At 46.0% G+C, this 72,089-nt stretch overlaps 1 pseudogene; it reads right to left on the minus strand.

Annotated features, from left to right (window-relative positions):
• Positions 1 to 10,498: 10,498 nt before the first annotated feature.
• LOC144107599 (uncharacterized) lies at positions 10,499 to 21,043 on the minus strand (annotated as a pseudogene).
• Positions 21,044 to 72,089: the final 51,046 nt, after the last annotated feature.

Consider the following 72,089-nt stretch of genomic DNA (forward strand, 5'->3'; position numbering starts at 1 on the left):
CAGACTATTGCATTCACTCTTGTCTATACTTGAAACGAGTCTAGTTAATTCCAGTTTTTCACATAGTTTCTTCCCCTTTGCTTTCAAGCTGCGTAAGGAATTACGGGGAAGTTTCTCAAAAACTGAATTCACAGCCTCCAAAGCTTTTTTACCAAACATCTCTTTCGTTAGAACAACGAAACCACCGTCCTTGTCTGCAGTAAGTAAACATAAAGAGTCATCCCGCAGCACTGAAATAACCCGCCCTATTGGAAGACTGGTTTTCGCAGGCTTACATCTTGAAAGAACGTCCACTCCCTCTGATATGCATCGTTCACTCTCGGACGTTGGAGCGAACCTTGCAACTTGGCGCACGAGGGACAGCAACTCAGGCGCGGTCTTCCGTGGTTCCACGGCGAACTTGGGGCCAAGTGAGAGCACCCGCTGCACATCCTGAGGCAGGCGAACGTCGTCTAGGTTGTGAACTGCTTTCACTTCCGTCGCTGATCTTGCAGGAACGCAGGCACGAAGATGAGGCAGAATCTGTTGCCACAAAAATTCTGCCGTGCAGTCAGCGGTACGCTGATAGTCACGAAGAACTCTGAAGGCCCGAGGAGCACCTGTTGAGCCAAGTACCTGCACCCGCAGGAGATCCCTGAACGTACGGACTTGACACCTCCACTCCGATCGTAAAATTCTGCCCATCCGCATGCCATGCCCCATAGAGGGCTCGAAACCACCGAAGAGAGCCCTTACTGCTTGCGGTATCACACGCTTCCGGATGCAGAAGGACAGGGATCTTGCATGGCAGCACGCCGTTGCTAGGAGAGGTATGACGGAACTTGGTTGCAAAGAAGAACACGACAAAGAGCCCGATGTATAAGAAATGAAGTTTAGCAGAGTGGCTTGTTGGGCGAGTTGGTTTACCATATTGAAAATATACCTGCGCTCAAAAGACACGGACTTTCAGTCCGTGTCTTTTGTGCTGCTGATGTGTATAAAGAGCAGTGTTTCCCGAATAAAAAATTCAGTTGTAAGTCCAGCGCTGTGTGTGTGTGTCTTTATCTTTCAGTCCGTGTCTTTTGAGCGCAGTTATATTTTCAATATGGTAAACCAACTCGCCCAACAAGCCACTCCGCTAAACTTATTATCATTGACAAGCTGATCGGTTAGCTCACGCAAAATCCGCAATTTTCCATGCGCCGCATCGCTGGCGGATGATTTAGATTCGACTGCCAACAGCCTCGCGTCAATATCGGCAATGTTTCTAATCATAGATTCCTGATTTAGTTTCAATTCACTTATAGAGGCTATTAAGTGTGATTGCTCTAACTCCATTTTAGCAGTCCTTGAAATAACACCTTCTAACAGAGTCAACATGTCGTTAAACTGTTTCTGCAGAGAAACATCGACAGCGCTGTATTTGGACCGCGTGGCAGCGCCAGAGCCCGCCCCAGGGCCAGGGTTAAGCTCAACATCCCCCGACACCAAAAGTAGTTGACGAGAAACATCGAAGGACTGGACGAGCAAAATCAGCAGCACTCCCGGGCGTGAGAACAGGAGCAGGCACATATTGCTCGATTTCTTAGCAAACATGGATTCCTTATTACCTGTCTGCATGAAGATACGCATTCCGTGAAGCGGCCGCATGATGACGCGGTCCCCACGCCCACTGAAAGGCGCAGGCCGCTGCAGCCCGTTTTTATCCAGATGAAAAGGTGATGTCGTGGACGATGCGCAGGACTTGTACAATGGAGCCATAGTGTAGCAGGGTTGCCAGAGTTTTCCAATTTCCACGCTGCCGACTTGAACGTCGACAGTCACAGGCGTAGCCGGAATGGCATCAGCTGGTGCCATAGGTCCCGCTGAGTTGAAGCATTGCCGTTATCTGCATGAAGAAACGCATTCCGTGAAGCAGCCGCATGACGGCGCTGTCCCCACGCCCACTGAAAGGCGCAGGCCGCTGCAGCCCGTTTTTATCCAGATGTAAAGGTGATGTTGTGGACGATGCGCAGGACTTGTACGATGGAGCCATAGTGTAGCAGGGTTGCCAGAGTTCTCCAATTTCCACGCTGCCAACTTGAACGTCGACAGTCACAGGCGTAGCCGGAATGGCATCAGGGGCGCGATTACGGATCGGTCTCAATCGAAACTGTCTCAAAAAGTGTCTCATTTGCCTCTCTCCTATTGGTCGGCTGTGGGCGGCGGCCACTTTGATTTTTTTCGTCACTGACTGACGTCGTAAATGGCGCAGAAGTGGTGACGTTGGCCATCTAATTATGCGGGCAGATTGAGACGATTTTTTGAGACTGGAAAAGGTAGTATCAACACGTTTGAGACAGAAAATGGCGGCTGCTTATATCGTCGTATACGCGGGTGACCGCGCGAGCAACGGTGTCGGAGGGTGCATGAAGACGACTTTGACGCGCGGGAGAGTTATTTCGAGGAGACTGCGCAGTGTCTTTGCGACGAACTCGCCGTTGAACTGGGAGGTGCGCGGGTGAGTGCGCTGTCAGTGGAGCGGCAGGTGCTGTGCGCGCTGCGCTTCTTCACCTAAGGTGGGTTTCAAGGCGCCGTTGGAAATGAAGAAAACGTCGACGCAGCCCAACCGACTGTGAACAAGCCTTTGCGGTGGGCAGCGGAGACCAATGTCAACGTTGGGTCACAGAAGGGGGGTGTTCGCTTTCCGAGGAGACCCGAGGAGAAGGCGGCGGCGAAGGAGGGCGTCCTTTGCCTAAACGTTCGCCGCGGCAGCATCTCCGGCGTCGTCGGGTGTGTCGATTGGGCACTCATCACTATCAAGGAGTCTGGGGGCAGTGCTGTGAACGAGCCGCAAGCGGTTCTACGCTGCGAACGTGATAGTGAGTATACCTCGGCCACTGTTTTTGACTGCATGAGTTCAAGTGCTACAAGCTACAAGTGCATGAGCTACAAGTGCGGGCCTCGGCAGCGAGAGTGAGTACGGGCTGTGCTTGTTTTTTCTCAGATATCCTGGCCGTGGACTCGCGCTGACCCGGATCCTTCCGCGACGCGTTTGTCTGGCGGCATTCCGAGGCGGAGGAAGGCCTGCTGGACGACGGTGATTTTTTTTTTCTGGGCAAGCAGTAAAATAGCCGTGTCACCCGTCGGGCGAACTTAGTCACATCTATTGAGCTCCAGCACTATGCATTTGCCCGGATCTGCTAAAGCTACAAGAATCAGTCTGGACAGTTACACAAATGCAGACACTTTACACTATGATACAGTGTATTGCCACCCTTTCCTTTTGGTAAATATAATTGCAGCAGAAACACAGGACACATATTACATTGTTGAAATGCATAGCCTTTCCTGTTGACGAAACCGAAGCAAAATGCACCTGACAGCGCTTGTGTTTTGTAGGAAATCATAGTGCATCATTTATATGAATATGGCGGTAAAAGACTGACCTTACAGTAGTGCTCACTTATACATCTAAATCCTGCATGTATGTATGCTCTTGAATGTCATATTCAGCAAAGCCTGGATGTGGGTTACTTGGCATGAGTCTTCTACTGTATAGCAGAGTGTCCTGTAATGCTGTTGAGATCACTGAGAAGGGACATGCTTAGCTGCGTCATTTTTTTGTTATGCAGGAGACTATGTCTACCCGCTGGAGCCATGGCTGCCTGCACCAGTTGCGTGGCATCACAGACCTGACTCAGCAGAAGGCCTGTACAACACGCCACATGCTTTCACACAATTTGTGGCTGAGCGCTGTATTGGTGTGCCGAAGAGCTGCTTCCGTTGCTTTCAAGGGCACCGGATGCACCACTGCCAGTGGAAGTGGACAGTGCGCATCATCACCGCACGTGCTGCACTTCACAGCCTCTGTTTGGAGGTGCCCAGATCAGCAGAGGGTGCAGGCGACACTGCCTCTGACCCAGATAACAACGGGCCACCTCTAAATGGTGGCTACCTCGTACAGACAGGATGCTGTACTTTTGGCCTCTCTAGGACGACCCGTCTCCAGAGGAAGGCGTACCAAGGGATGGTGCAGCGGCGGTTGCGATGGAAAATCTAGCGTCCAGAGACGACTCACCATGCTGGCGTAGAGAGTCATATCAGCCACTCTTCCCCTGTTGCCACTGTCATTTCCTTGTGTCAGTGCACAACGCACATCTGCAAGTGTGTGAGCAAATGTGTGATGTGGTTGTGCCCTTGGCCAACCTGTGTGCAGCCAGAAGCCAGCAGTGACAAACAAGTGCCCCCCACCGGCTGCTACTTCATTTTCAGTGTGTTTGCTAGTATATCTTCCAGTCCCTCAGCAGCATGTTGCAGTCTCTTCCTGAAGACGGAAAAGGTGTTGAAGCAGCTCGCCCGATTTCTGAAAAGCATCATTTTGAACTGTCTTTTGTCAATGCTTATGTCAGCCCACCTGCCCCTTCTCTGCTGTCTCCTTCCAGCTTGGTGAAGTGCCTGTGGTCATTACCTATGTGACGAACATGCATGAACCAAACGTGTAGTGCTGGAATAAGGCATGAAATATTTGTGATGCTTGTTGCAATCAAAAAGCTGTTTTTTATTGCATCATACATTCAGTAAGCGCGTTTATTTTTTTAGGCACAGCATTTGACACGAGTGTTTCTGTTGCAGAAAAGGCAGTGTACATACAAGCATACTTTATCTTGATGTACAATTACCATATGGCATTTCTGAGTGCAGTTAAGAAAAAAAATCCTAAGAAATTGAGTTCAAAGTGCATGTTTTCTTTCATACAGAGGCTACCTGTACCATAAAAATGGCATAGTACAGTGTACATAATGCATTTTCCGGACTACAAAACATTTTGGCACACATAAGTAGTGTAAATACCAAAGCTAAGCTTTACCTTAATGGTGTGTGGCTAGGGGTTTCACTGTGCTAAAAGCGGTACCTACTGCAAGGAGACCGCTGTACAACAATGCATAATAAAGATTGTAAGGCGCAGTGGCTACAAAGACTGCTGAATTACTAGAACATCTTCACTGATACACAAAGATGTGTAAACATCACAGACACATCATCAAGGAGATGGTGTGTGAGTAGAGGTTAGTTTACAATCACAAATCTGCAACACCGTTACTGGAAATGCTCTGCAGCTCTAAGAATATACAGGCAGCTCCATTATGGGAAATTTTCAGCACTCGGTTATTGCCCCATAACTGACACCTAGCTTGGTTTGCGTAACACAGGGCTATGAAGTCTTGTCCATGATGACACGAGACGGTGACAATGCCGAATGGCCGGACAAGCTCCTTATGCTATCACATAATATGTGTGATAAGTGCAACTGCTTTCAAGCTACTTTTCGCCTAGGTATTTAATATCCTAGTCATTTTCAACTGGCTGTTCCCTTTCAAACTGGAGTCGCCTGTACACAGGGTGCCTCAGATATGATGGAGCATAATTTAAAAAAAAAAACCAAGTGGTCTTCCGACCTGAAAAGAAGTGCATGTTAGAAGCTACGCAAAGTATTTAAAGCCCTTCAAACACTGCCCTCACCAAACCCAGTTAGAGCAACATCACTCCGCCTGCTGAGCAAAATACAATAACATATTACACATCACTGCCCTGTCCTACCTACCTCACTGCCCTGGATCATATGCAATTCAAGCGCTGTGTACCAGCAAACATGAACAAACTTGCTCAACTTTCTGCCCAGTTGCAATTAGCCTCTATACAAGCAAACTACTTCTTTCTTGGTTGACCCTGAATCTACTACATGATCAGTAAATAACGTTAATGGAACAATCTCATTCTCTCCTCGGTGACAATAGCAAAGTTATCAAGTCAAGTGCTTCCTTTCTCTCTAAACAACGTGGAGCATAAACATCACAATTTCTGCATCTTGCACAGGAGAAAAAAAACTACGGCAACAACTGAACATAAACCGAACGGAGCTACAAAAATACAAACGGAACATCAAGTGCTTAGCCCGATGTGGGCGGCAACACTTGGTTACAAGGCAGAAGAGTGATTGCTGCCACAGAGGCAGGCCGTGTCGGCTCATTTACCGCACCGAGATTGCAAGCTATCAGCAGCTGCACCTGTCTGCTCCCGTCTGTCGGCAGTTGCTTCTATGTGATGATTCATGGTTTTCTGGTACTTTCTAAAGAAAATAAACAGAACCACACGTCACTCGGTGATCGATAGGCGCCGACCGAGAACACAGACTAAAGTTGTCTTCGTCGATTTTCGAGCCGAGCGCTGCTTGTAAGTTGATCTCGACAGGCCCGTAGCATTCACTGCCTTCAATGAGATTTTTCTGCGCACTTAAGACATCCGCAAAGTACCTTGATTTTAGAGGACACGCAAAAAAACAGGAACTAGCCATGGAATCAGCTGTTTTCTTGCAGGCCGCCATGTTCACGTTATGCCACTGCCAGCGCGTCCTCATGGCAAGAGAAGTTAACCTGCAGCAAATTTAATTGCAAAACTGAGAATGCTTCTAATTTTCCCTGGTGTTGTTGAGATTGCAACACAGTTTACTACCAAAATAAAACATTACTTGTTTTCTTCATTGCGTTTTTGTTCATTTTCAGACCAACATGTTCACGCTATACCGCTGACAGCCCACCTTCGCGGCAAAAAAAGTGACTGAACAGCAAACTTAATTGCAAAAATGAAAACACTGCTTCTTTTGCTTGGTGCTGTTGGGTTTGAAATACAGTTTCTTAGCAAAATAAAACATTACTCGTTTTTATTCACTGCGTCTTTACTGCAAAACATTAGTCTACGGTCCCTTGTCCTGCGAATAGTGGTTTCGGGGCGGAGCCCACCGCAACCTTGCTCCGCATTGGCCGATTCGGCGGTCGGCATTACTCGGTGTCGTCATTTTGACGTCACGATCTCAAAATTGAGACAGTTTTTTGAGACCGATCCGTAATCGCGCCCCAGCTGGTGCCATAGGTCCCGCGCTGAGTTGAAGCAGTGCCGTTACCTGCATGAAGAAACGCATTCCGTGAAGCAGCCGCATGACGACGCTGTTCCCACGCCCACTGGCCGCATTGGACTCAGGCCAATTTTCGAATTTGCGCTTAAAATCCTTGGACCCATATCTGAAGGTCCGGCTTCCATCCGCCCTACCCCGATGTGAAGCAACTCTGCTGTGTTGCCTATGGCTTTCCGTAGCTTTCACCTAGCATTATTTTTCTTAGGCGGTATGGCTGATAGCCGTGTTGTGCCATCTGCAAGTGTGACGACACTATAGGCCACATTCTTTGTGAATGCCCTGCCTACAGCGCCGAAAGGCAGTCTCTCTGCCGTGTGCTGGATCGTCTAGATCCATGCACAATAACGGAAATGAAGATTCTCGGCCACTTGCCGTGGCGATCGTCGGCGGTGCAGGCCCCCAAGGTACTGCTCCGCTTCTTGAGAACTTCTGGCCTACACCATAGGCTGTGACTTTTCTGAACGCTGTGACTTTGCTTAGTGACTTCAATTGCCTGCAACTCTTTCCCCTTCATCTTTTTACCCCCACCTCTACCTGCTCGTGCATGGTAGCAAACGGGCTATTCCTCCGGTTAACCTCCCCGCCTTTCCTTTTTCATCCTCCTGATTTATGTATAATAAATTAGATTTGACGCCTCACCTGCCAGCTTTGCGAGCTTTCTGAAGTTCGCTGAAGATATTGCTGAAAGATTTTTTGTTAGGATGGTCGCGTCCCCGCTGCAATGTACTAATTTAGAAGATTAGCGGCGAGATCCATTTCATGCTCAGTACATGTAAGTGCAGCGCGATGCAAGCATTTTCGCGGCAGTGAGGTTGTACGCGTCAGGCTTAGCAGCATGTTTTCGAAAAACTACTTCGGCTGACGTAACCAGTGTGGAACTGCTTCTCGCCCATGTATTCAGGAGAGCGTGGTAGCTAAAGGGAATGGCCTTTCTCCACTATTCCAAGCTAGTTCCCTTTTTACTAGTGGAGAGCGATACCTCCTCTTTGCAGAACCTGTAGGCAGTATCGCAGTCAAGTACTGAGCACTTATTGTGCGTGTGAACACATAAGTGTGCATTTTTTGCAAATGCTCAAGAACTTCAAGACTCTTGAAGGTATTGATGAGCGCTATCGAAACACAGAAACGGACGAACACACAGGACAAAGTGTTTTCCAACAACTGTTTGTTCTCTGAGGAAACAATAGATTAATATATCGTTTAAAAAATTACTTATAAAGCAGCAGAAAAAACAATCATTCCGCCTGTGGGATCCGAAACTACGAATTCCAAATATCGCGTCCGGTGCTCTACCGGCTGAGCTGCGGCGACGGCTGTCCAATCTGCTGTTCTCGTGGGTATTTGTTTATTGGGCGTGAGCGAACCTTGAGAGTGTTGACCAGCGCCACGCTCGTCCATAGCGGCGGACGTAGCACGTCCTGTATTATCGCGAGTGTGACGTGGAACGTTATGTAACGGCGACGGCGGAAACTGTGGGAGAGCCCTTTTATGCTACCTATGGCATCAAGACTGCCAGAACGGAGACCCTCGTTAAGCTATTAGCAGGCAAGGTAAAGGAAATGAGGGGCTCGTTTGAAAAACTTATGAAGGGAGCCAACGGTCACCGAAACCAAGGTGCATAGGGGAATGTTTAATTTTTTTTAGGTGTAGTGCTGATCAATGTTATAATAATACCTAAATAATATATTGTTTAAAGAAAATTACTTATAAAACAGCAGAAAAAACAACCATGCCGCCGGAGGGATCCGAACCCACGACCGCCGAATATCGCTTCCGGTGCTCTACGATCAACACGTGCCTTTACAACAGCCGAAATTTACTATTCTTGGGGTAGTTTAATTCAGTCCTCGCTAATATCATCGAAGAGGAGCTGACGAATTGCTTATCTTGAGCAACATGTATAGCAAAAGCTTCGACAATTTCGCGTTTCCGCCTATTTCTGGCCCGACCCATACCTTCAAGGATGCATTTCCAACTAGCCCCAGTTGTAGGTCTTTTAACTTCAAGACGGCGGATCAAAGCGTGTCTCTGCAGTTGGAGTCGAAGGGAATGGTCGTGCCCATTTTCGTAGAACTGTAAGCTGAGCTGCCGGACTCCCACTGAGGCATTGCTATCGGCGGCATGATAGGCGGTTAGATAAATAAGACAAGTATATATCAAGGTTAGAGTCGTTCAATGCTGAGTGAAGTCGCAAATTTTCCGAGTGTGTGTCGCTGCTCCATAGCAACGCCAGCCGAATGGCCGTACAGGATACCCCCCGGACACGTGCTGCCCTTAGCCCGGACGCTAACTTCCGGTCGCATTAAAGAGAAGCTGAATTGCTTTTAAAAAATGAGTTCTCTGCTGCATTTAATACATTTTAGTCCGCCGAGAAAAAAATATTTCATTCAAAAAGGGCACAAAAATAGGCAGTGGCTCAGCTCGGCTATGCCAAAATATACGTAGTGAGAGGTACGCTTACCTGGCTGAACTTGTTGTGGTCACTGTATGTTTAGCTAAGAGAGACATATATGCTAATTCTCGGCGGCTATGCGCCGTCTAATATGCTCGGCAGTCTGACATCTTCGCTCATTCTCTTTGTTGAGTAGACAAGTGCCAGGCGACAACCTCAGGATCGGAAGAGTTAATCTTCTCTTGTCTCTACGGCCGTTTAGCAGCGGCTGGAATCTCCTTCTCTGCATCCATGTCAATCGTTGTGACACAACCACCCCTTACATCTACGCCTTTTATACGCAATGCTGCGCATGCGGCGAGGCGGCGACGAAGCGCGCGGCTCGCTTCGTTCCGACGGTGCAGCGGGCGCGCGGCCGCGGCGACGGCCACGACCTACTGTATAAAGGGCGACCTGCGCATCCCGTGTTCGCCTATGGCAGCGCGCAGCCGAAGAAATACCACGTGATCATCGAGTAGGGACCAAGCGCGCTGGTAGAGGCCGCCAGTGCTCACCCTCACGGCAACGCCCAAAATGCGCCGGCCTGCCTTCACGATTACGGCGATGACGGTAAAAATTCGCGCAGGAGCTGCAGTAAAGTCGTCATTTCACATTATAGAAATGGTGCGGCTATAAAAATGCGCGGCGATACAAGCGAGAGGCACTAAACCCCAGATATTAGCTATCTTCGCTGTGTAGTGCAATGAAATTTGAAACTACTTTGAATGCGCGGCCGCGCGGCTGCTAGGATTGGAATGGCGTAATCCCTTCGAGTTTTTTTTTTCCTCATTTTCTGCTGAAAAGTTTGTTTAGTGCTGTGCTCCCATTATGGTCTAGTGCGCACTTCCCGTGCTAGCCGAGGCCTGAGCGCGCCCGCATTTCACTTTCCCGTTGGTTTCGCTAGTCCCCAGCCGGACGCAACGAACGCACTACGTACCGCTTTGCAGGGCCCACGCGTTTCTTAGTTGCATTCGGCACGTTCACTGAAGTGACGTGTCGTTGAGAGTGCAGTAGAAGGTGAGTAGTTCTAATTGCAGTGCATGCCACAATCGCAAAAATGTGCTGTTATTGACGTATTTATTTACGCCGCTTTAACAAGTGATAACGAGTCTGAGCCTGAAAATGCCAAGGGCGCTTTATTGTGCCATCAGAGAGATAGTCACTACACTTTAAGCACTTTTCTGGAGTCTGGCTTCTTATTCAGTTTTTTTTTCTTTGCGTTGCCCTCAGTGAGCAGCCCAGCGAAATTTGTCAAAAAGGGCCTCATGAACTTTTTTACTACCAGTTTCGCAAGTTCCATTCTATGGGCCTCCAGTGATTTCTGAAGCACATAACCAATAGATTTTTAACAATTGAAGGGACTACAACCTCTCCAAACTTTTTTAAAGGCTGTGGCCCTTTAACTAGCACTGCAGGCGCTTTACAAGCAGCACCCTCAAGGATAGAAAGGAAGCCCACAAATGCCAAAGTGGGGTAGGAGAGCCCTCCTCTGTCAACTCCTGCAATAAGGGCAGTGGTAGTTGAAGTACATGTCGGTGCACGTAACTTGTCAATGCATCCCAAGCAGTCAATGTTTTCTTGAACTGCGCTTATCAGGAAGCCAGCAATCAGAGCTAGTGTACTTGACCTCAGGCTCTGTGGTGGCAGACCTGGAAATAAAGTGTGGTAAAGAACAGTAAACTGGTTAGTGATTTCTTTGAATAAGAGTGCTTGCTACAGTGACCTTGACATCGAGTGCATGGCAGCATATAGTTAAATAAACAGCCACTTGAGGCATTTTCCAGAAAATGCCTATACATGCTTCATTGTTATCATGTACTTTTTTACAAACATGCAGACCGTTAGAAGTAAATTCTTAGCTATGTGTGCAGCGCTCGCTCCACAGTGCATTGATTAGGACAAAATGCTTACTTGGGTACCGCTCCAATGTAGACAGGCAGGCGAGCAGAAGCTTTCCAACGTCCTTTCCTGCAGTGGCCTTAGTCACTGTTTGAGCATGCAGACGTGATGCTGCCCCTAGACTTGCCACCACACTTCCGACACTGCCACTTGGTGAAGAATGAATGATCCCAGTGACTAGAATCTTCTGAAGTGCCGACAAGGTTGAGTAGGCATATGTTTGATCATTGCTGCCATTTAGCCGCCTAACAGCTGAGAACAATTTTTTATTTTTATTTATTTATTCATACTGCCGGCACAGGCCAAGGCAGGAGTTACAGTTTTACAAAGTACACATCTTGTTAGAACATTTGCATGTAAAATACAATCAAAAACAGAAAAAGAAACTCTTTGAACATTAAGAATTTTTGCACATCAGTGACGGCAGGAAAAAAGAAAATATTTGAATAGCGCACAAAAACGTCAGCCGCTGTGGTGCAATGTGAAAAACAAAAGGCGCGTGGCCGTAAAAGCAAAGTACAACAATTGTAATTAAGAGTAGGTCCGACTGGCAAAAGGTAAATAAAAGAAAAACAGAGAGCAATGTCAATAGATCACTTAGGGGGTGACAGGTGACAAGGCTAGTGTAGGGTTCGGCGCGCTGTCGCATCTTTTTGTACATGTGTTGCGAATATTCCGCGAGAGGGCAGTGGCCTAGGCTGCGCGTTCGGTTTTGTTTTATTTTGTTTTGCTTTGGTGCACGCCGTTAGAAGGGGACTCATGCCTTTTTGGTTAGTCTCCCCATTCGTCCTTGCGGTTTCCTTCGCCGCTCCGGGCGGCGGGGCTATCTGCCGGCCTCGACCTTGGACCCCTGTCCCCTTGGCGAATGGTTGCGAGACCACCTAGGGACGAACTCGGGGGTAAGGGAAAACGCTGACATCAGTTCTGAGCTTTCCTATTCGTCAAAACTGATGAGCCGCAGTTAGCAGTTTATTTTTACGTGTGGAAAGGGGCGCGGGCATCTTCGGGGTGCACCCGCGAAGGGAGCCGCGCCCGTGTGCTTTTGGTCTCTAGAGACTCCTAGCTGGCAGGTGCTCGGTCTGGCCGAGTGCGGAGGGAGTGACCGTTGAGAGCTGGTGCAAGGCGCGCCAGTTTGACTGTCGGGACGCGGTGTCCCTCGCCTCTGTGCAGGCGGTCGGCTAGGCCGGCCGCGGATAGTTGTGGCCGTATACTGACTTTTGTTTGTACCCATCTGTAAATAGCCTGTATAAAAGTTCGTTTCTCACTAAATCGCTTCGCCTGGAAGTCATATCATCGAGGAGCCTTCAAGCGGTGCATCCAGTTTCTGGAAATCACCGGACCAACACCACCGGCAAACTTTTACTGGCGCAGTCGACAGTACTGGTGCTCTGCAGCGGCTCCGAGGAACGGACGAAGACATCCACGGAGAGAACGATGAAGTTCGGCATCCAAGGCGAGATACCGAAATGACGACAGGCTACGGGGGTACGAAGGTGCGAACCGCATCGGGCGTGAAACGCCGAAGACAAGGCTTTCAACAGACACAGAGTGGTATCCCTGAGCAACGAGGAGGCAACAACAGGCCTCCGAGGAAGAGAGTGCTGCAGCCGTGGGAAAGGACGAGGCGGCATCTGACTGAGATGTTCGGAGAGGTCGCAGGAGCCATGGGCAGCGACGCGACGGCAGAGTGAGTCCCCCTTCCCATTTGCTAGCCTCCGTAGCGCTCGAGCCGCAGGGTTAGGGAGCAACGGGTGCGATGGCCGCATTCAGGTGTTCGAGTGAGCAATACACCAGGGGCTTTTGTCTCGAGCTACTCCGAGCTGGCAGGCGCTCGGTCTGGCCGAGTGCGGAGGGAGTGACCGTTGAGAGCTGGTGCAAGGCGCGCCAGTTTGACTGTTGGGACGCGGTGTCCCTCGCCTCTGTGCAGGCGGTCGGCTAGGCCGGTCGCGGATAGTTGTGGCCGTATAGTGACTTTTGTTCGTACCCATCTGTAAATAGCCTGTATAAAAGTTCGTTTCTCACTAAATCGCTTCGCCTGCAAGTCATATCATCGAGAAGCCTTCAAACGGTGCATCCAGTTTCTGTGTCGATGCTGTGTCGTTGCCAAGAAGACGGTCAGTGGACGCTGTCAAGCCCTATTTTGAGGCTTTTTGTCCATTGTCCGCGACATCATTGTCTGTTGATATTGATGTTGGAATAAATTGGATTGGATTGGATTGGATTGGATTGGAAATCACCGGACCGGCACCACCGGCAAACCTTTACTGCTAGTATACAATACAATTTTTAGGCACTCATAGAATATTCCCGTAGAGCAGCTTCAAAGCCCTTAGTATCAGAATTTATAACTTCATTGGGTAGTTTGTTCCAGTCATCTATTGTCCTCACGAGAAAAAAATAATGAAAAGAGTCTGTCCAGTAAGTCAATGGTTTGATATGTTTACTGTGTTTTGTCCTTGACTGGATGGAACTGTCTGCTACAATGTACCTTTTGAGGTTTACTTTTTAATAGCCACGTAAATTATGATCACAGAAAACAATCCTATTGTGTTTCATTTTCTTCTTAACAGTTAACACGTTTTGGCGGGCTAGTTGGTTAAGCATCTTGAATAAACAGCGCGAACAAAGACGAGCGCAAAAGACAAGAAAGCGAACGACACGGCGCTGACTAACAACTGAGGGTTTATTCCTGATCCCACAAGTATAAATACATAGATGTCGGCAATGAGGGAAAGGTTTACAAAGCGCAAAAAACCAAAAACAAAACATAAATGTGACAACAGCAACATAAGCACGCTAGAAATCAGCAGAGATTATCAACCCCCAGGAGTGACAGCTCTTTTTGCAGAAGTGTTAGCGAAGGGGTACTTATACATGCATCTCCCTGCTTGAATATGTTGTATGCCTCGATAATTTCCCTCGCAGTTTTTTCCCGATTTTTGGCAATGACCTTGGTTTCATGATATAGCGGTACGCACTGTTTTTTCTCTTTCTTTGCCCATTCACAATCCCGGCAATGAATGCCGAGATGACCTGAAACTACTTTTGACACCTTATAGCTGTGTTCGCTCAGCCGTTTATTTATGCAACGTCCCGTCTGTCCAACGTACTGCCCTCCACATGGCAGAGGGATGTTATAAACAACCCCCTTATCACAAGGGACGAAGCGTGACTGGTGCTTAGTTGTGCACTTCGCCACTTTTCCTTTGAGCTCATTAACAGATCGGCACAAACCGGCCAGACGATCAGGCGCGGAAAACACAACATCGACACCTGCTTTTTTCCCCACTTTTTTCAGGGAGTGTGAAATTCCATGTAGATATGGAATCACAGCGACACGTTTGCGGTTGTTGTCCGATCCCTGGCCGTCTCGTGTAGCTGATTCTGACTTGCTCTTCTTTAGGGCCGACTCAGCTACTGACGTGATAAGTTCTGACGTGATAAGCTACTGACGTGATAAGTTCTGACGTGATAAGCTACTGACGTGATAAGTAGCTGAGTCGGCCCTAAAGAAGAGCAAGTCAGAATCAGCTACACGAGACGGCCAGGGATCGGACAACAACCGCAAACGTGTCGCTGTGATTCCATATCTACATGGAATTTCACACTCCCTGAAAAAAGTGGGGAAAAAAGCAGGTGTCGATGTTTTGTTTTCCGCGCCTGATCGTCTGGCCGGTTTGTGCCGATCTGTTATTGAGCTCAAAGGAAAAGTGGCGAAGTGCACAACTAAGCACCAGTCACGCTTCGTCCCTTGTGATAAGGGGGTTGTTTATAACATCCCTCTGCCATGTGGAGGGCAGTACGTTGGACAGACGGGACGTTGCATAAATAAAAGGCTGAGCGAACACAGCTATAAGGTGTCAAAAGTAGTTTCAGGTCATCTCGGCATTCATTGCCGGGATTGTGAATGGGCAAAGAAAGAGAAAAAAACAGTGCGTACCGCTATATCATGAAACCAAGGTCATTGCCAAAAATCGGGAAAAAACTGCGAGGGAAATTATCGAGGCATACAACATATTCAAGCAGGGAGATGCATGTATAAGTACCCCTTCGCTAACACTTCTGCAAAAAGAGCTGTCACTCCTGGGGGTTGATAATCTCTGCTGATTTCTAGCGTGCATATGTTGCTGTTGTCACATTTATGTTTTGTTTTTGGTTTTTTGCACTTTGTAAACCTTTCCCTTATTGCCGACATCTATGTATTTATACTTGTGTGATTAGCAATAAACCCTCAGTTGTTAGTCAGCGCCGTGTCGTTCGCTCTCTTGTCTTTTGTGCTCGTCTTTGTTCGCGCTGTTTATTCATGATTCTTAACAGTGGTTAATCCAGCCTTTATTCTTAGTTCTGAAACTGACTGCATTCTAGAATAAGCATTATAAATGAACCTAAGTGCTTCGTTCTGCACACGTTCACATTTCAAAATATTCTGCTTAGTGTATGGCTCCCAAATGGGGCTTGCATAAGTAGTGGCAGGACTGTCATTTTATATGCTAACAACTTGACATCTGGCGTGGCATCAGTTAGCTTCTTCCGTAGCGTCCAAAGCTTTCTGATCGCCTTATCACAAACTTGATCTACATGCGATGACCAATTTAGATCATATCTCAGACACAAGCCCAAGTACCTGAGCTCAGCGACATCTTTTAGAATGACATCATGAATTTTATAAGAAAATACAAGGGGTTGTTTTTTACGCGTCATATGCATACAAACGGTCTTCTCTGTGTTCATGTCTATTTTCCACCATTTGCAGCAGTTACTGATTATGTCCAGATGGTCATTCAGTCTCTTCTGATCATCACAAGATTTTACATTACAATAAATAATAGTATCATCTGCGTAATGTTTAATCGTTATCTCTGGTGGAAAGCCGGTGCTCATATCGCTAACATACAAAGAAAAAAGCAAAGGACCTATCACAGAGCTTTGTGGAACACCTGATCGTACATTTTTATTTGAGCTGGCAACGTTAAGAAAAACAAACTGCTGTCTATGCGTTAGGTGCGCCTCAATCCATTTAATTACAATACTATTTTTCTATAAGTTGTGAAGTTTCAGTAGTAGCTTTTGGTGGGATATTCTATCAAAGGCTCTCCTAAAATCGATAAAGATGATATCTATTTGTTCTCTTTCGTCGATACATTTGGCAATGTCATGTACAACTTCACCTAATATGGTAATAGTGGAATATCCGCGCCGAAAACCATGCTGGTGGCCTCCCAACACCTCATCTGCTTTAACAAATTCCATTAAGTGTTTAGTTAAAATGTGTTCAAATGTTTTGCAACACGTACTCGTCAAAGATATTGGTCGGTAGTTTGTTACATCATGTTTTGCTCCTTGCTTATGTATTGGTATTACTTTGGCATACTTCCAGTCACCAGGGACGTCAAGAGATAGAAGAGACGTTAAATATTTCTGCAAGATAGTAGGAACACCATTCTGCGTACCTTTTTAGGAAGGTATTAAGAATTTCGTCCGGTCCCACGGATTTTTTCGTGTCCAGATTAAGAAGGTTAAGAACTTAGTCGTGACTAATTTTTATATCCGGTAAAGACGGTATGTTTGGTGAGTCTTCTTGATGCGGTGTTGTACCATCATCCCAGGTAAATATGGACTCGAAATATTCGTTGAAAAGGCATGCCATTTCACTACTATCACTAACTGTGCAAGTAGCATTTTTTTAAGAACGGAATGGGGATTTCTTTTTTGACAGGTACCGGCAGATTTTTCCCGGAGATGTTTTAATGAACGTAGTCAATGATTCATTCATAAACCGCTGTTTTGCTCTCGCAATCTCTGCTTTAAAAGCCTGGGAAAGGTTTTTAATCCTTTCGTCTGTTGCATTGGAGGTTGTATTTGCGCATCTTGTTCTCATACGTTTCAACTGGCGCTTCATGTGAATAATGTTCCGCGATATCCACGGATTTCTCTTGCAAACTTTCTTGATGCGCAGAGGAATGAAGGAGTTTATGCATTTGTGAATTACTTCTTTAAACCGTTCCCCAAGCCTGATTTACTGATGCTGATTCAAGAGTTACAAAATTACTGCAACCGTCGAAGCCTTGTTCTAGACAATACAGTACTCCTACATCGTATGCTCGAGCAAAATCAGGGACTAGCGCAGTTTTTGCGGGGTGACGTTTTGGCACTTGATGGCCAGCCAGACGATAACCATCATATGAACTCGCCCAAATGAACGTTTTGCTAAACCATCATATGGTCGGAAAGACCACTCATGACGTCACAGCGTGAATGATGTTGTGTTGCTGACTGACTCAGAAAGACTAAATCAAGTAGGAATTTTCCGGATTCATGCATTCGTGTAGGCGTGCAGACAAGTTGAACCAAATCTATGGAAAATACGAGATCTATAAAGGCACGGGATGTTGCCACATCAACCGTACCCTCCTTATAATTTATCCAGTCTATATGGGGCAGATTGATATCCCCATCCATTATAATTTTCTTTGTTGTGTTAGCAGACAGGGGTATTAAATAATCATTGAGTGACTGTATATAATCTTCAGTGGTACACGGAGGTCTATACACTGCAGTGACTGTGAAAGAGATAGTACCGATTTTCCTACTGCACAAGACACACTCTAGTTCTGGTGGTGACGGTATTTCAACGCAGAAAATACTGGATTTGTAAACAATGGCAACACCTCCACCTCTGGTTCCACGGTCTTTACGGCAAGCTGTGTAATTAGGCGGGATAAGTTCTGTACTATCCATAAACTCGTTAAGCCACGTTTCATTGACAACGACTATGTCTGGTTCATGCTCAAGAAGGATGCTTTCAAAATGTGAAGTCTTGTTCACTAAACTTCGCGCATTCAAATTTATAACGGTTAGCAAGTCAGGAAGGCGACTCCGCTTGCTCCGGGGTGTTATCGTTTGAGCTGTGACGAGCTACCTGATAAGCCACACGCGTCGCAGCATCATCGTCCCTGTAGTATGCCTTATCATTGACATATAACTTGTCGTGCACTAGACGCACACGTGCTCCATTCAACTTCTCGTTTTTGGCACTTTCCCAGAGGCATTTTCTGCGATAAACCACACCCTTTGAGAAATCTTCCCCAACAGAAATGTCCGTGTTTTTAAGCTTTTTGCAGTTTTGTAAAATTGCAATCTTTTCTTTGAAGTCGTATAATGGGAAAATTACCGGCCGGCGCGATGCTCCTTTTTTTCCTATGCGATGCATTCGCTCTATACTCGTAGGGCAGACACCAACCACAGTGAATAGTTTTTCATTTACAGCTTTTGACAGATCATCAGGGGTTTCATCTTCTTCTTCGGCCAGTCCAAATACGATTAAGTTATTACGCCGCTGGTGATTTTCCAAATCATCTATCTTTTTCGAAAGCTGAGCGATATCTTTTCTCAACTCGTTGACTACTTCTTGTGTCTTAGTTACACTGGAAAGTGCAGATTCAAGGTTATTTAGGCGGTCTTCGAGAATTTTTATAGCAGTACCATTTTCTTTAACGTCCTTTTGTACTGCTCGCTGGTTGCGCGTAATATCACCAAGCGTTTTCGTATGTTCCTTTAGTGTTTGAAGAATTTGTTCCAGCTTCTCATCAACGGTAGGGGGACCCGGGTTCAATTCAATATCCCCACTAGTCACAAGCTTAACAAATACAGACCAGCAATCACACAAAATAAAAAGCAGTGTGCGGGGGCACGGCACGACAATAAGAGACAAATGGTTGCTTCGATACGAAGGTGCACTCTGTCTTACCTGCAGGCAGGCAAAGATGAGCACATTTGAGGCCATGTTCGGATGCGTACAATGCCCGCAACTGAGTTTGTGAGGATCCAGGTGCTTGCTTAGGTAGACAATCGGCAGAACCGTGGTCGACGGTGATTGGTGAATACTTCTGGGGTAGATTCCGTTGTAGACAGCGCACCTCGCTGTCACTGAAGGCGGCTGAAGATAAGGCTCGGCGATCGGCTTGTACTCCAGCTCGCTGAGCATAGTTGATGGCGTTGTAAATGCACCGGTCAGTAGCGGAACCTGCAGGCAGGCAAAGATGAGGACATTTGAGGCCATGTTCGGATGCGTACCGTGCCCGCAACTTTTTGAGCAGGCAATGACTCTACATCATCACTAGAAAACTTTCCCGTTAGCACGAAGTGAAATCCTGCATTTAGCAGGTGTTTTGTGTGCATAACAGTGGATTCGGTTGTTACTGTCAGTGCCTCGTGAGTCTCTACAGTGAGATATTCCAGTTTGTGGAAGGCGCCCTCCTTCCACGAGGCAAAATAGTCCAGACATTCGGTCTCCAACCATAGAAGCCTACAAGATAAAGTAAACAAAAAACGCACAATGAAGCATGATGCAAGAAAATGGCACTAAGCTTTATTTTTGCAGTATGAAAAAAAATGGATGTTTTTTTAAGTGTACTTGCATTCTCGCAAATTAAGACTTAAGAAGGATAAGCGCTTTTTGATCTTTCAACCATGAGGAATGTACCTTTCATCACTTGCACTGTTGAAGGGCATCTTCCAAGCATCCCTGCTGACAGTACAAAATGTAGTGCTCTTGATATTGTGCACGGAAAACCACTTGTACACTGTCTCCATGAATTCAACTGTCGGCAAGCAATCCTCGAATCCAGGAGCACCAGGACGATGTCCGTGCTGCTGCAAAAATCTCAGGACTGAAGTGACCTTAAAAAAAACAGCAGTGAGCATCTAAGCTGACTTCAGCCCCAGGTTTGAGGAGTTAAAACTGGAGATATTGAAGAGATACAAATAGTTGATAGCTTTTAAGCAGTACTAGAGACTGTGACTACCATTTATACTTATATGCAATGTTCACACAATAAAGTTCACCAATGCATATTTTACCTGCGGCGAGAAAATGTCAACAGCTCTACTGACATTCATTTTCTCGAATTTACTTGGCCAGAGGTGCTTCTTTGTCAGGCACCGCACCATTTTAAAAGCACCCTGCCGTTCCTGCACCTTGTAGAGCAACCTATTAAAAAATAAAGGGTTAGTATAATAATACAAAAGTTACAAAACAAAAAAGCATTGTTTGTTACCTTAAGTAAACTCGCAGGATAAGCTTCCCTTTGTTCCTGAAAATTCTCTTTTCATCAAGAAACTGCGACCTGATATTTTTCAGGATATGGCAGTAGTCAAATGACAAGTAGAGCTGCCGACTTTCATCTAGAGGGTGTCTAGAAAAACAATGTTTAATAATGAATATTATGTCAGCTTAAAGCAACATCATAAATTCCATACACAACAGCCGCAGTGCAAGCATGACAGCAGATTTAGCACAGAAATATTCATAGCAACACATGCGTTACATGAGGCAACATTGAATGACTACTCACATTATGACAGGCTTGATAGGGCCACCTGACAAGCTTGAAAAAAAATATGCAGTTTGCCTGATGGTTGTCTGCAACTAGCCTCACCACCTGAAAACCTGCCTCTTCGACAGATGCCATTACTTTAAGGGCAAGAATCACTAGTTGTCCTCCATAGGACCTTCGAAAAATAATACCCAACCGGTAACCTGCAAAAGAATATAACAGTTGCAAATTTGACAGATGTCATGAATTTTCTGCCATATTTTGACACAGCTAAAAACAACATACCTGTAATGAGTTGGAGAGGCAGACAAAGAAAAAATAGAAGGGTGTTGCCAATTCATCTTCTAGGTTGTAATCAACTTCAGCACCTCCCAAGTTGACCAGACCATGTAGAGCATCTGATTGCTTGTGGTATATAGTAGCCTGTTTAATAAACATCTCGTCCATAATAAGGGAACCACATCGTGCCTGCAGAGAATAATGTAAAAACATACATAAATAATTTATTGATGTGCAACGGAGTATTTTACCTGTTCGGAGTACAGTTTTGCTTCTACGTGGAGCCGCTGCTTTATCAGTGAATAGACTACCTCTCCAGTGCAAGCACCGATTTACCTCTTCAATGTCGACCTGCACGGTAATTTCAGCACGCCACTCTCTCTCAGCAGCTGGTAACATGATGGAGATTTGGCATGCCAGAGTACACACTGGCGTATAGTTTCTTCCTGCCAGCAGCGCTTTGATGAGCCCAAAAAAGCCAGCTGCTCTTGAATGAAAAGGGCTCTTACATCATTTTCCTCCACTTTTTCCTGAAGGAGTCCAAAATTGTGAAAGGCAAAATTACAATGAACAGTAATTGTAATTGACAATCCAATAACGGATACCATACCTGAAGGACCGTGAAGTTTGTTTTCTTCATTACTGCCTCAGTTTTTTTCTTTTCATGTCTGAGCAATGAGAGCTCCCCTTGTAGCATTACAGTTTTCTCCACAAGGCGTCTGCATTTTCTCGAGAGTGTTGCTACCTGCCTGAATAGTTCTGAAACTCGGGAAACCGAGAGCCTCGTTTGTGTTCCCTTAGCTGCCGGCTTTGAAGACAACAGGTCGTTTCTCAGTGCTTCTTCTGGAGCTAAATGTAAGGTGGGAAGCAAAAGCTGGCCAGAGGAGGCTTCTTGGATTGGCTCTAGCAAAGACATTCCTGAACGCTCCATTGGAGCTCCTGGCGGAGGTTGTCCTGCAGGTTCAGAACTCCCAGATTTATGAACAGTTACAGCCTCGTTGTTTCCATCATCACTGGTTAGTGCTTCTGCAGCAGCTGTGTCAGGAATACATTCATTTTGCCTGAAATTCAATAAACAAACAAGTTTTATTACAACAGCGGCAACAGACTGCTATACAGTTAAGCATCATATTTAGAACCAGCATACGTTGTTTTTACTGGTAAACAGACAAAAAATGCGGCAAAAGAATTGTATTTACCTGTCATTTTTCACAAGCCCAGGAGACTCGCTCACAGAAGGAGCTGATGCAGGAAATTTTCGTTTCAGTAGGCGTCGCGTCCGCTTTGGTGATGGCTGCAAGTACACAGGGAATGCGGGAAAAACTGTTGGCACAGCATCAGGTTTCAACCTCCGCAGCTTAAGGCCTTCACGATAGTTTTCTGGCCTGAAGTGAAGGCTGCAGACCCTGCTTCGGTCGCTTGGAACCCAGGGCTCTTTCCCTGGGCCTGGAAAAAAAGAGGGACATCGTAAAAAATAGGTATACATTAATTACTTCACGCGGGTACGTACCGAGTACCGCTCAATGCAACGCAAACTCGACTGCTGGAGCGCACGAGAGCTCCGAAGCTCGATCGCCACTCGGCGGGCGCCGTCGTTCAAAATGCACATTAAAAGCATGTTTCAAAGCTAAGTGCAGCATAGTAACTTACCTTCGCCTTGCCTAGAGATGTTTTTAAACCATTGGTTCCGAATATCGGTCACGGGGAACTCATGAAATGAAATTCCTCTTGATGCTCGGCCGCTTGACTTGCACAACGGCATGCAGCTGTAAACCATCGTGCATGAAGCCGCAAACGCGAAAGCCGGCACCCACGGGGCTGAGAACCACAGTGTCACTGAAACAGAATCTGGCAATCAAGATTTAGCCACACCAACAGATCATCACGCACTCAGCTAACCGACTGTTTCGCGCACGTGCGTGCGGGCGGCCACGGGGTGGGGGTGAACACTAGCGCCACTGTCCGTGGCGGCGGTTTGGAAGACTAACAAAAACCACACAAGCAAAAGCAAATCAGCTGCGCTGGAGCAGCGCCGCATGCGCAGGTCGCCCTTTATACAGTAGGTCGTGGCGACGGCGAAGCGCACACCGCACCTGCTGCTCCTCTTCTGTTGCCATGGTAACGGTGCATGCGCACAACTGGTCTCTGCTAGCCATAGCGAAATGCTCGACTGGTAACCCAGTGTAGCTCTTCCTGCAATAAATGCAAAAGGCTGTTTTTTTAGAAGGGAAACGCAGCCCATCGCCTCAGGGTGCCGAGCGAACGCCGCTGTTGCCCATGATTGGCCGGGTCCATTGTGACGTGATCTATGGAGATCTCCGGCCAGCACCGACGGCGTTGCTTCGGCTGGCTTGTGTGTAGGAATTATGTGTAGGAAATTATGGATAATTCAAGTAGTGTTGAACAGTTCGCACTCTCACCATACATGTTCGAGTCATCGATCAGCAGCTTCAGAGAACGACGGAGCCGACGACGCCGCGTGTGCGCCGGCAGCCAAAGTAACGTAGCAACATTTGCACATGCTGGAAATCTCGACTTATACTTGATTTTCGTAGGTGGATGCACGTACATATCTTTAGCACAGGTGCATGTACAAATGGCAATGAAAGAAAGTAATTTGCGCCGAAACGTTTTTGTGTACTCGCTGCTGCTTAAAAGCCGGACAACCGGCTTTTTGTAACACCTGAAAACATGACCGAGTTCAAATCGCTCCCATGCTTTCAGAAGTTGCGCGAGGTACAGCATTTGCTTGTTCATTTATTTATAGTGACGTGCCTAATTAAACTTGAAGGCCTTTTAGGACTAGAGAGAATGCCAAACTGCATGACTTGGTATGGGTTCACTGCTGTACTGCTGCGCGAAGAGACGAGACGACGGAGGAAGCTCTCGTGTGCGCTCTTCTTTCTGTCGCATGTTCAGGCTACGGTTCAACCACAACACTTCGGCAATTAACCCTGTGCGTTTTTTTTTCATGCTGAACGCGCTTTTGAACAATAATTATAGCTGCTCATCAAAAGTAGTCTGCCGCAATATATATATATATATATATATATATATATATATATATATATATATATATATATATATATATATATATATATATATATATATATATATATATATATATATATATATATATATATAAATATATATATATATATATATATATATATATATATATACCAAAAGTGATTTCTGGCAGCTGATTTAGTCAATATAATATAAAATCACCAAAAATTGAAGAAACATAACAGGATTTAATTAACGACGTTTCGGCTGGAGGACCAGCCACACTCGAAAAAGGCTGGTCCTCCAGCCGAAACGTCGTGAATTAAATCCTGTTATGTTTCTTCAATGTTTGGTGATTATATATATATATATATATATATATATATATATATATATATATATATATATATATATATATATATATATATATATATATATATATATATATATATATATATATATATATATATATATATATATATATATATATATATATTTATATATATATATATATATATATATATATATATATATATAGTATAGAAAGATAAACGTATTTGGTTGCTAGAGGCAAAAATTCAAAGTTGAAAACGCTTCATGTAGCCATAGATTTATTTTGAGTCGACGTTTCGGACAGAGCCTGTCCTTTCTTGAGAAAGGACAGGCTCTGTCCGAAACGTCGACTCAAAATAAATCTATGGCTAAATGAAGCGTTTTCAACTTTGAATATATATATATATATATATATATATATATATATATATATATATATATATATATATATATATATATATATATATATATATATATATATGCCGCGGCACACTAGTTTTTATGAGCAGGCAGCCATAATTTTTGTTCAAAATATTATTGTTCAACTATATATTTGCTGCCGTTGCGTGTCCAGATAACCAACAGAAATACTTGTGGCAGATATATGCGCACTGCGGCTCGTCGAGTTTGCCGTCCTGAGTCAAGGACAAATTGCATGAATTCTGACGCCATTGTCAATCGTCAGCCATGACCAGGCGTTCGTGAATTCAAATTTTGCATTGCTCAAGTATACTAGGTTGATATCATCAGATTTGTTCAGTTAGGTGCAATTGCATGTGCTGCGTCCTGAAGTAATATTAAGAGCATTGCTTGTGCTGCCAGGAGTTGCAAAAAATCAAGAAAGTGCAAAAAGGCACACACTCTGTAACGAGCTCAAAAGAGTTGAAAACTTTGTGCCTCAATAAGGCAGTACACGAAGTGGCTTTATTTAGATCAGCATGGATGTCAACGAGCTGGAAAAGGCAAGAAGTTTGCAGACAGGTAAGAAAGTAATATACCGAAAAGAGAAATATTGATACAATTAACATATTTCGTGCCGAGAGCTTCGGTATTCTCTGTACTGCCAGGTTGCCTGGTTAACATGGAAAAGGCTGGAGGAGAACAACCGAAGGATTTGACAAGGGCGTGTGCTGAGCGCTGTTCGAAAGAAGTACCATGCCAAAACTGGTTTATATACAGGCGTCAAGCATTACAAAAAATGCCCGAAATACACAAAGCAAACAGAACTGGCAGTAGATAGCGTTGTTCACCAAAGCGCGAGGAGCAGCGGAGAAAAGAAAGCAGGACAGCTGGCCTACTCTCCGATAATAGCGTCACTTCCGCCAGTTCTCTTTTTGCCGTCCCCCACCTGGCGCTTCAGGATGCGAAGAGGGCGTGCCTGCGGCGAGGTTTTGAGAGCGATTGCAGCTCTTTTTGCGGACAGAATCTTGAAAAAATGTACACACAATTTCTAATGTCTCTTTTTCGAAACTACAGCGTTTGAGGCAGTTTGAAAACCGTTTCAGCTTCCACTTAGGTGTGCGTTTCATGGGGAGGAAAGCGCGAGCCACCTCCGTCCCGATTAACTTGAGAAACCTCTGCTGACGCCGTTATTTCCTCCCCACACGCTAGGAACGCAACTGAAGGAGGAATTGGTGCCAACGGCTATAATACAACTCAAGTTCTCTGTACAAAAAGGTTGTAAAACGAGAAAATATTCCTCTTTATTTCTCTAGCGCTTTTGAATTTCTGACCCACGCGGCCGTTGTAACCGCCGCGCATTATTTGCGTGCTTCGTGAACTCCGACAATCACGTTATCTCAGCTGATCTCGAGTGCTTTGCGGCGCCGGTCACTTTGGCGTCGTGTTCCTTAATGCGTTAGTGGTGGTGCAGCGATAGCTATGGTGGTGTTCGGTTTTGTGCTCGTAACATTCATAACTGCCAAGGGTGCAGGGAGATTCCCACGGCTACGACGGGGGAACTATTACCTGCTCACGCTTTCTCGGGAGCCAGCGCTCATTTCGGCACCGTGTGTCATGATCTATGATATTATGATATAATCGCTGCTGTTGAACCAATGATCGTGTTTGGTTGGCAGAAGTGCGGACACATCGTGGGAACCGATTATGCCAACGTAGGTTATCTGCATTCAATTGCTGTCGCAGATATTAGCAAGACAGCGAACGCCAATGCGTGATAGTGATTTGTTTTTGCGTGCTCACACAAATACTGAATAATTTTTTAGCAACTATCAACGATTGTATGGTACATCGTGTGTGCATCTTACTGCGCGCACTTACTGTGCACGGATTGTTCATTCGGTAATGCATGAACTGGATATGCACGGAAACATTACACATCACGTGAATTATGGCACGAAATGCTGTAGCAAAAATTTCAGTGGCGCCAGTTGAGATAAACTTAACACCTTTGTTAAGTTGGCACACATCTGTATTGTACTAAATGCTATGAAGTAATCTCTTTTCGACTGAAATTAACGGGTAAGATGTGTCAATAAACAATGCGAAATATGTTATCCCTTTTCCTAACAATTTTTTAGCGCTGCTTTGTCGTGTGTTGTCATGGACAATAATACGTCGTTATGGTGCCCCAGCCTGCTTTGAACTTAGCTGAAGGGGGATTTGGCGCTAGCGTCTGTAAGAAGTGGCCAAGGGAAGGTGTAGGAGCTATCAAAGCCGAGCCCGCTCTCTCGCCACAGCGCGGCCGCGCCGTCGGTGCACCTCTTTCTTAAACCGTGCATTACAGCGAGCAGCTCGCGGTGAGTGGTAGAAAAACGACAGTGTTCGGGCGTCAGCTCCCAAATCCTGATGTTAGCTGGTTCGCTGAAAAAAAGCCCAAAGAGCTGCTAAAATAATACGAATAATTCCGCAGGAAGGCATTGCGGTGGCTTCTCTGGATATGTTCATCATCATCATAATCAGCATGACTCCGCCCACTGCCGGAAGAAGGCTTCTCCCGTATATCTACGATTAACCCTATCCTATTCCAGCTGCGCCTCCCTTATCCCCGTAACGTTCGTAATTTCCTCCGCCCACCTATGTTTCAGCCGCCCCCAGATGCACTTGCCCTCTTGGAATCCATTTGGTATCTCAAGCAACCATCGGTTATCTTGCTTTCGCATCACAAGCCCTGCCCATGACCATTTCTTAATCTTGATTCCGAATAAACTATCATTAACTCCCGTTTGTTCCCTGATCCATTCTGCCCTCCTGTCGCTTGAAGTCACATCTGCCATTTTCCTTTCCATAGCTTACTGTACTCTGCTCAAACATAATCTCTTAAGCTATTTATGCCCTTTGACACCCCATATAACACCCCCTAGTCCCTCACTAGATAGAGTTGTAGTGTTCTGCAGATTGGAGTGTTCTGTAGTGTCCAGCAGATTTGGACCAGTTGTAAAGCCAGTAATGTGTGGCAATACGCGGCACTCTTTTTCCAATGGCTCTTTCTACTGATCTAGTTAATCTTTCTAACATCAATAGTTTCATTAAGCCTCATAATCTTCATTGTTGCTCTTGCATTCATGTTAATCTCAGATCTGGTCGAAATAAGCAAGAAGAACTTGACTGTTTTTTCAGAGAAGTGGAAACTTGTTTCAATGTTGCTATGTTTTCTGAAACGTGGTTTACTTGTGAAGGTGACGTCTATGTGATTCCGACATACAAGTGTTTCTATATGAACCGATCCATAAGAAGGGGAGGTGGTGTTTCAATGTTAGTTTCGAATCTAATGGAATCAGAAATGTTGCCTGAATTTTGTTGTATTACACCCCATTACGAAGTCCTGGCAGTCAAGTCTGGCACAAGGATATTTTGTGTCTGCTATCGTCCACCGGGTGGCAGTTCTGCTGAGGTCTTTTTATTTCTTGATTCATTCCTAGAATTTGTTAACATGAAACAATATGAGTTAATTTTAGGTGGCGGTTTTAACATTGACATGCTGGCCAACAATAACACAACAATCGAGTTCAATACTTATCGTTCACTCCTGTGTAAATGTCATTATGTCATCTACACGGATTACGACAGAATCAGAAACACTTTTAGATCTTTTCATAACAAACTCCAAAACAGAATGCTTGAAATCAGGCACCATTGCTTATGCTCTGAGTGATCACATGCCAATATTCATATCTGTTAATCTCGCTCCGAATTCTCAAAGACAACCCGACCAAATGTCATTTTATCGCGTTATAAATCATCACACGTTATGCGAGTTCAAGGAACGCTTATCTATTGTTAACTGGGAACATGTTTTTGAGGAAAGCGACCCTGACGAAGCATACGAAAATTTTTTAGAGATTCTTACTGACATTTAAAATGCTTCCTTTCCGCTGAAGAAATTCTCCCAGTCAAAGAAAAGTAGGAAACCATGGGTCGACGAGGACATGTTGCAGTTGATAAGAAAACGAGATGAACTTTACAGACTGTTTTTACAAAGTAGATGTCCTGAAGCGCTGAAAACATTCAAAAAATTTAGGAACTTCGTCACAAAGCAACTTCGCGTCGCTAAAAAGCAATATATTTATAACCGATTTTATTCAACTGGTGGACAGTCTGAAAAAGTTTGGAAGGTTTTAAAATCTATCTTAAGTAATTCTTCCGAACCGACCCCAAAAATTATTCATGAAGGGATTGAAATAAAGGTTCTGATCTAGCAGATGCCTTTAATGACTATTTCCTTTCCTTTGCTGACACGTCAAGCGGCGACGTAAATCTGTCCTATATGAGTGCCCGAAATGGTGAAACAATATTTCTAACACCGGTTACAGTAAATGAAGTAATTACAGAATTTTTAGCGCTTAATAATAGTAAAGCCACAGGTGCGTCAGGTTTTCAGATACAGCCCATAAAATTTACCATCGGCATTCTTGGACCTTGCCTCACCCATATCTTCAACCTATCCTTGGTTTCCGGCGTTTTTCCGCGTCTTATGCAAAGGGCAAAAGTGACAGTAGTGTATAAAAAAGGTAACCAAAATGAAATGGGAAACTATCGCCCGATATCAATCTTACCTGTGTTTTCTAAAGGCCTCGAAAAAGTTATTCTTAAACGGCTATCCTGCTTCACTGAAAGATGTAACATTATCACTACCGCTCAATATGGGTTTCGTAAAAATAGATCGACTGAGTTAGCTCTCCTTGCTCAGAAAGAATTCATACTAAAACATTTTGAAGCAGAAAACATGGTACTTGGATTATTTTTAGATTTTTCAAAGGCGTTTGACCTTGTTAATCACTCTGTGCTGCTCAAAAAATTAGATAACTAAGGCATTAGAGGCATAGCCCATATGCTGATTTCCTCATACTTGCGACATAGATCTCAGTTTGTTAGTATTGCCGGTGAATGCTCCCAGTTGAAAGCGGTAGCTTCTGGTGTTCCACAAGGAAGCATTTTGGGTCCGTTTCTTTTTGTTCTCTATATCAATGATATTGTTCGCATCGATAGCACTGCTAAGTACATAATTTACGCAGATGACACTAGTCTGTTTTTTTCGGGTACTTCAACGGTTGATCTCGCAAATCGAGCTAATAAAACCTTAAAAGAAATAAATACTTGGACTGCTGATAATCACTTAAGAATTAATGTTAGTAAAACTGCAGCTGTTATGTTCACCCACGTCACAAACACTTTGAACTTTCTCTAATTGAATTAAAAATACCAGAATAGAATTTGTGCAGACTGTGAAAACTCTAGGTGTTTACTTTGCATCAGATATGTCGTGGAATGATCATATTAATTACGTCGTTAAGAAACTTTCCAGAACAGTTGGTATCATGCGCCGCCATTGCTTTAATTTTCCTACGTCAGTCACCATGTTACTTTATCACTCTTTGTTCTCTTCCATAGCCAACTACGGATTTATGGTGTGGGCAACAACAACAGCCGAAAATATTAACAAACTCACAGTCTTACAAAAACGTATTATACGCATTGCATGTAAAGTGCCGTATTGCTTCCACACTGCGAGCCTTTTCCACTGACACAACGTTATTCCAATGAAATCCATGTATAATTAAAGGCTGTGCCATAAATATAAACTCGCCATAATGAAAAATGATTACTCCTTACTTACACTTGCTGGGTTAGAGCAAAGCAGAACTGTGTATGATACCCGCGCAGCAGAGCTTTGGAATGTTAAGAAATGCCGCACAAACTATGATAAAGAAATGTTGCAGCATATTTTACCGACACTTCTGAACCAGTTGTACTGCCACAAGAATCTTGATGTCTCCAATATTTCTCTGAAAGAATTGTCCCAATTGTTCCTGTAGTTCTTTTTTCTTGTTATTACCATTTTGAGCGGATGAGTCAATTTTGCTGTCCCTTATTTTCTCCTCTCTGCGTTTGCCTTTATAGGCTCTTGGACCTAAAGTAGTTCTTTTTTCCTTTACATGCAGAATGTACTGCGTACTGAACGTACATGTGTCGTTCTATGTACTGAACATACGTGTTTTTTTTTCCCTTACATTTTGTTTGATGCCATTTTCTACCGCCGTCAATGCTGCACTGTAAGAGGAAGCCAGGACCTTTCAAGCTGTCTATACAGCTTTTTTCCTGGCTGTCCTCGCAACACCTAGTTGCGGAAATAAACCTTCAAACCTAATGTGGGCAGCGGGGCCCGTTTTAGCCAAGGGCAGCCTGTATAGCTACACGCTGCACAAGAGCAACAACAGCAACTTCAGCCTCTGAAGTCTGGTAGAGTAAAACCATTACAACGTACAATGCACTCTCAAGCGCAGGTCAATGTCTGGATCTAAAGGCGATAACACACCCTACAGGAACGCGTATTATTATCGCCTCAGTAAGGGCAACTTTATTTGTCAAACAGAAGATTAAATTTTGTGACTAACGTGTTAAGAAAATATGCGGAATAAGGTCACCTTACAGTATTCAATACCATTTACAAAGTGTGTAAACATGTCAGCGCCTCGCCTAAAAGGTGTAACACACGTAGTGAAGATTTTATGCAGAACACAACAAAATGTAACACTAGAAAAGGGGACGGAACATCTATCATCTACATAAATATGAGGATAATAAATCACTCTGAGAAGCGCTTCAACAAGGCAAGCAGAGGAAATGTTTGACTAGAGCAATCAATGCGAAAGTGTTCTGTAGAGGACCAAAGAGCGGGTTGTCTTGATCTGTCATTATAAACCAAGCACTCTTGTTTACCAGCTTAGCGTGCAGATAATGCACGGAGTTCTCGGGATTTTTGTGTAAGGCTCAGTTTGAGAGAAAACCAGTCATTCAGAATTGTTTCCATGAATGGAAAGGATAGGATTCGGTATAGCTCCAGAATACTGGCCTCTGGGGCGTGTTGGTGAATGATGAAATGATCGGCGCCGCAAGTACAACGACACAAGAAAAGAACAACACATGCGTACACTACCAACGGTTTAATAGACGGAAAGGAGGCATATCTATAACACTCAGCTCAAGAATGTGACACACCTAATTATTGCTCGGAACCCAGCCAGTGCCAAGAAATCAGCATTAAAAGAAGAAAGCGCAGATGTAATCGCAGAACCCTTCTTGTCCCCATGCGCATAAAGTACTAGCTTCTCATAAATTGGTTTCGAAACCAAAGAGAGGAATAAAAAATTTTATTTGCGAAAGCAGCATAGACCATTCATTGCAAAAGCACTGTCATACATTTGAAGCAGAAGCAGTCAGAAACCTGCAAACCCAAAAGAAACAACACCACACAAGCAACAAACAACACCTATTACTGAGTGCACCGGACGCTAGATATTAAAGGAAGGAATCTCGAGCGGGACATGGTTCAGCAAAACCCTTTAAATATAGAAAATTTCATTTCTTCGAAGGGCTACAGAGGTGTCGCTGACACTTGTGCTTCCCTTCATTTTAATCAACAAGGCCTGAAGTATTTCACACGCCACCTGATTGCGACTCTTTCCAAAGATTCGAAGCCAGCCAAGCTCTTACTATTACTTGATTTTGTACAATCGGGTGGCAAATTCGACCCCCTCTGTTTCATAGCGATTTCTCATGCTCCTGTGCCCTGTCATTGATGCCTATGTAGACCGTACCACACGTCAGGGGGGTTTTATACACCGCGCCTACGGTGCAGGAAACAAAAGGCCTGCCATGCAACTTTTTGCACTAGGCTACCTCTTTATAAATCGGCGAGCATAACCCGCTCAGCTTTCGGGGCGCGGAGAACACGACCGCTACGTCGTGCCGCTTGCAATCTTCTTATGGCTGTGCACCACTCAGTGAATCTAGGGGACAACTTGCGGTCGCCTAGTTCCCAGCTTGGCATGGCTTTTTCTATTGCCTTTCATTTTTTGTAAGAGGGCCTCTAATACTACTATCTTTTGGAATCAGTGGGTCCTGTAATGTCTTAGAGTCCTTCCTATACTCAAGTACATGTACCCATCGCTCACATCGCTTCTACAACCTGCCGTGCAAGGTTCACCTTGCTTTTGTCTACGCAAAGACAATCCATACAAATAATTATCTCGGCTTTATAGCTCCCTTGTTCGGGCTTATATTTCGCGCCCAGGCGGCATTTCGTAGCCAGTTTATATTCACTTTATGTTTACATGGGGCACTTGAATAATTCGACAATATTTGAAATCTCTTCCCTTGCGGCGACTGCGAACAAAAATTGCCAACGTTCGCAGCAGTAGCGCCAGTAACTCGTACTGCCGGAGCAACGGGCAGTGTACAGTGGGTGTTCATTCGTTCCTAAGGTGACGAGATGGCACTACCCATTGCAGTGCTACGATGTTTTTGGCAGTTCTGTTGTTTTTCCTTGCTGCACCAATTGGGATTTAGCGATTAAATTTTACCAATGTAGACACGTGCTCCACCCAAACTTAGCGCAAAACTGTCCATGAAATGTCACCTCTACGCCAAAGGTCAGAAGCAGCAACGTGGTTAAGACGATTTCTATTAAATGTGTTATTCTGAAGCAACCAGAGGTGGGCAAATGCCCTCGGTTTCACTTTTCCTCCCTCACCCTCACTTTTGAATCTATGGTCCTCCCTCACCCTCGCCCTCATTTTGAAAAGTTATCCGGCCCTCCCTCACTCTCACCCTCACTTCGAAAAATTTGCTCGCCCTCGCATCGTCAGCCCTACTGCACCCTCACTAACAATCGTTTTAAAACTCGAGTTACTTTTTGTAGTCAGCAACTTCTCGCTATATTTCTGAGTAATAAACATATAAGACAAGCCCTAAAGGCACGATTGAGTGAGAGGCTAGGTGCTTATAGTGTTGTGTGCGTGCGTGTACGTGTGTTGTTTGAGCTAATACGTGAGTCAAAACCGAGACAGTTATGAGCTGAACCCCTAAATATCACTCTGCGTTTACTTTTGGAACGCACTGAATGCATACGTGTGCCCTGAACTATAACATTTCATTGTTATCTATTAGCACTGCCAAGATGAGTCAGCGCTTTGTCGTGTGTGTGTACAATACTAATGTACGCCAAGAATATTTAGCAAGCAGTGCAGTAGCGTTTACCACAACAATTAAAAAAAGTGCTAAGCTCAGAATAGACACGAAAATCTGAAAATTTGTAGGTAGCCGAATTACCAATAGCCGATGACATTGCGACAACATCGGGTCTTCTGAATTTGACTGCTTCTAATCTCCCGCCATTTCGCATGGTCTGCTGCATGCTTCTCTGATGACGCTTCCTGCACACGCAAAAAACATTATGAAGACCACAGTTTCAACCTATAGCGTGAGAGACTGGCAGTTTAACACGCGTAAACGCGGGTACGTGACGAAGACGACGACAATTCAAGCACAGCTCGAGAGCTCGGCAGTTCGTTCAGGCAGGATATTAAGATTTCTCCCAGCTTATTGTTCATCAGAGGCAAGTGTATGAACCGAGCGAGTTTAAACCCAAGTGGCGCTCCCTCTTGGTGGTGTTCTCAGCCTTACCTTGCTCTGTATTTTGGAGCGTTAAGCGCTACTTGTCGCGTTTCGGGTCTCAGCGTTATGCGTCATAACGCATAACGCTGAGACCCGGTTTGCGTTATGACGGAAACCTAAACCAGTGGTTCTCATGGTAACCGAAGTGGTTACAGGACGGAATAAAAAATGAACAGGCGGCAGTGTAATACCCGAGCACGACAACCCCTTGATAGGTGTGTGCGAATGGTACTTTTTCCAAACAGAATCGAGTACCAGTAGTATAGCGTTGCTACCGAATAGAATACGGATAGTTTGGCTGGAAACCGAATCGAATATGAATCCAATAATGAGGAAACCGATTTGAATACGAATGTTTTGACTAATATTCGATACTTTTACGAATATTCTATGAGCAATTGTCAGGAACAGCGACACGCTGCCTTCGTAAATATAGCTAGGTCTTTTAAAAGAGGCAACATTGATCTCAATCTGGGGGATCGCAACACAAAGTGCGTGCATTAACTTTATGACTGACATGTTATGCCTATAGAAAAATACCTTTTGCTCTCCATAACAGAAGATAATAAACTAGCACCACATCTTAGTGTATGATATGGGTAGGGATTATGTATCAGTAGAAGCCACTGAAATCAAGCAGGCTGGGTTCCTGCACCTGCTTCGGCCCTGCTGCGTCGTCCAATCTCTGAGGCCACGTATGTAGATTACGAACACCGCCACGCGAATTGGCAGCACCGTGGAGCTGAACCCTCCATCCCGAGCATACCGATCGCGGCAGCATGGTAATGCGGCGTGTATGATTCCTGTTTTTGGAAAAGCCATGGAAGGAAAATACCGCTAGCCGTATACGAACGTCACGCCAAATACTCGAAAAGCATTAAAAAACTTGAACATATTCGATTAGTTCAGAATAATTTTGAATATACACCGTTCGATTCGTTCGAATTATAGAATACGAGGATTTTCGATTTGGTATTCGAAATTTCCGAATATTCGCACAGCACTACAACTCAAAACCAATCTATGTCGATCCGGTATATGCATCCCGTTCGTCTTTTATTTCACCTTTCTTGCCGTCTTTGTAGCGCTGTGAGCAATAAGAATATATCTCTCTGCCTGGCAGACATCCATGTCCGGCCACTTGGTCTCGACTTTCATGTAAAATGTTTTGGGCCAACCGTTTGCCGCAGAATCTTCCGGGTGGCGTCATACGGTTCAGCGTTTTTACAGCATAAAGGCACTAGTTAACTTAGAGCCTAACTAGCGGCAGGTATTCGAAAAGGCGACCTAGGTACCCCCAATTCCACGTCTTTATGAATCTTGATATGAACATTGCGGCTCAAACGTTTGTCACAGTGTTTGGGATAGTGGTACACGATTCCGCGTTTTGTTCAGCATAAACTTACAAGTTAGGGTCGAGCTGGCGGCAGGGATTCGAACCGCGGAATTATGTTAGGAGTGTTAACGCATGATATTCGATGGCTGCCTCAGCATCGTCTCAATTTTGCGATGTGTTTCGTGTAGCTTCCTTAAACCTCTGCAAATAATTTAAAGTAAATATAATATTTTCTCAATGAAATAAATACCATGCTTTAAAAAAAAGCTGTGGCGACGGCGTAGAGGCCTGAAGCAGCGGGCAGAGAGACACAATATTTTAGCGCCTCCCCGGGTTCGGATCCCACTCCATCAGCTATGAAGTTTTTTTTTTATTTCTTTAGTGTCTTCCCCCCTGCGATGCCGGCTTTCCGGTGTAGTCAAGCTCATATGCTGCTTTATATAAAACATTATGCACGCCACTTGAAAATCAAACTGGTCGCTAAAATGGAGCATTTGGGCTGACTGATGGGAATCACTAACTCCCAAAGTCTGGAGTGAATGATTCCTGTGGTTGCCATTTTAGTGCTCTAGCACTGCCACTGCTTCGAAAAGCGGTTGTCTGTCTGCCCGAAGTTTGCTTCTACCACGTCGGCCACCTTGGTCACGTGACGTTGTGAGGTCATCACAAGCTGCGCACCGTGGCAGTTCAATTATTGATTAGTCGGGAGAGACTCCTTAGGGACAACATGAGCCTCACAAGCCCCACCAATGGCAGCACCTGCCGTCCCAGGGCAGTGGCGCGTAGTACCTCTGATCAGGAACGGAATCAGGCCTCTTAGAGATCTGTAAATGTAGAGAATGACCAATTCTACCGCAGTACATGTTTAAAACAAAAGTAAACCTGTCGAGGTCAAACAAAAGCATAGAAAGTGAATATAAACAATGAAAAACCAGATCTGATGGGTGCTAGCGCACGGTAATTTGTGGTAAAACTTCAATATAAATTTCCCGTGGTTTCTTGCTTGGACGTCTACGCATTTGCTTCATAAAATTAGGAGCGCGATTAGGTGGTCACACGTCTCACCAGACACAGAAATAAACCAGGAGATTTTCCAGTCATTTGGAGAGCAGTACAAATTTTTCTTTTTTAGCACATCGTACAATGCAAGGCGAAGCCAGCGAGGTGGTTAAGCTGCTGCTTACTTTCCATGGTGGTTGGCTTTCCCCACCACACTGCGGCATCGCATTCCTATACCGCAATTCCAGCGAAAATAGAAAGAAGATACCACTGTACTGAACTAATCAGAGTGTGAATGAAGAACCTCCACACCAACACCGCCAACTGGCTTCGATGTGACAGCGGAATTTCGTAGAAGCATTTCTTGCGCTGCAGTCAATTCTTTGAGGCCTCCCTGAGCTCAAATCTGACTTTGTTCCGGAAAAGAGGATTAGAACTTGCGAATTCAACAGCCGTAGTAGGTACAATTTTTACATGTTTTACTCTATACTCTCATCATCTGACAGACTCAGGGCTGATAATGAAAATGTTGACTGCGGTACCACGGCACCCGTTGAACCGGCAGCTACACGCACAGCCCGGCCAGTGCCCTCTTGTTGCGCACTGTGAAGGGTGTTTCACCGGAGACTTTCGAAAGAAAAACCTCAAAGAAATTCTTAAAAAACCTTTTTAGTTAGAAGAGCGCTTCTTTCGGCATCTATAGCATCGACAGCGGTGTACAGCATCACGGCGACGGAGAAGGCGCGCGTCTACTCGCCTTTCATGTGCGCCTCGTGTACCGCCAGACGGCAGAAAATATTTATTTCCCGGAACCTGCACCTCAAGAAGTAGCGTTTTAAAACCAGCATTCATAACGGGCTGCACAGACAAAAAACGTTAGAGTGCAGTGCGGGCAGCCATCCTCACCCTCAAACAGTGCATGATGCCCTCCCGCACCCTCACCTCATCATATCTTTCCTCCCTCGCCCTCACCTCACCATGTCTTTCCTACTTCAACCTCGTCCTCACAAATTTTCATGCGCCCATCCTCTCTAACCCTCACATGAGGTGAGGGTGAGGACGCCCTCACGAAGGCTCGCCCTCGTGAGGATGCCCATCTAGAAGCAACATTCACTGTTACGACTGCGAGGTTGCAACGCTAGCATCAAGCTCTATATGAAGCCAGCCTAAACGTGCTGCGCAGAAAATAAGCGAGGAGCGACTCGCACCTGCCCTGTCCTCAGAATTCCTTAATCGCCCGCAGAGACCTGCGGCGCCAGGAAATGGTGTTACTTCGCTAGACCAACGCAAGGTTGCGTTTTATTTTTTAAATGTGTATCCGATGTCCTTCATCAACCTCCGGAACGTCGTTTTCTTGAAGTTCGACAGGTCATCGACCTCATTGACAGCCTTTAGCACACTGTTCAGTGTACTCTTCGCGTACATACCGTGCACTTTCATACGCATGGCATGGACTGTGAAGCTGTCATTCTTGACTCTTCGCGTGCTTCAAATCTTCACGTCGCGAGGGCGTTTCTTCGGAGACGCCGAAGGCCCACACAGAGGCTCCGCCTTGATTTTGGCAACGGCACGGGGAGATACTCCGGTGTCCTCGCTCGAAGCACTTCCCGAACACACTTCTCCAGAAAACGAATCCTGGTACGGGCGTACACATTTGCAATTACTTGCTTTGCGTGATTTGACTGCTTGGATGTACGAACCTTCGAGAAAATGCGTACAGGAGAGGTGGCCGGGGCCGCTGAGCTAGACGTCATTTTCTCAAAAGTGAAAGGAAGCCGTGAAGAGTAAACACGGCGGCCTGGGTTGCAGGGACAGCGAAAACGTGAAATGTAAAAACACGGAAAACAGAAAATACAAAATAACAGATCTCGATCGATTCGCTCGCAATAAGAACGTTTTCTTCACGCTGATGACAGATGTATTATCCACGAAGGCTGCCGGCGAAGCATTTGTTATTTTTCGCTGACCACAAGCAGCGCACTATTTTGTGTCTCGGATGGAGGTTGCGCAAAAAAGAGCGCTAGCTTTGGCAGCGTTGCACCTGATGTAATAAAAGGAGCCTCCATAACCCTTTAATAGGACGTTTTTCTCTTTCCCTTCTTTCAGTCCTTCATTTTTTTTCGCTGGTTGTGGATAGCTGCGGACAGTAAGGAGAGTAGCTGCGCACCCATCGCGGTGGCTCAGTTGTTTGGGCTCTTATCCAGTGAGCCGGAGTACCCGGGTTCGAACCTGGCTGCTGTGGCCACGTTTCAAATGAGGCGAAGCGTAAAAAATTTGCAGTGGCTAGCTCCGCTATGCCAGGAGATACGTAGCGGGAGGTAAGTTTCTCTGGCTGAGCTTGTTGTTGGCACTGTATGTCCGCTTAAAATCTCCGGGTCGCAGATGCACTTTCGGAAACTCGAATGGTGTGATCAGTCACACGACGGGCCTTCAAATCCTCTTCAGTTGGTTGCTGTTTTACTGGCGCGTTCTATAGTCTCCATCTCGGCGGCTAAGCGGCGTCTATTGCGCTCGGCAGTCTGGCGTCTCCGTTTGGCAAGGCGTTCCTCTCTATTCGCGCGTATCCGCTGCTCTCTTCGCCTTCTGACGTTCATTCTCTCTTTGTTGAGTAGCCAACAGCCAGGCGACAACCTCAGGATCGGAAAGGTTAATATTATTTTGTTTATACCACCGTTTTGCGTTGCGATACAGCTGCCGATTACATCTCCGCTTTTTATACGCAATGCTGCCCATGAGACGACGCGCGGTTCGGGTGATAACCGCGGTGTGACATCATACCAAACAGTGGCCACGGCGAGCCGTGCGGTGTGACGTCATGCCAGATGGCGCCGCGAGCGCGCAAAGCACAGTCACTGGCTCACATAGCTCGGAAGACACCCGAACCGCGCCCTAAAGGAAAGGATAAAGGAGGGAGGGAAACGACAAAGCGTGCGGCCCACCCACTCCTCCTCCCCGTTTCCATAGTAACGGCGCAAGCGCACAACTGGCCTCCCGCATGCACCATGGTGGTGCATGCGCACAACTGGCGTCTCGCCTCTACCGCGATATGCTCGACAGGTAGCCCAGTGTAGCTCCCGCTGCAAAATTCCTTCGTGTGTGCGATGTCTCGTTCCCAGTATAATCTTATCCGTGGCCTATACCCTCTCTTTGTTTTGACGAAAGCAAAAGCGGATAGCTCGCTCACTGTGTCGGTGAAGACCTCAAGCGCGTCTTAAGAAAAAAGAAACTTGAACGCCGACTAAATGCTAGCTTTGCCAGCAAACGGTTCCGTTGTTTTTATCTCACGGCGTGCTTTAGTTGTCCACCCACAAAAAAGATATAGATAGACCCCTTTCCTTTCCTGAAAACCGAGGCTGGCTTTAGAAAAAAAAATTAAAACTGGATTTTGAGTTAAGGAAACGGCGCAGTAATTTTCCCACATCTCGATGGGCACTTGAACTGCGCCGTAAGGAATGGGATAAAAGAGGGGGTGAAAGAAAAAAGGCACACATAGGTACCGTAGTGGAGGTCCCAGAAAGAATTTCGATCACGTGGGGATATTTAACTCGCACTAATATCGCGCAGAACACGGTCGCCTTTCCAATTTCGCTTCCATCGAAAGAAGGCCGCGGCGGCCGGGTTCCAACCCGGGAACTCTACCTCTGTAGCCCGGCGCCTAACCTCTGAGAGACCGAGGCGGTTGAGAGGGTTTTGACCACGAACGAATAAGATAAGGGAACAAGACACGCTTATTTGCTTCGTACAAGCGGGCTTGGTTTACAATTTAATATTGGGCCGCGGTTTGACGTGCGCTAAACACAAAGGATGCCCGTGTGCAGCGCGACGTCAGACACGTAGTATATGGCATGGACCTGCGAAGAAAATCAAGTCATTGATGTTATAACTGAGCCCACGCGGGAGGGGTGGCAGGCGGCAATATCTAGCTTGGAAGAACGACTTCAACGTCAGCTTATGCAACGAGCGAGCAACAGCTTGCGAGTACCGGGCTGGGGACACCACGCTCCTAATATTTTCGTCATCTAATGGCGCGGTTGAGGTGTGCACCAAGAGTGAGAATTGTCTTCGTCATTTCCTTTCCTTGCAACCCACCGCATTGGTTCAGTGGTTGGGCGTTAGGCTATTGAGCCGGAAAGCACTGGTTCAATCCCGTCTTCGGCGACCACCTGGGGATCGTTAACGTGCACTAATGTGCTGTGCGATGTCAGTGCACGTAAAAGATCCCCAGGTAGGCGAAATTATACCGAAGCCGTCCACACCGGCACCTCTTTCGCCCTTTCTTCTTTCAGTCCCTCCTTTAGCCCTTCCCTTACTGCACGGTTCAGGTGTCACCGATATGTGAGACAGATACTGCGCTATTTCGTTTCCCTAAAAAAAACAACCTTTATTTTTATTTGCGCGTTTTAATGGAGGCGAAACGCGGAAGGCCCCTGTGTGCTCTGCAACGGCCGTGCACGTTAAACATCCATAGTTGTCGAGTTAGCGCTCACTTTTACGCAGAACGCAGAATGCTGCTAGCACACAGCTTTTTCGCTTTATGGTGCAAGAATCGACCAGATTTATCTCGATTAATCCCAACCAGGTGGAGCCGATTCTCTACGTTGTTCTCGTGTGTTGTTACTTTGCCCGCTGTATCTCGATAGTCCGCTGTCAGCTTAAAATTGAGCACGGCCGAGAGCGGCGGGAATTCAGTTCGACGACCGCCGAGGACGCTTGTTGCTAAGCCGCCGCCGAGCCGTTCAGTTCTTTGAGGGCGCAACAGAGCCCAAATAAAAAGTTTCGCTTGGAATCTATTCTCGCTGTATTCCTGCTCGCCGGACGGCAGTAACCAGTACGTGACTTCATAAACAAGGCGAGGCATTGAATTTATTGCTGCGTAATTTAGCATGATTTACCAACTAGCTCCAATCGTAGGTATTCTCATGTGGTGGAAATATTTCGACACCCCTTCATTATGCCACCTGTTTCTCTCTTTCTTCCTGCATCCTTTCGCTCTCGACAGATTCGAGGTGTCCACCTAGAACTGAAAGAGTAATCTGCGCCTGTCCTCTCCTAAAAATCTATTTTCGCTTCCATTAGCCCCGCCGCGGTGGCTCAGTGGTTAGGGCGCTCGACTACTGATCCGTAGTTCCCGGGTTCGAACCCGACCGCGGCGGCTGCGTTTTTATGGAGGAAAAACGCTAAGGCGCCCGTGTGCTGTGCGATGTCAGTGCACGTTAAAGATCCCCAGGTGGTCGAAATTATTCCGGGGCCCTCCACTACGGCACCTATTCTTCCTTTCTTTCACTCCCTCCTTTATCCCTTCCCTTACGGCGCGGTTCAGGTGTCCAAAGATATATGAGACAGATGCTGCGCCGTTTCCTTTCCCCAAAAACCAATTATTATTATTATTCGCTTCCATCGAATCGCGGACGCCACGGCTTCCATTTTATCTCACTACCTTGTTCCCAGCAGCTGAACGGAGGTCTGTTCGTAAGCGGGTGCCAAATTTTATGGCAACCTATTTCCTGTGATGGCGCCATAAAGGCTACCCTCCAAGCAGCCTCCAATCTGACCAAACATTATGCCGTTAACGTGGCACTTTCAACTTCCCTAAATGTCCAAACTGCTCCGCTACGTCCCAAAAATCGCACTTCCCCTCGCTCTCCTATAGTCAGTGAAATAGATGGACGCCTGTTACCAGAGGTTGAAACCCTCGGGGCACCGGGTATGCATATTCAGACCGATGGGAACACCACCACCCTCCGGAGACTTAATCACATCAAATGAAATGAAATTTATTTCTGCCTTGAAAAGGTAGACAGCGGAGGCGCAAAAAAGCTGTAAGATGCAGCTTGACAAAGACGCAGCCCCCTTTCGCTTGGCAGCGACTTGACTAGAGGCGATCTACTAGAGGCGATCTCGCACGTCATCCGCTGGGTTTCGGGCCACTACAGAGGCATGAAAGAGAGCAACGTATGTCGGATTCTTCAGGACTTTTTACTCTGCCGCGTGCTCTTCTCCACCCCATATCAATAGCTCTCTCGTCGCGTCATTCACGCCTAGTATACACTCATTAGTCGGGCATACAAGGTCGCCTTGTACACCTGCGGACCGAATCCTACAAATAGGCCTTCACAATACAATTGGGGAACTTCAACGCGCACTTGGCAAGCAGAGTATTTTCGCTTGACACAAATCGAATCTTCCCGGAATATTCTGCTTTGCTTTGAAATCCTGAACTGAAGCTACGTAGGGGTTGGGAGCTTTGCCAAGCCGCAATTGCAGATTTTTTCCTTCTCCTCAGCCATGTATCTGACAGCAAAAATAAACCTTGACCTTGACTTTGATCCTGACATTTTGGCAATCCATTTGAAGTGTGCTTTAGTAAATACGAAATTAATTTGTGCGTAGTATACTTCAACTCTAACAAATGGGTAGCCCGGTTCACCGTATCTGCAGCACACTTCAAGCTGCCGTGGAACAACCTAGTGCTCGAAATCAGGTTACCGGGAACAGTGAAAACTCTCCCTTTTCGTCCATTCGTATGTTAACTTCAAGCAGAAAGGCAATCACCACTTATTTAAATTTCGTGTGGACAGCGTCATAGCATTATACCGGCAATGGCGTCATGCGCGCCTCCTGGCCCGGACATGCCAAAAAAAAAAACCCCGACTGGCAAGGCCGAGTGGCTCCCATAGACGCCCTTGTGTTTGTTCTTTGACAGTTCGACTCCTGACCGATGCCTGACGCAAATTACGACTAACAATTCGGTTCTATATAGACCGCACATTCGAACGCGACCACTCCGACGCTTGTGAGACAATAAGGGGTCCACAGTCTTTGCGCAAAAACCGCCTCACCGGGCAAGATAATGGGTCTCCTCTCGGGGGAATATATAAGCCAAGCCACTTATTAGGCTTGTCGGAGAAGTTCGTGTTTGCTGATGTCACTTTCCGTCGGCATTTCTTGTGTGGCGACATCATTCACGTTCAGGTCCATTCACGTGACCTTGCATTGGCATAGACTTCTTGACAACGCGTTCTATCTGGGTTTGTCTCCTGAAGCTTATAACCAGTTCAGTCATTACTTCTGCTTTTGAGAGCAGTGATCAATATTATCCGGTGGATCCGACTAGCACACCTTTCGTAAGCCGAGTCGATGTGAACATATTTGTAATGTATTATTGTATATTTTTAGTATGCTTTTAATGTGTATAATGTCTTTTTAAGCATATTTTTAATGTTCTTATACTATAATTTTATTATATCTTTAATGTATAATAAATATACTAAGCGGACAAATACGTTTTTGTTGCATTTGTGAGAATATTAAGAATAGTACTCCTAGCATACTAAGCATTCGTGTGGCACTTTAAGCATAGGGACAAAAAAATGCAAAATTAATAAGAAATTTATACAATTTTTTCGAAATGCATTTTCAGCACAACCTTTTTTCGCTAAGGGTATAAGGGCTTCAACTTGGAAATTTCTTTAAGTGTTAACGACAGCCCTGATCCTATCCGAGTTGTTTATGTTGGTGTATAAGGACACGACATCCAGGGTAACAAGTATGCTATTTTCAAAATTATCTTAGAAAGAAGGGTTGTATCTTTGACAAACGAAGGAAAAATTGGCAGTATTTCTCTGATTGAGCTGTCCAGAAACATGTAGATTTTTTCTGGTGTAGTTCCTGTTCCGGAAAGAATTGGTGACAACGGGGGTGGGTGACAATGGAGGTAAAGAGTTGGGGATTTTTTTAATTGTTTTCTTCTCCTTTACGAGGTGTTCAAGAGTGGTTGGGAACACGTGTTTGAAATGCGAGGTTGAGTCAGAAGTTGCATGTTTGTAGAAAGATTTGTTGCTTAGTTGCCTCTGTGCCTCATTTTTGTAGTCTACGGCATTGATCGCGACAATTGCACCACTTTTGTCTGCCGCTTTGCCGGCTTTATAACGATTTCGGAGCGTGTGGCGAGGAATTTTAAAGCAAATACTTCTTTTTGCGGGAGAATTTTTCGGCCGAATGAGCGCCTTTTACATTCCGACCCTTTAAGTAGAGATCACATTTATCTCACTGTGGAGGAGGAGTCGAGTGAATAGTCGATGGCGGAGATGGCCCAGCGTCTCTCTTTCTCAGATTTATTATCATAGCACTCTCGAAGCCTTAGTCGACGGGCAAAACTACCCAAGTTTTTATAAAGCTGGAGCTCATTTAAGTTTCCGCTGGCGGGACAAAAGCTCAGCTCAGGCATTCCGATAAGACACCACGCTCTTCGTTGGAGAGGTTTGCATCCGAAAGATTTTCTATAGAAGCACCCCTAGAAGTTTGCTTATCAAAATAAGCAAGTTCACTGACAACGGAATCTTCGTGTGTGTTTATTAATAATTTTGGACTCTCAGTAGGAATACTAATACCGTCACGGCTGAGATTGTTTTGCTTTTTGACAAATAATAGGCTACTTTTTTCTGCATCGAAGCATTTCAAAGTGCACAGCTCGTGGCCCGTCAGATAATTACCTTCATTAATTACATTCAATAAATTGTTTTTCCTGCTTCAGTAAGCTATGAAGGCAAGATTCATCATGCTCTATTACAACATCCAAAAGCCGCATAGATGCATCTCTCTAATACCCTGCCATTTTGCCACGTGGCTGGGTGATAGTTCTGACACGGCTAGTTTCACATATATCTGAAAACCCTGTGTTGCAAAATTGTGCCTCTTATATGATGTTAAAGCACTAACAAGATGGTGATACCTTATTATTTTATCAACAATTCTGAGACCTTTTAGAAACGTTCTGAAAAGCTCAGATTTCGAAGGTTCACCTGGGGACACACAATGACATAAATTTGAAGCACCCTGGAGGGCAACGTCCTAGAATGATCTGCTACGCAGTTCGTTGCGGCGTTCCGCTTTTGGCGGCAGCGGACGCGGGAGGTCCGGAGTCAGACATCTGTGCGTGGTATTGCGCGCCGGTTCACACAAAGCGTGGCCCAGCCACTGTGCCAGGCTCCGCGCCCAGTCGAGTAGGCTGTTGCGCTGCAGATGGCCTGCAGCGCAAAACTCCCACAAAACTCGATTGAAGGCCGTGCGCAGCAAGAATTCGGCCGGTTGTCACCATGTTGCCACCATGTTTCGCATTCCACATGAAGAGACTGCTCAAACTGCTTTTCGGGAAATACAAGCGGATCAACTGTGATGCATTTTGCGTTATATACTGATGCCCAGTGACGGTTATGCTTTCACAATATAATTTATGCTCTTTAGTTTATTAACTTCAGTGTCCACAAACTTCCAGCTGACGTACCTCTTGCATAGAAGCGAGCCGTAGTTAACTGATAGATGCAAGGTGCTACATGCAAGATTGTTGAAGAAGTATAGATACCTAATTTTTGTGGCATGTTTTCTTCCGTACAATGTTTTCTTCCGGAGACAGTACTACGAATAAATCATCATGTGATTTTGACCTATGACCGGTAAATAATTTATATTTGAATTTTTCTGCCATGGTGTTTCGGTTTCAGGAACCGAACGATGGCTGGGACGATGAGCTCTCTCGTCGCGTCATTCACGCCTAGGATACCCTCATTAGTCAGGCGTACAAGGTCGCCTTGTACCTTCCCATAAGTACACCTGCTGACCGAATCCTACAAATAGGCCTTCACAACAAAATTGGAGAACTTGAACGCGCACTTGGCAAGCACAGTATTTTCGCTTGACACAAATCGAATCTTCCCGGAATATTCTGCATTGCTTTGAAATCCTTATACCGCCCAATGATCAAAAATTACTTTCAATACCAAGACTCCTACGTCAAGAACTCCTCACTAAGCGGCTCCCCCATAACATACACGAAGAAAATCGCGATCAGCGCCATAGAGCGAGTGCTGAAGCACTCCACCAATTTTACGGCACCGAAACAGATGCCGTATGGGCAGACGGAGCCCTCACGGGCGATGAAGCGGTCGCTGTCGTGCTGGATCACACACTAACCTCATCAGTACACACACACTGCCCAGAGACACCTCCCCTGAAGCTGCAAAAGAAGCCGCCATTGTCCTCGTCATTGTCAACATGTCAGCACAAAAGCCTGTAAGGTTTAACAGATTCAACAACTGCAGTCCGAAAATCCGCATGAGGCCGAGTGCGCGTCCCTGCTTTTTGCGTGCTGATCTCGCCTGGTGCACCCCGCACCTTCATGTGGAGCTGATTTGTTTCCCCGCGCACACCGGGAATCCTGAAAAAGAGGCCGCCGGTCTCTTTGCCGAGGTTCTTTAAACCAGGCTCAGGTGGTCTCTGGCCCGGGGTTCACGAAGGAACGCGCGAATACTTTCAGCGAGCTTACGCAGGCCTGCAGGGCCTCGCGTCAGCTACCCGGCATGCAAAAGTCCCTCAGGAATCGACAGGCAACCGTTTGGCTCAAATCACGAACACAGATTCTCTCCTCTTCTCTCACTCTTTCTCACTATCTCCATTTTGCCCTCACTTCGCCCTGTACTCTCTCTCCTTACCCTCTCGCTTCTGATCTCAATCTCTTTTCTAATTTCCCGGCGGATCCTCCCCCAGAGGCCTAGAGCTCCTCAAGACCTCGGAGGACTGGAAAAATCTGCTGTCCTCTGAGGAACCCATCGTGCAGACCATCGCTCACAACTGGACGGCTGGCGTTATTAACCGCACGAACATAAACCCTTTAGTGGAATGGTGCTCGGGAGCCAACATGCTCGAAACTCCTGAGATTTTAATAAAGTTTTTGATGCTGGCTAGTCTTGCTTTCCTATTGAAGTCCCTCCTTCCTCCCTTCCATCATGGCGCGGCTAAGGTATGAACCTTGTAGTGGCACCGTTACTGCGCCATATCCTTTTCTCAAAATTCGATGATATCACACTGAGTTAGTAAAAACAAATGAAATCACAGTAGTTACGACAAGGAATTTCAAGGTGCAAATCAGCGACAGTTACACTTTAGTTGATTCACATTTCGTGTAGAAACGAGGTGGAAAATATTTTCGGCCGCGAAAACAACTTTCTCTCATATGCACAAGGAATCATAGCCGGAGGCTCGAAAATTAGCTAGTATAGCGTAGACTGTTGTGTGTCTGAACGAGAGAGCCCTTTAAAAAAAATGATAGGCTCCAATCGCCGTCTACTTTCAAAATTCGTTCCTTTTCTTGCGAGGGAGAGCGAAACCTTCCTTTATTTTCTGGCCACTGTCGCCACACATGCAGCACTGTCCGCGGCGGAGCTTAATCCATCCTAGAGCCATGCCCTCCGCTTCAGATCTTTTAGTGGCCCTCTGCAAATTCCGATCCCTTTCTTGGACGCAGTGAGCGTGCTTCGAGTGCTGTTCGAGCTGAGCGGCGTGTCTCTCCGTACGTGGGATGTCGTTGCTCGAACGACAAGCGCGCTCACAGTGGCGGCCACAATTTGATCTATCTCTGGGAGCCAAGCTGTCAGTGGTGAAGAATCGTTCCTACTATTTTGCTCTCTACGTAGCTCGATTCGACGTTCGGGCGCGGCCAACAGCATGTCTCCTTGCGTCCCTGGTCGGCGCCTTCATCGGGCACGGGTACGGCGCTCAATGCGCGTCACTTACTGTACCCTTCCAGAGAACAGAGGTTCACTCTGACTGCCTTGTGTAGCCTCGGTAGCTTAGGCGCGCAGCACAAGTGGGTGGGCACGCTCGTCACAAGCGTTTTAACCGTGGTGTTCACTGCTTCTGTAGTGGCTGAGCACAGCTCGGCGAGCGTTCTTCCCGGGCCCGCATACAGGTCCGCAGGCAGAGACACCGCAGGCGTTCTACAGCGGCGCCGCAGGCTCCCGGTTGGTCTTGGCGGCCGACCTGCCTTACTTCGAGATGACTGACTCGCCAGCTGTGCGTATTACATGAGCTGATCGCGCGAGCGTGACTCAGCCCAGATGACCAAAGGCGCAACGCTCATCAGAATGGAAAGCGTGGGCCGCGAGCTCAATTCCTACTGCAGTTCGTGACCTGGAATGGAAGAGATGACCGTGAGGCGTCCTTCCAACCCGACACCGTCTCGTGGCGTGGGGTATCGTACCAAGCGATCGGTACCTCACGGCTTTTTAGAGTATTCCGTCCTTCGCGTGATGTGGCGCCTACCTTGGCACATCATGGCGCAAACTCGTTTCTTCGTTGTGCGAGGGAGCAGACCGGAGATGCGAACCTCGGTGTACTATCCCCTCCAAAGTGGTTTCAAGTGTTCTTAGGTTAGAGGAAATAACACCTCCTCCCACCCTCCTTGTGATGACCCCCACTTTGAGGATTGTGTTCGGCTGGTATATTCTCGCCTTTCAGTGCAGCGGGGCGTTCTTTACACCTCATTCGTGTGAATGCTCGTTGCGGTGGCTGCCATGTTGGGCTGCCGCACTCTGCCATGCCGTGCATGTTTTGTTGTATTTATTTCTGACTTGCCGTAATGACTGCCAGTTAATCGATGCTCTTCCAGTTATTCTTGTTTCGATTTTAATATTGTTTTCGGTATGCTTGTATAAAAACCTGGGGGACACAATATATGTTCTGAATTGTTGGTTTTTGCGAAATAAATTCTCTTTGCCTAGTGGTGTTCACTAGATCAAGTTGAAGGCTTTCAGCGAATTATAGGCTCCTCAGAGGATACGGTACGCTTGAAAAAAAAGAAAGGCACGATAAATGCATCACTCTGGGCGAATACTTCCGCGAAAGACGTAAAAGAGTGCAGGAGCATACCGCTAATTCTGTTTAGCGTGAATCACAACCCTGTTGAAAGTGATAGTGAGAAGAAAGTTTTAAAAATATAAAACCTGCATGGGCGGTCGCACAAAGTACCCTCTAGCATTTCCCTTCAGAGTGACTTGGTCTATCAGGTAGAGCTATTCCCTGGCTGATGGGTCTAGAGGGGGGGGGGGGCTCCTAGAAGGCGGGGGTGGGTGACTGAGTGGGTGGGACATACATTGGATGTGAGTTTTCCGAGATATAATGATAGAGTGTGACGGACTGGCTCCACAGGCGGTACAGTACAGAGGGAAAAGCGTACGGTGGAACAAGAAGGTGAACTGAGCGGATGGGACTGAGTGGGTTTGATATCTCCAGCGTGTGTTCCAGGTAACAACTCAACATCTGCGTTGTTAGCGGCCGGGCTGCCAGTGTTTTGGACCTTAGGAACATAAACAATTAAGTGCAGTTGGGTCTTGCGGGAGCCCAGTGGTGTGCCCTTAATTCCTTTCTAATAATAAAGTTTTTCTTTCTCTTTATCTCTTTCCAGCGCGTACTTTGTGAGAACTGTAGTTAGGAGGAGAGTGCGTCAGCCTTGATTGTTGTGGTGTATATGACCGGGGCGAAACGCAGAAGACGCCGGAGTTGTAGGTGTTGTTTTTAAGACTGTAGACAGAATGAAAAGGAAAGCGCACGGGGCCAGCCCACTGGCTCAAGAAGAACAACATTCGCTGCTACGCGCATAGACTTGGAGAGTTAAAAGAGGAAGATTGAAGGACGAGACGCGCGTCGTAACAACCGCGTCACCTGAAGCTATGACGGCGGTTCAACAGATGCCCCCTGTGACAAGCAGCCCTCGCCACATTGGGGAGAGCTCCTACGGGCTAGGATGCCACTTACCCCGCATGGGCCTCTGCAGCTTGCAGACATTGGTGAACGGCGACACCACGGGGTCCCGAGTATCCGCAGCGACATCCCCGCAATGGGATAATGATGAAGAGTGCCTCACCACGGACCCGAGCACCTGCGCTCGCCGTGCGCGGCATAGCAGTGTCCGCGGAAACCGGCATCCTTGGGGATGAGCCGATGACGAGCGTTTGGACCTTTAAGGACCCTCGGAGGAAGCAACACATCACTGTGGCCCCTGCTTCCTGCAGACGGCACCTCCGGCCTGACCCGACCGGGGCAAATCGTCAGCACCTTTTCCCTTCCTCCCCTTAATCTCTCACTTTCCTATCTTCTTTCTCGCAACTCTCCTGTATTCTCTCTTAATAACTTTTTCCCTTCTTCTTGGCAGCGAAGTTTAAACTTTTGTAACCAACTACCCTGAGTTGTGTCATATTTGGTTATACTCGAGGTGTACAGCTTGCCTGGGCAGGACTTTCTGGCAAGTTCCTGTCCCGTCCCCTCGGTGGGCGGCTGGAATCAATACCGAACATGTAGCACACTTTATGGCTCCGCCTCCTTCACAAAATGATCGCTGTTTAAAAAGAGTGTGGACCGAAGACATAACTTCACAGTGCTTTCGAAAAGCAAAGAACACTTTCCTTTGTATCATGTCATATATAGTGAAGATGCAAAGCAACAAGCCAGAAAACTGTCTCCGTTCATTGTTTCTAAATCTCTTACTGACGCCCTGGGCCCTGGCTACAACGTGACGAAGTTAGCCAGTGGCGACCTCCTAGTTCAAATCCGAGACAAAGCATATTACTCAAAACTCCCAACCTTTGTGTCTTTTGGAGACATCTGTGTATACGTGACTACCCACCGATCACTGAACACAGTCAAAGGCGTAATATCCGAACACGACTTTCTCGACCTCTCAGAACAACAGATGCTGGAGCGTCAGAAAGATCTGAACGTTACTGATGTCCACCGCATCAAAATCCGAAAAGACGACAAGGATCTTCCCACAAAAACTTTGCCCCCAGCTAAGTTCCCGAAACCATAGAAGTAGGATATCTTAAGATAAATATAAGACCACACATTATAAATCCCAGACGATGCTTCAAATGCGCCAAATGTTCGTCAAAAAAATCATGAATCCATGGACTGCAACGCTGTACCACTGTGCGCAAACTGCGAAGGGGATCACCCCGCGTACTCGAGGTCGTGCCCGAACATGAGGAGAGAGAAAGAAATTATAACAATAAAGACAAAGGAAAACATAACATACCAAGAAGCATGAAAAAGACCACCATCAGCCTTCCACTTCACACCAAAAACAAATTTACCCGATGTGGTGCGCAGGGACGGCACACCACACCAAGCTTCGCCACTGCCCAGGCAAAGCAAGAGGCAGGGCGATGCCCATGAAAAAAAAAACCCGCTGAAAAAAACCTCTGAAAAAGAACCCGCTGGCCCTTCTGTCGGTCGCCAGCAATTTTTCCCCTAGTCGGGAGGGGCCCACAAACCGTACACCCACCGGTTAACCGCGGAAGACCAGAGCCTCTAGTCAGGCGATGGACATAACATAGAACTCACCTCCGCTGCAGCAGAAGCACAGCTCCCTTGACCGAAAAAGAAAAGAGAAGACCCCCGTATTGGCACACCCAAAACAGGTACCCTAAGTTTTTTAACTACACTCGTCAAACATGGAGTTCGTTATACAGTGGAACTGCCGAACACTACTGAATAACTATGGTGACATAAAATAGCATTTAAGCACAATGTCCCCGGTGGATTTATGCTTACAGAAGACCAATTTAGGTCCAAAACAAAAAAAAATATTTTAAAGAAGTATGATGTCTTTCGGTATGACCGAGAGCAAGCAAGCAAGCTATCTGGAGGTACTGCTTTTGTCAACCCGAATGGTGTAGCAAACCGCGAAATCAAACTTAAAACCAAATACGAAGCCGTCGTAGTCACAATCCTTCATTTTAAAGCACTCAAAATGTGTACCATATATATTGAGTCACACCTAACAGTAACTGAACTCTAGAAGTAACTCTAACAGTAACACCGGCAAAGATAAATGCTGCTCTGCGAGCACGGGAAAAAATGAGTTCCATAGATTTGTTTTATAGTTCACCCTCTCTCTTTTGTGATTTCATTTCGGACGTCATCGATAATTCATACGGCAGCCATCACTTTCCTGTAATAATCAGCCTAACCGCTATCCATCCCAACTAATCCACGACGGTAGGAGTTACGTTTAGCCAACTGGGAACATTGTAGGGAAGTGATCATTTAAAATATATTAGCTTCAGATGATCTCGGCACAGACGAACTGAATGAAGCTATCACAAGCTGTATTTTAACCGCTGCTCGCCTAGCAATTCATCGGTCGTCTGGAGTGGTTAAACAAAATCACAAATATTTGGTATACACAAGAATGCCGACATGCAAGAAAGAAAGGAAACAAAGCCTGGGGAATTTTTCGTAGGTATCCAAAGCGGGAGAATTTCATAAATTTCAAAAAGTTCAGAGCAAAAGCTCGATATATTCGCCGTAATGCAGAAAAAATCTTAATGGCAACGTTACGTGTCCTCAATAAACAGCTCAATTACATCAAAACAAATCTGGGAGATGGTGAAAAAGATAAATGGCAGCTACTCCCTCTTCACAGTTCCGTTTCTCTCAACCTCTGGTATACACATAAATATAGAAGAACAGGCGAATATTTTGGGTGAATATTTTTCTGCAGTCTTCAGTTCATCTCACTACACAGAATGATTCCTCAAGTACAACGCAGCTGAAAAACAAAGATTGCTGACAAGTGGTGGTACAAAGGATAATAAACTAATTTACTTACAGCTCAGGAAATTAATAAAGTACTGTCCGCTGGTAATCAAGCTGCCCCTGGCCAAGACGAAATGCATTATCAAATGTTTTCTCATCTCTATGAACCGGCTGTGGAGGCACTTTTAATTTTTTTAACAATGTTTGGGTATCGGGTAAACTTTCCGAAGCCTGGAAGATTGTTATAATTGTTCCCATATTGAAACCTCAAAATCCCTATACCCTTTCTAGCAGCTATAGGCTCATAGCTCTGACTATCTGTATAGCGACATCTTTTAAAAGTGTATTCAAAATCAGAATAACATTCGTGTTAGAAGACAGGAAGCTTCTGGATGCCCATGAATGCGGTTTGAAAAAGGCTTGCTCCACCACCGACCACCTGTGTCGTGTTGAAAATACTGTTCGTGAAGCTTTTATAAACATACAACACTGTCCAGCTGCCTTCTTCGATTTAGAGAAGGCATATGACACAACGTGGAGGTTTGGGATTATTCAGGACCTGGCTGAACTGGGCATCCGCGGCAGGATGTTGAACTGCCTTAAATGCTTTTTGTCTAACCGTACATTTTATGCCCCCCTAGGCTCAACCCTTTCAAGGAATTTTATTCATGAAAATGGAGTACCTCACGGATGTTTTTGAGCGGAACACTTTTTATTGTTAAAACGAAAAAACGGTTAAAACGGTAAAATAAAGCTACAAATATATAATGCATTATTTGCCTCGCAAATAAGCTATTGCTCATTATTCTGGTTGACAACAACTAAGACCAACCTAGAAAAAATTTACCTTCTGCAAAAGAAAGCTATACGTCACATTGCCAATCTTGATTACCTAAGCCACACACGGCAAGCTTTTGAAACATTCAGTGTGTTAAAAATTCAAAGTATGTATGAATTCCGAATATTGCTTTCATTTCATCTGTCGTCATCCTTTAGGTCTATGATAGAAGGCACTGCGCTACTGAAACAGAACGATCACACAGTTAATACTCGCAACACAGACACTTGGTTAGTTCCCCATTTTCGCACTGACTATAAGTTCCAAGCACTACAGCACAATCTTCCAGTAATTTTAAATAGATATAAAGACATAAATAACCCTACTAAGAAAGCATTGCGTGAATTATTTCTTCAAAAATAATTCCTGGCGTATAATTCGCGCCCAAGTACAGCTGCTCCATTGTATCTTATGTAAATATGTTTTCTGTATTTCCCTATTGTAATTTATTGATGATTTTGTGCTTTCTGGCTGTCCTGTTTTTTGTGAAAACTGTAACCTGACTATGTGTTCGTTTTTTTTGTGTGTGTATGTAAATGTTCTCAACAAAGTCTGCTTCTACGCCTTGTAACGGCTGCCTGGGCCTCGTCAGGCTGTATACCTACAGCTTTTAGTCCAGGCAGCCGCCAGAGTTTTCTGGAAAATAAATGGAATTGAATTGAATTGAATTCTGTCAGGAAAATAGTTCCATGGTTGGATATGTATTCTGTCTATGTATATGATCTCCAGATAGCTTGCACATCCTCGAAAACATCAACGTGCGAACGACAAATATAGCTAACAATAAATAAAGTGGCAACATGGGCAGACATAAATGGCTTCCTTTTTCTCCACAGAAGTCGGTGGCCATTCTTTTCGCAGTCAGGCAAGGCATACAGATAGATCACACCCTACACCTGAAGGAAGTAAACTTACCCGTGAAAATTGAACATAAATTTCTAGGTATACATTTTACAGAAAGCTCCCCTTACTGTCTCATATATATGCGTTGAAAAAGAAAGCTTCTCGATCCCTGAAATTACTCAAAGTGCTGTTGAGAAAACACTGGGGAGCCGATACGACATGTCTCTTACAAATTTACCGCTCTGTAGTACGCTCTACCCTGGATTACAAATGTTTAGTGTATGGGTCAGCGAGATCATCATACCATAATTGGCTAGATACAGTACTCTATATAGGTTTGCGTCTCTCCACTGGTTCCTACAGCAAATCGCCCATAAACAGTCTCCATGTAGAAACCAATGAACCATCGCTTACTTATAGAAGAGCCATGCTCACACGCTCGTACATTCTAAAAATCCGTTCACTGCACAATCATCTATGTTACCCTATCGCTACAGAGTGCCTTTCTAGAACACTCTTCAACAACAAGTCGCAAGCTACTCGTCCACTCCTCTTGCGATTTGAAGAGATATGCCGGAACCTCGGCATACTAAACGTTTAGAAAAAGATTGCACGAAGGCGAGGTTCACCCGCGGCATGGCACAATTCCCTTAAATCTGTGATTTGACACTTACACAGTTCAGTAAGAAACATATTCCGCAACAACATATAATAAAAGAATTCCTCACACTTGAGTAAAGTACAGTAATTTCGCAGCTTTTTATACAGACGGTTCATCAACAGATGCTTACATTGGAAGCGCAGTTGTACAGGGGAACTGGAATAAAATAGTAAGACTTCCACAGTGTGCTTCCATCTTCACTGAGGAATGTTACGCCATCTGTGTAGGCATAGAAAAAATAGTAAAAGAGAACCTCGCCAACAATATTATTTACACAGACTCGCTAAGTGTGCTCACAGCCCTTCATTCTAGAAATGCAACAAATCCGCTGCTTGGCGACCTCATACACAACATTACAACAGCCATACCTCAAGGGCAAAACATAAAACTCTGCTGGGTACCATGTCAAGTAGGCATAAAAGGCAACGAAAGAGCAGATTTGTGCGCTGCTCAATTTGATGCAAGGAAATTAAAGATTTAAATATGCCCTATATGAACGTACTACTTAGTAATGCAAGGAAAAATTGGCAGTCCACTTGGAACAACAAGCTAAATAACAAGCTGCAATTAATAAAACTAGTTCAAGGTGAATGGAATCATGTGTGCAAAAGAAAGGTTTCAAAGAAGTCATTATCTGCTGTCTCCCTCCAGATTACGCACAAATTACACACAACTTTCTGCTAAAAAAAGAAGAAAAAACAGTTTATTCTTGCGGCAATCGATTTACAGTCAATCACATTTTGTTATTTTATAAACTGGAAAAACTACGCAAAAAGTGCTTTTCTCCGCTTTATAACCAATGCATCGCTTTTCACCCAGCACTACTCTTGAGTGATGATGCAACTGTGGACATGTCTTGCGCCTTTAGATTTTTAACAGAAGCTGGTTTTCTTAAAAACGTTTAAATCATGACGCACTACTTCGCCTCATACGCATCAGCCTTTTCTCATTCCTGATAAAAAGGCTGAGATCTTTATTTGATTGGTTGAGAGCCTCAAGATCTTTACCCTGGCGAGGATGGCCGTTGAGGTTACCCGAACCGTTTAATAGTTTTAGTAGTGCCCACTTCTAGAATCGTTTTTCTTCGTCATCACGAGGTGGTTGTAACTCTTTAAGCACTCTACGCCACCGACGATTTTTCAGATTTCTATTAAATTATCCAGAAATATCTCCTATATTTCGAGCTTAGCGCATGACGGTCTTAGTTGCCTATGCGCCATAAAACACAACACAACACGCAGGAATCGACCGGTCCGATATTAGTGACTTAAAAACTCTACGGCAGTTGAAATTATTCCGACATCCTCCAGAACGGCAACTTCTTCGCTCTTTTTTTAAATCCGCCTTTCTGCCTACCTCAAGGTGCGATTGAGGCTTCCACTCTCTTCTCTCTTATTTCACTCCCACCTTACTTCTTTTCCTCACGGCGCATTTCGGGCGTCCACCGTGGAGTGAGAATTACAACTTACCTTCCTTTCCTCAAAAACAGTTATTTTAAAACACGCAAAAACAATAAATATTAGTCTTTGGGGAAAAGAAATGTTGCAGTATCTGTCTCATATATCGTTGGACATCTGCACCGCGCCGTAAGGGAGGCGATAACGGAGGGAGTGAAAGAAAAAAAGAAGGAAGAGGTGTAGTAGTGGAGGGATCCGGAATAATTTCGACCACCTGGGGATCCTTAACGTGCACTGTCATCGCACAGCACACGGACGTCTTACCTCCATGAAAAATAATGTTCATTAGCTCTGCTAAATCCAGGATATATAAAGCGAAAGATGTCGGCGTTCAATGTGTTCATTGACGTTGGCGCAGACAATGTTCTAGACGGCGTTGACTTTGAGCAAAGGAAGGGCGCATAACTTGCCCCCTGGGTATGCGGATGCCTCATTCGTGCTTTGATACATGTGGCGGTGGTGAGAGAGAGAGATGTGGCCTGAATGCATTAGCACTGACACCGTTTTGGCTGGCAAGCGGCTCTGCAGTAATAGCTAGGCCGCAGCATTCATTTGGTGATCAATCTTTCTCGATAAACCATTAACTGAATGAAACCTTCTAATGCAGTTAATGACAAACCATTAACTGCATCAAACCTTCTACCCGCCGCGGTGGCTCAGTGGTTAGGGCGCTCGACTACTGATCCGGAGTTCCCGGGTTCGAACCCGACCGCGGCGGCTGCGTTTTTATGGAGGAAAAACGCTAAGGCGCCCGATGCTCTGCGATGTCAGTGCACGTTAAAGATCCCCAGGTGGTCGAAATTATTCCGGAGCCCTCCACTACGGCACCTAATTCTTCCTTTCCTCTTTCACTCCCTCTCTTATTCCTTCCCTTACGGCGCGGTTCAGGTGTCCAACGATATATGAGACAGATACTGTGCCAATTCCTTTCTCCAAAAAAACAATAAATAATGAAACCTTCTAGGGTGGCAGGGAGGGCGCACTGCCTATTCAGTGTGCGGAACACAATCAAAACAGGTTTTTGCACTTGGACACCAACGCCACGTACATCAGAGCGAGATTGAGGTCGCCACTGACCCACGGAGCTGGTTGTGAGCCTTTTCTGTCGTGAAAATGAACAGCTTTTGCAGAGTTGTCAACGCCAATGAACTTAATGAACTGCGTCGGCTCACTTGTTTGGTTTTTGAGGAAAATAAATGGCACAGTAACCACCTCGCATATCTCGGACTCGGAGGACACCCGAACTGTGCCGTAAAGGAAGCGATAAAGGAGGGAGGGAAAGAATACTGAAAAGGGAAAGAAAACTGAAAATATAACCTTGGATTTTGAGGAAAGGCTCGGCGCTGCGCAGCGGCGGGACACCTGTGGCTCTATGCTACTAGTGGCACATGCGCCGTATAGTGAGTAGGGAGCGAGAGAGAGAGAAAGAGGCGACGGATTCGGCGGAGGCCACCTGCGCCATGCGTGACGTCACTCGTGCTCCAACATACGCCGGCTCGCGCGAAGCGCGGTGTTGGTTAGCGTAGTGTAGTCTTCCTGTATATATTGCGGGATTATATACAGGAAGAATAGCGTAGTGAAGCTTTTCGCTTCAAAAACGCGGCCGCCGCGGTCGGGTTCGAACCCGGAAACTCCGGATCAGTAGCCGAGCGCCCTACCAATTGATCCACAGCGGTGGGTGCGCGAAAAAACAAAAATCGTGCCCGGAGAGCAAAGCCTGCTTAATTCCGGGTAGCTAGCCAGCGAGAGAGCGCATGCAGTTAACACAACCAGTTCTGATTGGACAGGAACATTGGATAAACACGGTACACTTTCAGACGAGCCGTGTGAAAAAAATACTCCGCGAACACTGCCTCAGTGATCGACTTAAGAGCGTTAGCTATGGAAGCTTCATGTGTTTACATCGGTGTGCTCAAAAAATGTGGAGAAATCTAAATCCAAACATCCGCGCATGTTTCCTTTCCGGAAACATCCCTTCTGAGTAGGGTGCCTGGATGCCCTCTCCCCTCCGCTTTCAGGGTGAGAACACCCTTTGTACCACCCCGCGCCCACTCGCGGCGGCATGTTGGGTCCCACGCGCCGGTCACGTTCTGCGCGCTACGCTTTTGACGTGCTTTCTGTGCGGTTGCGTGGCGACTGAAATAATAGCGACTGAAGTGAAAATAGGTAGTAATACTTTGTTCACTAGTGGCAGTTGTGTTTTGGCCCTTTTGAGTGTATTTTTTGCATGCTGCACTCGCTCCGACTACACGACTATCGAAAAGTTATGGTGGACTGCTGTGTTTCACAGTAACCGGCTGCACTGCTAAGGGACAGCGGTTATTTGGTCTTCATTGATAGTGATAATATTAACTACATTAGGGTCACAGACTTTCATATGACTATGCTGCTTTCGTTGTTTTCTAAGTAAGGACTGTTCACAAGGCCCAAGTGCGCGGACGACGACCTGCCAGATATAGCACTATTGCGTAGTTAACACCCACTTTTCACAAAATTCTCTGAAGTGCGTTTGGCTTATTACCGCAAAAAATGCGAACAATTCCGCTAGCAATCTGAAAATTTTCTTCGAAGCTCTCCGTCGCCTCACTGCTCTGGAGAGAAAAGCTGAGGACACGTCTGAACCCAAACGCCATATTTTCTGAACTGCTTCCCTTATTCGCTTGCACTGGAACAAAATAATTTAGATGGTTGCGTTTTTCTTTGGCTGGTGTTGACTACAAGTAGACTCATGATGCGATGCGACGACGTCTTCCTAATGTGTAGTGACTATGCCGCTTTATTCGAGGGCAAATTTAAGTAAGGAATTTATTTTTAGGATTTCAAAACATGAAGAAAAATCATTAATAGCGACAGATTCACAAAGGGACCTCACAAATTCAGGCTTTCATAACTACTCATTTTGAATACCGCTTAAGCCCCACCAGGCTAAACTAAGAGGAGCCGGAGCAACACGGCCGCCTTACTCGCTTCCGCGGAACCGTCTGCTCCAGTTGCTAAGAGACGCTGGCTTGCTGCATCACTCGATATTCGCCGGAAACGGCAATAGATCTCACATAAAGGAATCAGTCTGGCCTAGTTGGAAAATCGCCGGAAACGGCAATAGATCTCACATAAAGGAATCAGTCTGGTCTAGTTGGAAAACCACGCTGGAGGTAAAGCGCGCACGAAGACGCGTGCTATAGTGAACACGACCGACAAACACTCATCCCTACTATTGTCTTGGAAGGCGGCAAAAAAAAGAATGCATAGAAAATGTTTCTGCAGAAACACACGTGACAAATTTTAATGTCTTGGCGCCCCAACGGCAAAGAAAATACCCTTTTTTCCCAGTGGTGGTTTCTTTGAAAGCGATACCAAAAAGAAGAAAAATTTGCCGAGCGCCTTCTCCCCAACCTGACCGCACAGCCATTTCTCAATAAGGCAGCCGTATTATTTATGTGCTCTTGCAAGTAAGCAAGTATGTGAAGCCCTCGTCGCAATGTCCTGTTCAGTTTATTCTTTTTTTTAACTTAATGCCATGAAGGCGTTCTTACCCCTTCCCTCTCTCTACTTCTTTGCGCCAGCTCACTACGAAAATGCTGGCGTCAAATTCCATCTGTGCGCCAGTAACCAAAGAAATCGTGGCTGCGTGGCGGAAAGAAGTAGAAAGAGGGGAGGGGTTAGAATGCCTTTATGGCAGTTAGATAAAACAAATAATAAACTGAACAGGACACTGCGACGAGGGCTTCACATACTTGCTACTCGCAAGAGCACCTAAAAAATACGGCTGCCTTATTGCGAATCGACTTTGCGGTCAGGTTGTGAAGAAGGCTCTTGGCAAATTTTATTGTGGCCTCGCAGGTTTTAACGGTCACCTTTCAGCTTTTATTGCCGACGTCATCGACACCAGTGCTTCTGTTCTGGTGGACAAAACATGCGACTTCTGACAGCGTGATGCAGAAAGAGCGATGTAATCGGGAGAAGAAAAGCAGCGATGCGGAACGACAACGAGGCGTCTCTAATGAAGAAAATAAAGGCGGCTGAGAATGCACGAAACATGCGAAACCGGGACGAAAAGAGTCAATTTCACCCATCGGGCCACGCCCCTTTGCTTCAAGTGAGCTCGTGTTGCGTGTGTGATGCAGCAGTCAGAGATCAAGCAATGAGAGACTGTTTCGTTCCCGCGTTTTGTGCCACCATTATCAAAACGCACCGGCTAGTTCGCTTTGCTCGTGACAGCGCGCGCCGAAAAAATGGCAATCGCAGGTCAAACCAGGCGGCTCGACCAACTGTAAACTCCTAAGTTCGCGACGTAAAGTATGCGAAACGCTTACTTTCTAGAACATTTTCTGCTCTGGACGGAGGTATAATGCACATCTTTGCGTCCTTACAACTTTGATATTAAAAGCCATAAATGCGCCTTTTGGCATTCATTTCATGGCGAACGAGAAGCTGTTGAATGGCTGTCTTCGGTGGGTATGCAACTGCAGCTGGAAATATGCAATCCTGATTGTTGGAAAAGTAATCGTAATGTAGAGCTTCCGGGTTATGAAGTCGCACTGGAATATGTTACGGAAGTTTTAAGAGTGCTACCATGAAGGATTAAAGCGCAAAAGGAACGGGGCAGGAGAGAACGAACACATGTGAGCACACAAACCTTTCACAAGGCGCTGATTTTATCGGCAGACTAGATGCGAAAGATCGTATACTTTATAGTAAAAAAACTCTTGATTCACTGTTTAAACAATCTGTGGTACCACGCTGTCTTGATAGAATGCGAAATTTTCTGAATTCCTCGTGGCAGCTGCAGTTTTCGAAACAGCGCGCCACCGCATTGCGCTCAATGCATCCGAACGGGAGAGTGAGACCCAACATGTCTTCGATGAGAGCGGTGTCTTCACCCTGAAAAGGGCGCTGGCCATTTAGGCGCCAGTCAGTCAGTCAGGAAGAAAAAAAACTTTATTTAAAAAAAATGAGGTGAGTTGAGAAGAGGCGGGGGCGGTTGCCTAGTCCACCAGACCACTATATGCCGCTGCAGCTCGAGCCCGGCTGACCAGGCCACATTGGGCCGTAAGGTCAGCGCAGTTGGCAGGGCAGCTTCCCACGCTTCCTTTCTTATGTTGGTGGTTGGGGTAGCGTTGTGGCTGGAGGGCCAAGCTCATACTATGTGATCGGTATCAGCCTGCTCTGCATCGCAGAGCGGGCAGGCACAGTCTATGTTGGGACCAAAAATTTTTGGATCTCAAGATTAAGATAAGTGTTTGTGAAAATGCGGATAATAATGTGTTCTCTTGATAAGCTGATACCGTTGCACAGGGGCGGAAAGCGTTGTTCTAAGCATTATTTGGTATGTGTTTCTTTAAAAGTCATGGGTGTGGGCTCCTGAACAGGTGGTTGAAAGGTGTGTGGTCTGGGAACGTCCCGGTTCGTAAGCCCCCGGGCCGCTGCGCCTGTGGCTTCGTTCCCTGTGGCCCTCTGATGAGCCGTTTGCCACGCCACATGTTTGTGTTGAGGATCAGTTCCCCGGATGCATCATTAATAGATGTCCTTGGCCAGATAGGATGCATAACCTTGTATTATATTTCGGCATGCCTCATACTACTCCGTGATATTGCATTAAGATTTTAAGTTTCCTCAAGCTAATGCCATAGCTCTTCAGCGTGTGTGATGTCCGAGGCGCAGAACATGAGCCCGTCAATGATGTAGTTATTATACACCCTATTCCTAAGATCGAAGCAGTTTCATCTAACTCATGAATTTTGCATTACTACTGCAACCTGCAGCCACCTTCGCTATACTCGGTGTAATCAGTTAATACATTTTGAACGCGTGCATCGCAACACGACGAATCGTTTGGCACCATCCGGAACCCCCAGTGACAAACGGTTGGCCGTGCTGGCCAAGAGATGGTAGTCGAATTGCGCGGGCTGGGGACATAAAGGTTGTAAATTTGATATAAAATAAAGTGTATCCTTTCTTTCACTTCTAAAACGTTGTCGGTGCACCATAAAGGCAGTTTCAGGTACGCTCCTGTGCTTTCTTTATTCCTTGCATAGTCACATGTTATCGCCGGTGCGAGGCATATTTGCCTTCACATTCATTTCATGGCTGCCTTTTATTCAGTTAAATCACAGGAAACCTTCGCTATACGAGTTAATGCAGACTAAACTCTCATTCATCGTCACATAAGCCCACCGCAATTGAAACCCAGCGCGTTCACCGAAGGGATCTGGTGTTCAGATGCACGACAATTTACAGTGCGCTGGTTGTGTTGAGAAGCTCCTTCATACTTGCTTGGACATATGGAAGACAGTTAATCTTAAGGCCGAAGAAATCTTTTGCTCCGCTGCATGCACAAGGTCTTTAGATGAAAGATACCATGAAAGCTGCTTAATCCCTAAAAGTAACCGATTTGAAACGCAAAATTTTATATCTAGCTTGCAATGGTTTCTTTTATTGGTACTGAGTGTGAATATTAATATTAATTAGTTTTGGGGAAAGGAAATGACGCAGTATCTGTCTCATATATCGTTGGGCACCTGAACCGCGCCGTAAGGGAAGGAATAAAGGAGGGAGTGAAAGAAGAAAAGAAGAGAGCTGCCGTAGTGGAGGGCTCCGGTATAATTTCGACCACCTGGGGATCTTTAACGTGCGCTGACATCGCACAGCGCACGGGCACCTTAGCGTTTTTCCTCCATAAAAACGCAGCCGCTGCGGTCGGGTTCGAACCCGGGAACTCCGGATCAGTAGTCGAGCGCCCTAACCACTGAGCCACCGCGGCGGGTCACTCAGTGGGAAAAAAATGGTTTTTGAGGAAAGGATACGGCGCATCTGAGTGGACACCCAAATCGCGCTGTAAAGGAAGGAGTAAAAGAGAGAGTGAAAGTTGAAACGTGCCATCACCGTGGTTAGCTCAATCGCGCCCTCACGGAAAGGAGGAGGGAAGGGATTAAATAAGAGAGAAAGGTTCTGTAATGGATGGATCTATGGATGGAAAACGGTATCAAGCGACTGAGATTCGATCCTTCAATGGCTAAAGGGCCACCGCACTGCACTCACATTACGTGCATGTGTCCAGGCGACGTAGGGTGATGGCACTGGCACCCGTCTTCATTCAGCGAACTTGTGCGTCAGCAGGTCCTGAGATGCAAGGAGAGCCTCCCATTCCTCCCATGTTCCGATGGTGTAATGTCCCTGCGGCGAAGGATCGGCAGGGACGCCGAAGAGAACTTCGGCTAGTCTTCTGTGCGAGTCTCCGAAAAGAGTGCACTTCAGGGGTGTGAAGTTTACGGGCCTGGAGGCTCCTCCAGAGGATTTGTTGGGAGTGGGATAGGCAGATTTAAGGAGGGGGGGTAGAGTCGACGGGCAAAGCGGCTTGTTCGTGTAGTTGTGCGTGCGTGTGCGCGCGCTGCCTCGAAAAAAACACGGCTCGCGTCACCATTACCCTGGCAAATATGTCCTCTGAATCTCATTGCCACCATAATTTCCGAGATTGCCAGAGTGAGTCGGTAAGCACATCAGCTCAATGCGCGAATCGAAAATTAGGGTACACAACTTGAATATTCGCCACCTGGTGGGATGGACGCATCGGCGGGCAAAGTTAAGAAGTACCAGTTTTGGAATTGTCAGCGGTAGCCTAGCCGTTTCATCATTCGCCTGGTATGCGGGAGGTGCGGGGTTCGATTCCCAGTGTCGCTGACTACTCACCTGTGATAAAATTGGTGTAAGCTTTCTCACGGCTTTGTGCTCTGCTTATTTGGGCTGAAATGCTTGGGAAATATATCTCGGACTACACCTTGCGTTCACGAAAATACCTAGTGCATTGGCGCTCTTTGGCCAAAGATGCCCATGCGCGATAAAAATCATCATCCACCTGCTCTGTAGGAACCGCGTGCAATCTAAGCCACATTGGTTTGGCGGGTTCCTAAGTTACAGCAGCTTACACTGCTTCTTACGGTGTACAGGGGGGTCTATGAAGTGGATGAGGGAGGCTGCTGGATGATTGGACACAGCTACGGAACAGTCTGGACCACACACAGCGTCCACCTAGAGCACATCCTCTAAAGCGGTATAATCTTAATGTAGAGTTTTGGTTTGTGCGACTCCGCGGGATGGAATCTGTTCTGGGTGCACGTTTTTAGGAAGGGGTTTGAGGATAAAGGCGGCGTGCATGGCGCGAGGGAAAGAAATTAAGTCTGTAGCCTGTGCGGGTATGCGAATTTCCAGAGAGTCCAGTATATGCCGCCCTGTTTCCGTACCAGCCAGACAAAAGTACTGTGTCTGTCGACGTTCTTGCATAAGTTCTTGTATACTGTTGTATATTTCCAACCTTAAGAGCCTGTCCATGCTATTCCTCTTCGGTAGGTTGAGCACAGGTTTGGTAACCATGCGGATTAGAGCATTGATTTATTCTTTGTCCGCACAGGAGGGGTACAAATAAAGTGAGGGGTAGACAATGCGGCAGCGCAAAAGCATGCAGCACCGTTTGACTGTACTTTCTCTAGACTGGCTCGTGAGTGTGAAATCCTTCCAAGAAGAAGGATGGCGGAGTAAGTGAACTCTTCCGGTGCTCTCAGCGGAAGGTTGTTTTTTCCCGTATCTTGTAAATGCAAGCCAAGAATGCGGAGGGTGGGTTTTCCCAGTAAAGGAGGGTCATGCAGATAAATCTTGATGGGGAGGTAGCGATACGTCGCGGCCGGATTACGATCAGTGCTGAATTTTTCAAGGAGCACTCAACGCAAATGCTTGCCTCGCGAGTAGCTAGCTATAGTTGTGGGTGCTTCCTGAAGGGTCGAGTTTATGCCGCCATCTGAGCCGTATTTGGTCCAAAGGGTTGATATATCATCCGCTTTAAGTGCATCACCTAAGTGCGGGATGCTGCTAAGAGCCTTTGTCAGGAGGATAAGGGTGATATTGAAGAGGAAGGATGATTACACTGCCCCTTGCTGGATGCCACTTGTTAGCAAGGGTGAAGGAGGGAGTCCGTATATCGTCTATATGCAGGGAGGCCGTGCATTCATTAAGGCCCGGATATAGTTCTACGCCTTATGCCCTAACTGCATCTTTTTGATGTCGTGCAGGATGGCACTGTGCGTAACCTTATAAAACGCTTTGGTTAGGTGTACTGTCAGGATTGCTCTGGTGTGGTGAAACATGCGACAGAGGATGCCATGTGAAATCTGGAGCTGGGCATCGTGTACCGAGAGAAGGGCTCGAAAGCCTACCATGCTGTGGAGATATGTTATCCCATGGGTTGCGTAATATGGGTGAGGACGACATGCTCAATTTGCCTAGGTACTACGTCAGCGAGATGAGGCGGAGATTTTGGACAGTAAAGTGTTTATTGTTTTAGGGACGAACAATTTTTTGCCATTGCGTAGCAGGTAGCTCACCCGTTTCTTAGCACTCATTTAAGCGCTTGGTGAGAAGAGAAATAAAACGGCATATATGCTTCTCAGCATGATGTTTGTTATTTGGTCGTCTTCTAGGGTTGAGTACCAGAGTTTAATGAGGGCTGTTCTGACTTCAAATCCCATAATAGGGACGTCGAGGGATGCTTTTTGGAGGCATCTTTAGTAGGAATATGACGTTGCTTGGCGCACAGTGGCATAAGTTTATTGAAGTTGGCATAATAGCGCTTACTGGTTATACCGATTTTGATGGGTAAGTCGTCTGAATGTAAGGCAGGTTTGCGTTTTAATTTGAGTGGGGTCTGTCATATGTCGAAGAATATGCCGGGCCCTAGAGGAGTAGAAATTACATCGTAGTCTGTAACATATTCGGTGGGAATAAGATTTACTGAGTTACTGAGTTCTACACTCTGCTCTTTTATCTGTTTTCGAAGTTCCGCTGGTTTGAGTTCTGAATTTTGTTTCTGGGTTTTCCAGCGCCTCAGGGTACTGTTTACTGGTTGGAGTAGGCGCGCAGAGCGACTATCTGCAACAGGTGGGTCTAGGGCGTGGCGTCGAAAGTGCGTGAATGCTTGAACATCCACGGCCAGTTGTGTCATTCATAATAGATGTTGAATGGGGAATTTATAATTTGGCCCCTCTGCGCTTTCGAAGATTAGGCCGGATGTTTGCCGGACATGGCAGTGTCTAGCTTTCTCGGCGAAGTCAATGCTCTATAGTTCATATAAAGATATCAAGATATAAAGATATAAAGATATAGTAGGCCTTAGAGATAGTTACAGATATGCGGGGCACCTAAATGATATACAATTCTGCTCGCCTCTTTTCGGTTCGTGTGAATCCCGGGAGAGGTTGTTCTCAACAACCTCACACTATATCATGTATCCCCCAGTCTATATACACGCAGTTAAAGTACCCTATGATAATCAGGGGGTCCTTCTTAGAAGCGGTGGAGGCGACTTTATTGAGAGCAATTAAATATGAGACCGGTTGCCTCGAAAGGAGGTAACAGTTGAGGTTGAAGAGAGCATGAGATCTGTGAGTGGAGGAGATTAATTCTAGAAACGTGTGAGCTACACTGCAGGTTAGTACATGACAAGTGTTTGGCACGAAATGTTGGACATACGTTGGAACCCTGAGGTTCCGAATGAGGTTAGAGAATACTAGAGCCTATCCTGGCAGCGATACATTTGTGCCAGCATTCCGTAGTGATGCTAGATTAGGGTCAGAGGAGGAAGCGGAGAGTGGCGACTGCAGAGGGTCTCGTCTGTGGCGAAACCTCATGCATTTCCGTTGTATTATGCGTAATTGTAGATGATTGTGCGTCAAGAGGGCCATGCTGGATAACGGGGGTGGGAGGAGGGGAAGAGAGGCAAGAACGGGAATCACTACGGGGTTGCTGGCTGGGGTCTGTGAAGACATTCTAGCAATTATTTGTGGAATTTGTTGTAGAATGACTGCGGTTACCTCACTGATAATAGTTTCTGTAATCTTAGAATGATGGCTGTTTTAATGTAATGTCGAGTCTGAGCAAGAATATTAGCTTTTATATGGTGGCCAAAGTTTTCGAATCTGGAATCTGTCTTGAATGTCATCTGGCTAACGTTTTCTTTGTGCCGAGTGAGTGGAAGGTTGGGGTTGGTGTAGCACGGGGGGGAGGGGGCGTGGATGGGATAAATTGAACGGCTGCCCCGAGATGCCTTACGTCTTCCCGCAGGAGTGCTATCTCTTCCTCCCACTGTGGGGGTTGGGGTGTATTGGTAGCTGTGGTCCAGGCTCGCAGGAGTTCTTGATCAGGCACTGGCAGTGGCAATACATTTGGCGGGGGCATATTTTGTTGCCTTCGATTTCAGAACATCTGTCTTCGAGGCTGGGGAGTCCTGGCTTTGCACGAGCCTGTACCGGTAAGGTGTTTCTAACCACTTAAAATGCGTCTCGGTGTGCAAGAGACCTCTTGTTTGCCGTGCTTCTAGCCACATCGCGAGCAGAGTACAGGTTTTCGGCGAGGGCACATATCGTACATGTAACCAAGCTTCCTGCAGTTCATACAAGCATCAGGGCTGCCCTTGTACTTAACGCAGCAGTGTACCACGCACATGTTTTTGATAGTATAGGGTACGGGACCATAGGCAAAGGTTATTAGAATGAGAGATTTTGCCGCCATGCGTTGGACTGCTGTGATGTTAGCCTCCGGGTTTCGATAATGCAAGTCAATTAGTATTTTCTCTGGTGTTTCAGTTCAACATGCTCGGGAAATAACACCTTAGATTATCGCTGAAGAGGCCGTGATGCACGAGGCTACCGGATATTGGTTCCCATCTAAAGTGATTTCTTGTATTTTCACCAATGCGAAAGTTGTTTTTTCCACTACCGTCGCTACCGTGAACGTGTTGTTTTTGGGATGAACCCTGATGTGATCGCCCATCAATGAGCAGCTGAGTGTGCCTGCAGGAGAATTGGAGCTGGGAGCCCCTCCAAGGGGAGGCTGCGTCGCGGGCAAAAGACGAATCGGATCGTTAACGCGAGCAGTACGGTGAATTTACTTTGTCGGACCGCGCGCGTCATGCGTAGCTGTTGCTGCGTCTACTTGAATGCAGATGGAGGTCCCAGATGCAGCGTTTAGCGACACCGGCGTTGCTGGCGTTTGGCTTAGCGTCAACCAAAGCCGCTGGGTATTTTCGCGGAGAATTCGAGCAGGAGATCTGATTTCGATAAACACAGAAGTTTACGCCTGGCCGGGATGATAACCCAGCGAGTTAATCTTCTCTCTGTCAACGGGCTCCTTCATGTGTGTTGGCTAATGCTGAACGCAGGCGCGCTGGCGAGGCTCGCCTCGATGAGGAGAGGCTTGGCGCAGCGGCGTGGCTGCCGCAGACGTTTTCACCAGACGATTTCCGGAGACACATCCTGACACATCCTAAAGATGGCACAGCTTTGAAGGCACTTTTCAAGTTCTGGAAGGACTCAGGACTGAGTGCAAGGTTGTGAATAATCAAGTGTGTGCCCTGTGTACCCTGCAAGTAATGGCCAATGGACATGTGGAAAAGTGATCATCTCCCTTTGTTCTCTCTCCTTTCTATCTCTTCCTCCGTTCCTCTCCACGTGAAGGGTAGCATACCGGACACTGCCTAGTTAACCTCCCTGCTTTTTTGTTTGTCTCTTTCTCTCTCTCTGAAGATGGCAGTGGATAGGATCCTTGTACCTTCCTGCATCTATTGAGGGCCTTGGTGGGTCCTAAAAAAGAATTAGTTGGGCGCAGGAACCTAAAATTCGCGGAGCCGATACGAAACGCGTCCACTCCTCGGGCCCCTATCGTCCTCCACCGCAGTGGACGACTGGAAAAATTTTAACATGCACTGATATCGGACAGCACACGGGTGTCTATTTCTTGGGCACATGGGAGATGCATAATCTCAAGGCCGAAATTGTCTTGGTCTCCGCTGGTTGCGCCATGTTTTTACATGAAATATACAATCGAAGCAGTTTCACAAGCCTATATGTATTTGCTTTGAAACATAGAATCGTTTGTAGAGAATAATGTGGTGTCATTTGTTTATATTGAATGAGTGTGATGAAACTGGTTTTTCATGCATTAATAGTGCCTGCCTTCTTTTTCACTGCTGCCTTCTCCTGCGAGTAATCTCGAATTCACTCAAAACCTTTCACCTTATGTCAGCAAAAAGTGGTTAGGAAAAGTTTTTTGGCATTGACGATAGGAACGAGTCGTAACCAGATACAAGGGAAATGAGAGTAGAGAACATTGGAGAGTGCCCAAGACAGCCTTAACACGAAAACATCACTCAACTACAGTACAGAATGGGTGGCTATTTACGTCCTAGTAGCTATTCATGAAAATTATATACCAAGAACACAATGTATTGAGCAGTGAAGACTGGCCAGAAAATGATAATTTGACGTTGAAAACAAACTAGCGGCATCTAGACGCTAGATTGACAAAAGTACAGAACAGTAATGTCAGAACAGTATCCGTATGACACCTGAGAATAAGGGAGCATCACACAGCACAGAATAGGTCTCTATTTTAATGCTAATCGGTAGTCACAAGAATTTTATACATAGAGCATAATGAAGAAAGCAGTGATAAACATGAAAGAATATACAGCAAATACATGGCAGGAATGACTATATATATATATATATATATATATATATATATATATATATATATATATATATATATATATATATATATATATATATATATATATATATATATATATATATATATGCAACGCATTGCTCCTAAAACAGGCGGAGCCCACTCTCATGTTGCACGACAGTTGGTTCGGGCGGTTCTGCAACCGCGCCTCGTTTACCAAGTCCAATTCCAGCATTTGACGATAGCTCAATTGGGATCGTCTAGAAGCTGTTAATCCAGAGGCAATGAGGGTCATCACTTGCCTTCCCCGCATTACCCCGATCGTGGCCCTCCAAGAACATGCGCAGATGAATACACTAGATGAGCTGGTGCAGCAACGACACGATGCTCGCCGCCTAAAACCAAGCCTTACACACACACCACGTGTGCACTCAGGGTATATGCTTCATCGCACTCCATTCTACAGCGGCCTCGCCAGGTCTTCCTCCCTGGCGTTTTGTGCAGCTCAGCGACAACAAGTCAACTGGTCTACGTCGGCCATCTTCTACGCGCGCGGCATCGTCGTTTCGCGACCGAATTATAGAGCAAGACGCCAATCTGCCGCATGGCTCCATCGTTATGTACGTTGACGCAAGCATTCAGGCCTGCGAATGTCACGTCACGGTTTCGCCTCTCAGAACCTCCTTCGGTGTGGAGATGCTTGCGGTTCAAGACACACTTTGCTCTGTGGCCGCCGTTCCCATGCTACCCACGGCCCGCATTGTCATTCGCACCGACGCCGTTCACGTCACACGCCTACAACGACGAGTCAGTCGCACCCCAGAAATCTGCCAACACATCGCAACAAATCCGTATTGAGTAGGTCCCGCGTGACCTCCTGAGCGCACAAAGCCGCGCAGATTCTGCGACCCGCCTTTCGATGCCAACCTCGTCTTTGCCTCGAGTCCTCACTCTGGATGACACCATCCTCCTTTTAACAAGAAAGGAACACCTCCGGCGCCGCACACGTGCTCAAATCCCTCCGTGTGTGGTAACCCTCCCCCGTGGTCTTACCCGTGCAGAGGAGGTTGCGCTTCGGAGGATACGGGTCGGGGTTGCCCTAACACCAGCTGTGACACGCAAGTGACCGCATTTCAAAGATTTATATCCCCGCCCCGGGTGTTCAGTCTGCAAGAACAGAGACTGTGAGGCGGATATCCACCACCTGTTGTGGGACTTCCCGGCGCTGATGCCGACGAGAATCCGGCACCTGGCGTCAGTGGGACTCTCACCGGAGAATCCGGATTCATATAATGCATGGACACAGGGTCCATATCATCGTTCACTTCTTGATTTCATCGGATCAGCTCAACTTTTTTCATTTATTTAAGCATCTTACTCATCTCTCCATGTTTTTTATGCCCTGGGGCAATCAACATCGCTTCAAAAAAAAGTCTTGACACTAATTTTGCAGGCTAAGCTGTCATCGTTACAACGAGATAAAAATTTTTCTCTGTGCGTGGAAGAATGCAGCTGCGAAGAAGCGAAAAAATCCAGTCGCAAATTCACGGCGCACGAGCTGATGTCGAATAATTTTGGACTTTCTTTCTGGTAATGACTATAACCAGGCGCTAATAAACTGTTGGAAAATTAATAAGCGATTGAAGGAAATGAAGCAGATAAAATAGAATAGAAAAATGTCGGCTTCAGCGCGTCTACAGGCGCCGTCGTCATAAAGACCGAAGCACGAGGCACCACTTCTTCGGCACCGCATCAGAGTCTAGTCTACCGCCGTTGTCGCTTCAGGCCCTAGGAGAACGCGATCAAACACACGAGGGCGTACGAACTGGTTATCCAGACGGGCGTTAGGAGTGTTTTTTTTTCGTTCACTGTTATGTTCCGCTTGCGCACGACATGCTTTGTCCTCGCGCGTACAAATGTGGTTGCACTACAACGCATATTTCTTA

The sequence above is a fragment of the Amblyomma americanum genome, chromosome 1 (assembly GCF_052857255.1).
Source record: "Amblyomma americanum isolate KBUSLIRL-KWMA chromosome 1, ASM5285725v1, whole genome shotgun sequence".
NCBI classification, from domain to species: Eukaryota; Metazoa; Arthropoda; class Arachnida; order Ixodida; family Ixodidae; genus Amblyomma; species Amblyomma americanum.